Source organism: Lactuca saligna, chromosome 1, assembly GCF_052625555.1.
Source record: "Lactuca saligna cultivar CGN05327 chromosome 1, ASM5262555v1, whole genome shotgun sequence".
Lineage (NCBI taxonomy): Eukaryota > Viridiplantae > Streptophyta > Magnoliopsida > Asterales > Asteraceae > Lactuca > Lactuca saligna.
In genome coordinates, this window is record NC_136417.1 from 87,632,815 (window position 1) to 87,704,903 (window position 72,089).

Genomic DNA, 72,089 nt, shown 5'->3' on the forward strand with positions numbered 1-72,089 from the left:
GGATCAACCAAAATCTTAGTTAGTAATTGACGTAATTAACTTTGCTGTGCTAGAGAACATAGATTATGACCATAATTGTGTTTGCATGATAAATCTTACATAGCATATTCATAAGCATAATTGGTTCTGTGTTTAATTGTGTGTGACCATAAATAGTTATACATGAATTAATTAACTATTGGTAAATTTAGACCTAAATTACTAATATATTAACAACAAACTTAATAATCCATAATTATTAGCTAGCCATAAGGACGAAGTGGATTCGAACTAGATAAGAGTGTTTTTAATTATTGATTGAATTTGAGTTAAGTTAGTTTGATCTTGCAAAATCAGATAAAAACCCCTTTTAGCTTTAAAATAATTAGATTAATTTAATACATAGTAAATAGATTAATTAATAACACCGTTCCCTGTGATCGACACCTGACTTACCCAAGCTATACTGTAATCTAACTAGGTACACTGCCTACAAGTGCATAGTTAGTCTAAGTTTGTTAGGTTATAAATATTAAAATTAGTGGGTACTTCCGTGCACATCACAAATGTTATAATGTTCTTGAAGAATCCGACTAACGATACTTTGAAAATTTAGATACTCACATTGATACCGTGAACAAAGTGCCGAAAGTCCATGATGACTTGGGTGTCTGAACCAAACGAACTTATCAAACAAACCCATATTTTCCATGAGAATCTTACCAAGATTGTCAATGTAAGTTTTCAAAAAGTCTTTGCCAAACTCGAAGATCTTCAAGAAGAATTTGCGCTTGCATCCAAAGCTAGGCCCTTGGTTGCAAAAGGGGGAGAAGGAGTTAGTACTAGTGGTTATCAACTGAGACAATGGCAACCAAGTCAAGTCTTTCAGCTTAGAGACAAAACACCAATAACAAAGAGATTGATGAAGAGGATGATGACATGCTTGATGGTGTCAAAGTGATCCTAGCTCTCCAAGTTAAAAAAAAAAAAAAAAAAAAAAAAAAAAAAAAAAAAAAAAAACCCTCTTTCAAAAAAATCATCTCTGAAGAAGAAAAACTAAAATGGTTCAAATGGCCATTTATGAAAGATAATCAAGTAAACCGGAGCTCGGAATTAACCAAAATGAAGACAAAGCTCACTGTCGATGACTTCAGAGTTTCTCAGCCTAGTTCCCCTCCAAAATTCAATCCCATAATAGAGCTCGTTGATGAAGGCTATCTGATAAAAAAAAGATGATGATGAATTACCTGCCCTAGAGATAACATTTCCTAGTTTCAAGGAACTCATTACTCCAACTACTCAACAACTCATCAACATTGACATGTGATGCTAGTCTCAAGATGAAATCCACAAGACACTTGAATAAAGTATTTATATACAAGCTCAAAAGGAATATCCAAATCCTACGTCATGTATCTCACCTCTTCATCCTGATGGAAGACTACACCAACATCATTTTGTTCTGTTCATCAACTATGCTTTCCCTGCCTCTGACTCAGGACAACTTGATTTGTCCATCTCTCCATATGGTTAATACTATGTAAAATTCCTTCCACTCTATCCTTCCAATAATCGAGAAACTCAAATCTAAATCGAAAGGGAAAGAATTAGTACATTCTACACCAAGAATACTCTATCGATCAAAGGCACATGGTAAAAGTGAAGAATCATAAACATCAGTGGTTATGGAAAGCTTTTTCAAAACAAATTCGGACTTAACTGCATGCTCCATTATGTTAATACAACTCTTAACTCTCAAAAAAATCATCAAGATCCTTATGTTGATTATCTATCCATCAATTTGTATGACATTTGTAACATCCGGTTTTCTAGGTATATTATTCTTAAAATTTTTAATTTAAGAATCTTGGAGGGACTCGACGAGTGGGTACCTCAACTCGTTGAGTGGGGTCGCGGCTTGGTGACTTGTTTAATGAATGGACTCGATGAGTCGGGTATCTGACTCGCCGAGTCAGCGCTGCTGAGGAAAACCCTAATTGCCCGGCTTTGTGACCTATTTAAAGGCTCTTATGGCCTTCATTTGCGGCCACACTTCCCCTTGATAGACCCCAAATCGATCCAGAGAGCTTAGAGAGATAGAGGGAGCTAATTGCTTCATTTTGGTGCATTCTTGCAAGGAAGAAGGAGAAGGTTCAAGCCTGACTGACTTGAGGGGCTCAGATCTTCCATTATTTCATTCAAGGCTACTGTTGGAGGTATGAATCCATACATGTTTTCATATGATTAGTATATCTCATGAATTTAGGGCTTCTTTACCCTCTTTTAAGTTGAGATATAAAGCATGTGAAGTCCCGTTGAGGCTTAGACATCAGATCTGGACCTTAAGAGGTCCAGAGAGTCCCAAGAACCCAACTTTATGCAGTTACATAAGAATATTGAACCAAAGACACCATTTTGAGGGTTATTTTGTCAATTAGAGATAGATGAGTGATGCATGGACATAAAGGTCGAACCTTTACGTGATTAATGAGCCTTGAGTGCATAGATCTGAAGTTTGGGAAAGTATCTTGCACTAAAATGGTTGAATGCAAAAGAGTCTGAATAGACTCGCCGAGTCGAGCCGCTGACTCGACGAGTAGCCTGGGATTTTATCCCGATGAACTGAGTCTGGTGGTGACCCGACGAGTTAGGGGTTAGCTCTTCGAGTTGGAGCTTACTGGGGTTGCCATGAATCGAATGGACTCGACGAGTCGCCCGAGTGCACTAGACAAGTCTGGTCAAAAGATGGAATGTTGACTGGAGTTGACGTTTGTTGACCTTAGAGTTTGGTCAAGATGAGTGTAAGAGGTCAGGAAGGGTATAATGGTCTTTTACCCTTCCGAGAGAGATAATAGGAAGGGAATAGTCTAGCCTTTGATAGCCATTGTTAACTAGAGGTAATTTATGTATGTGATTAGGCGAAGGCTAGATCAGTGTTTCGAGTACGAGATCATCTGAGTTTATCCGAGGTGAGTCATCTCACTATACATTACCTAGGGTGGTATCTATGTGTGGAACAAAAGGTCATACGTGTTTTCTTGAGATTACGTATATTGTGATTTATGTATGCTATGTGCTATTCTGACCGGACTGGAGGGTCCAATGATTTATGAGGCCGGAGAGTCCTCAACCAGACCGGACCGGAGGGTCCAACGAGATAGACCGGGCCAAAGGGTCCAACGAGCTATGGAACTAGAGGGTCCTGCTGAGACACAGTGACCAGAGGGTCGTACAGAGTATAACCTTGAGTGGCGAATTGTTGTATGTGGTATTTTGGGGAACTCACTAAGCATTCATGCTTACCGTGTTATGTGTTATGTGTTTCAGGTACCCCAGAGGATCGCAGCAAGGCGCCGGCGTAATTGTACACACACTCTTAATATGGATCTATGTTTGTGGATCCTGGATTTGACTTGTTGTTTTGAAAACTTTGTTGATGGATATTTTTATTTTGTTAATGAGACACGTGTTTTATGATTGTTAAAAATAAAAAAATTTGTGTGAAATTTTTGGTTGTTACAAGTTGGTATCAGAGCCTTGGTTTGAGGGATTCGGATACACCTTTCGGCATATCTGAACTCAAACTAAGTATTTGAGAAATGTTTTCAAAAAGAAACAATTTTTCTAAAAAGAGTGAAAGATTCTACAAAGAGCAGAAAAGAGCAGTGTGTATAATCAGCCAACGCCCGAACGGTGATTTCCCAAAATACTCTTACTTTATGTGTTATGAGATAATATGATATATGATATGCATGTTAGAGAGTAGGCTAGGTACTTCATAATCTAGGACTAGAGTGGCCTGATTTGTGATGCCTTAGCCTAGGAGTTACTGCTACTGTGAATTTCTTCGAGTGTGGGTAGGTAGCAGAGAGGAGTTTATGAGAGGTATACTAGGGTGTAGCTTGTATTCAGTGAGACATAGAGCGCTTGTGAATTGGGACCCTAGGAGGAGGACTTGGGGTGTAAACTGATGTGGTGTGGAAGGTAGTATAGGGCCCGTACTACTGGAGACATCAGATCAGTAAGAAGTCCAAGTAAGAGTCCTTAGGGTACCAAGAAACGAGTAATTGTGAGTGATCGAGTGAGGGTGATGTCGATCAAGTCTCTAATTATTTTATCTTGTGTTTCAGAGACATCATGGTGGTTACGCGCCACAACGACTGAGGCAGTGGTACTAGTGGTACCAGTGATGAGGAAATTCGTAGGATGATTCATGAGGAGGTGCCGCAGCCATTCGAGCTGAGATACCAGAGATGTTTGGGTCTATTAAGACCACGCTGATTGAGATATTTGACGTGCGATATGCTGCTCTTACTGAGGCTGTTGTTGTTGCAGCCACCGCAGTCGTCGCCTCTGCTAGGCCACGGGGCGGTGAATCGTTGTTGTACCGAGAGTTCAGCAACACAAAGCCACCAAAGTTTGACGGGACGCAGGACCTGATTGCTGTTATAAGATGGATCTCTAACATTGAGGGGTGTTTCCACACTTGTTCCTGCCCAAAACATTTGAGAGTATGGTTCGCGCTGAACCAACTTCACTTGGGAGCGGAGGACTGGTGGAAGTTTGTTACAGTTGACTTTACTACTGCAGAGCTTACAGCGGTGACCTGGGAGAGATTCACTGCTATGTTCTGAGACAAGTACGTTCCTCCGGTGGAGAGGGAACGGTTAGCCCAGGAGTTCTTGTCCCTCAAGCAGGGGACTGAGTCTGTGACTATGATCACCCGGATGTTTCATGAGAGGGCGTTGTTTTTCCCTGAGCACGTGTCTACTGAGCAGGCACGTATGAATCGACATCTGAGCATACTGAGGAGAGATATTCGTGAGTTCGTGGCGAAATCGACATACCGAACATTTTCCAAGCTCCAAGAAAATGCTCGGAAGAGGGAGATTGAGCTAGAGACTCAGGTCAGGGAGGTGGCAGAGTCTCAGAGGAGGGATAGGCAGCCAGCATAGTGTCAGCCAGCGGCAAAGCGGGCAAATCCCATTGATTCGAGATTGGGGATCAGAAGGGCCGCACTTGTGGGAAGTGCGGCAAGATCCATGATGGGGTGTGTAGAGCAGGTGTGTGTTACAAGTGCTGGAAGGAGGGGCATATCGTGAGGGATTGCCCCAAGGGATTTTCGGTTTGCTTCCATTGCAACCAGACTGGCCATAGGAAGGCCGAGTGCCCGCAATTACTTCAGGTATCAGCGCAAGGATCTGCGCCTTCTACTACTCGAGTTACAGAAAGTCGGCCAGTGAAGGCCGAGGCACCGAAGGCTCGCGTTAGAGCCTTCCAGTTGATAGCGGAGGAGGTCTGCGCAGCACCCAACATTGTGCCTGGTATGGGATCTTTTGTTTATTCTTTTGTTTATATTTGGTGCTTAATTGTGATGTGTTTAGGTACTTTTCTTGTGAGTTCTGTACGTGCTTTGGTGTTGTTTGACTCGGGTGCGAGTCGGTCCTTCGTATCGCTAGCATTTAGTCGTCACATCAGCATCCGATGAGAGGCGTTGAGTCGACCTTTGAGAGTCTCCATATCTAATGAGCATGTTGTTTTTCCGACTTATATGATCCGGGATTGTGTTCTTGAGATTTTTGGAGTCGAGTTTCCGATAGATTTGGTACCTATCGGGATGGGTGATGGCTGTGTCATCGTGGGCATGAACTGGTTGAGTCGATTCAGAGATATGATCGACTGTGAGTGGTAGCTGGTGACCATCCAAAACCCTAGTGGAGGAGTGCTTACAGTATACGGCGAAGGTACCCGGTATGGGTCAGCATTTTGTTCGGTTGCTCGAGCGAGGCAGAGCTTGCAGCAGGGTTGCATAGGTTTTCTGGCGTATGTGGCGGATACGCGGGATGTTACTGAGAGACCGAGTTCTGTCGCTGAGGTTACGGTAATGAGTGAGTTTCCGGACATTTTCCCCACAGAGTTACCAGGTGTGCCTCCTGAGAGGCAGGTGGAGTTTCGTATTAATTTGCTTCCAGGGGCGGCACCTATCGCCAAGGCACCCTAATACCTTGTGCCGCCATAGATGCAGGAGTTATTCTCGTAGCTTCAGGAGCTGTTGGGAAAGGGATTTATCCGGCCAAGTAGCTCGCCATGGGGAGCACCGATCCTTTTAGTGAAGAAAAAGGATGGTTCACACTGGATGTGCATTGATTACCGGGAGTTGAACAAGCTGACGATCAAGAACCTTTATCCAATCCTGAGGATCGATGATTTGTTCGATCAGTTGCAGGGTGCATCTTGTTTTTCCAAGATTGATTTGAGGTATGGTTATCATCAGATGAGGGTCCGTGAAGAGGATATTCAGAAGACAGCATTCAGAACGCGTTATGGGCATTACGAGTTTGTGGTGATACCTTTTGGGATCACCAATGCACTAGTAATGTTCATGGATCTCATGAACCAGGTATGCAGGCCTATGTTGGATCGTTCGGTGATCGTGTTCATCGATGATATTTTGGTGTATTCGAGGTCTAAAGATCAGCATGAGGAGCATTTGAGAGACGTCCTTGGAGTATTGAGATCGGAGAGACTTTATGCCAAATTCTCCAAGTGTGATTTCTAGTTACAAGAGGTCCAGTTCTTGGGATACCTTGTTAATCAGAATGGGATTTTGGTCGACCCGACCAAGATTGAGGTGGTTATGAGTTGGGAGGTGCTGAGATCCCCCACCGAGATCAGGAGTTTTCTGGGGTTGGCCGGCTACTACCGTAGGTTTATTAGAGATTTCTCCAAGATTGTTGTTCCTCTCACCAAGTTGACCCAGAAGAGCGTTGCTTTTGTTTGGGGTCCCAAGCAGCAGACCTTGTTTGAGACTCTTTGTCATAGATTGTGCGAAGCTCCAGTGTTAGCTCTTCCTGAGGGGATGGAGGACTTTGTGGTTTACTGTGATGCATCTATATCGGGGTTAGGTGCAATTCTTATGCAGAGAAGGCACGTGATAGCATATGCATCGAGCGAGGCAGCTGAAGCCTTATGAGACGAGGTATCCCACCCACGATTTAGAGTTGGGGGCAGTGGTGTTCTCCCTCAAGACCAGCGTCATTACTTGTACGGGGTTCGGTGTACCATATATACTGACCACAAGATCTTGAAGTATCTGATGGATCAGCCCAGGCTGAATAAGCGCCAGAGAAAGTGGTTGGATGTGGTAAAAGATTATGACTGTGAGATTCTATATCACCTGGGAAAGGCTAACATGGTAGCCGATGCCCTGAGCCGCAAGGTGGAGAGTGCCCCGATGGAGAAGGCGCATAGGTCGAGATTTTCGATCCATCCCGGGGCCACTAAGATGTATTTAGAACTGAAGAGGAACTATTGGTGGCCCTGTATGAAGAGGGACCTCGCATAGGTAGTAGAGAGGTGCTTGACCTGCCGTCAGGTCAAGACAGAGCACCAGCATCCACATGGTCCACTGCAGCCTTTGGAGATTCCCCAGTGGAAGTGGGAGCAGATATCGATGGACTTTATCACCAAATTAATGAGAACGAAACATGGAGTTGATGCGATTTGGGTGATTGTAGATCGGTTGACGAAGAGTGCTCACTTCCTTGCTATTAGTGAGAGCTCTTCTGCAGAAAAGTTGGTCGAGATTTATGTGAGAGAGGTGGTATCTCGGCATGGAGTTTCGGTATCGATTGTGTCAGATTGAGACGTGCGTTTTACTTCCGGTTTTGGAAGAAATTTCAGGAGGAGTTGGGCACGCGATTGCATTTCAGCACCGCGTACCATCCGCAGACAGATGGACAGAGTGAGCCGACGATTCAGACGCTCGAGGACATGTTTCGAGCATGTGTTATGGATTTTAGTGGGAGTTGGGACACATACCTACCCTTGGATGAGTTTTCCTATAACAAGAGCCATCACTCAAGCATCGATATGCCTCCCTTTAAGCTCCTTTATGGGAGGAGGTGTCGTACTCCCATTTGTTGGGGAGAGGTAAGGCAGAGAGTTATGGGCGGCACTGAGATAGTGTTGAAGATGACCAAGCAGATTCAGCAGGTCATACAGAGGTCGCAAACTGCTCAGAGTTATCAAAAGAGTTACGCGGACAGACGACGATCCGAGCTTGAGTTCTAGGTTGGAGATTTTGTGTTTCTGAAAGTTTCCCCATGGAAAGGAGTAATCTGGTTTAGGAAGCGGGGCAACTTGGGGCCTCGATATATTGGACCTTTCAGGGTGATCGGCAGGGTAGAAAAGATAGCATATCAGTTGGAGCTACCTGAGAAGTTGAACCAGATCCATAGCACCTTCCTCGTGTCCCAGTTACGGAAATGTGTGGTTGATGAGACGACAGTAGTACTATTAGAGGACATTCAGGTGAATGCGAGCCTGAATTACATCGAGAGGCCGATCGCGATCATAGATCGGAAGGTGAAGGTTTTGAAGAACAAGGAAGTGCCCCAGGTGTTGGAATAGTGTCTAAGTCCATAACTATAATTGGTATATACTTGACCCGACCTGACATGGTCCATTTGGGTTGCATGACATCGGAACATTTGGGTAGACCTTTTAATGAGAAGAAGATATATGTGACATATTAATATATTATAAGTTCTAATATATTAATATGAAATCATATTATTTAATTAGTATTGATCAAGAATTAATTTGGAATTAATTTAGTGATCAAAAGAGACTAATTAAATATATGGGGATTGATTGTGTAAATCATTGATTCTTATATATGTGGGCTTGTGATCCATGATTCCTTATGTTGGGTTTAACCCATGTTTTTGCCCATGCATACTCCATGGAGGTTAAAATCCACGAAGCATAATGAATGGGTAAAGACATGAGTTACATGGTGTAACCCTAATGTGCACACTATCCAAGGTCTTATCTCATGGTTATTCCAAATGTTCATGGTGTTGTGTGAACCATTTGAGGTGTCACATCTGTGGCACTAGGCTCTTGAGCTCCATGGAATCAAGCACCAACAAAGAGGTATGTAATTCTACTAGATTTTATATTACTTATACTTTATAATATGCTAGTTAGGATAAATACCTTGGAAATTGATATTTGCACGTATAATAGAGAAAACATAGATCCAATGTACAACATAGAGGGCAAGCCGATTTCATAGAGTGATAAGACTCATATCTTATCTCATGGTTATTCCAAATGTTCATGGTGTTGTGTGAACCATTTGAGGTGTCACATTTGTGGCACTAGGCTCTTGAGCTTCATGGAATCAAGCACCAACAGAGAGGTATGTAATTCTACTAGATTTTATATTACTTATACTTTATAATATGCTAGTTAGGATAAATACCTTGGGAATTGATATTTGCATGGAAATTGATATTTGCATGCACACCATAGGAGTGTTAGTATGCTCATAACCCAATAGTGGTATCAGAGCCTAGGCTTGTTTTAACTTATATTTGATGCAAACTACTTAAAATCGAAGTTTTTTGCTACTAGGATAGTAGACTCGCTGAGTTCACTGATGGACTCGATGAGTCCAAGGCAAAATTCAACCAACTCAACGAGTTGGTTCATGCACTTGACGAGTTGGACCACCAAACAGCATATCTTCGAGTTTTGGTGCTGGAATTGGTCTAGAATCATTACCTTTAACTGTTTTTACTTATAAAACCTATTTTTAATGTGGTAATGGTTATTCTAAACCAATTTCCATGCTATAATCAAAGTTTCAAGTTTTATATGTGTTTATGTAATTCTTGAAAAATGTTGGTTTTGAATGTTCATGCTTATGAGTTTTGGTAGATCATAGGAATTATGTGCAAATTGTTTGTTAGTTTAATTCTTGATCTCAATGAAAATTGTATGGAGTCCATAACTTCTCCTCAAGTTATGGATTCCCAAAAAATTTATGTTTCCTTGATTTATGAGTTAGTTTAGATTAATGAAAAAAAATTGTGTTTTAGTTGTTTTCAATCCAAATTAATCTAGAGGTAGTTCATAAAATGTGTTTTTGTAACTTGTCCACAAGTTACATAAAAGGTCACATTTATGAATCTTAAAACTCATAAAAGTGTCATAGGTTACACAAAAATGAAGAGTATTTTTCATTAAATTGTTTTATGACTCCATATCTTGTCCTCAAGTTATGGATGTTTAAGAGTCACTTCTTTAAAAGTGTTATTATTAAAGAAGAAGGAGTTACATAAAATGAAGATGTCTTCATTTTAATGTACATTAAACTCATAAGTTATGAAATGAAAAGTCTTGAATAGTTTTAAAACTTGCCCTCAAGTTTTGGAATTTTTAAAATTAACCCCTCATGTATACTTTAATTCCAAATTGAACCTTAGAATTTTAAAAGGTTTAAAATTCAACACTTATACTATTATTATAATTTTAATTATATAGATATGTATAAGATAAAGTCAATCTTACCATTAGCAGACCTCATTCACGAAGCCGATGTATAAGGGAGGTATAAGGTTACTGCCTATAAAATGATAGTTTAATGGGTGTCCACTCTCACCCACCGCTTCCTTGAATGGTGGAGGGTTGTTAGCCGAACGGGTAGGAAAGGACTATAATTCCCCTTTCATTAAAAGTATAATGATAAATACTAAGTAACTAAACACCTATAAATTTCCCATTTCAGCATCATCCAAACATTTATCCACTAACTGTATGCACTTACTAAATAAATCTCCATTAAGATGTTCAAATTTTGCACACGTTATTCACATAGATAAATCAATACCCTATGCAAACCATCAATTTTGATAATAGTTTCAGTAGTTGAAGAGAGTTCTCCTTTTGCTTTTTCATAAGCTACCCTCAACTACCCCATTGCTTTTATCTTCTTACTCATGTTTGTCTTGTGCCTTTGGTTGAATTGGATCACAAAAAGGTCCACCATTGCATTATCAAAGTCCTGACCACCTGAATAAGTGTCACTAGCAACACTAATTCAGTATTGGATATTTTTTTATGTCATAATATTTATAAAAGATGACATTTTCTTACGATAGAGAAATATGTATGTCGTAAATCCTTAGCATTTTACAAAGGATTTCATAAATTTGACAACCTATTCGTCTGTTATAAAATTAGATTACGTTGTAGTTCGTACAAGTAACAGAGTCCGTGCTTTGCCACGGAGTTTTATGTGATTTTGTTATACATTAAAAAAGTAGAGGAGAGAAAATCATAGTATATATATACTACGGGGACGGTGGATAAACACAAAAGTTTAGAAAATAAAGAGGTGAAAATGATAATTTACAAAGTTGAAGGTGGAAGGGGTGAAAGTGATATTTTCAAAAGTAAAAGGATGGAAAATATCATTTTCGAAATAAAGAGGTTGCAAGCGACAAATTTGTAACGTCCTAAAAATTCTAACTGAAAACGTCACTTTAAATCAGTCAAAAACAAGCATTCATTTAAATAGAAATCCCATCATAGTGTAAAACCTGTCACATAAACCTCAGAGTACAAAAAAAATCCAATCACGCAGAACACTGATGGATGCGGTAAAATCATGTCGAGGTCTTCCCCTTGGAACCAAAAGTACTTAAAACCGTAAACATGAAACCGTAACTTCAAAGCTTACTCGGTTGCCCAAAATATCCCATACCATACATAATCTTAGGCCCCACCCAACATACTATCGGGTCCCTCCCAACATACATAATAGGCCCTTCCCGACATACATAACGGGCACTATCCAACATAAATATTGGGCCCCACCCAATCAACAAAACGGGCCCACCCCAAAACATATATAAAAGGCCCAGTGCATCGTAAGGATAAAGGGCCTAACCCATCATACACATGCAAGCTCATAAAGACAACGAGCACCCTACATAACACAATTCAGTGGGTTGGCATCAGTGCCTTCGACTCGCGAGTACATTGAAGAGACTCACCTCGATCGCTAAACGGGTATATCTCACAGACTCTTAAGCCATTTCAATTTTCAATTTGTAATCCATAAAGTACAACCATCTATTGTTAAGATCTGGTCCGAATAAACACCTAGTGTCATAAAGTTCCTAACTTTATGCCTTTTCATGGCTAGATAAAGCTCAAATCCAAACTCTAGTTTCCCTATGTAACATGTTGTTAAGCCATTTCCATTTTTAAGTCTTAATCCACAAGGACCAACCATCTATTGCTCAGATTTAGTCCTAATCAACATCTAGAGTGATAAAGTTCCTAACTTTATGCCTTTGCATGGCTAGATAAAGCTCAAATCCAAAACTCTAGTTTCATAACACTTTCTAATATCCAAAAACTCTTTCATGAATGAATAAAGAATTCCAAGGTCCTATTTTTATGACTCCTCAATCTCAAATTTCACAAGGAATGACAACCACAAGGTCTGGAGTAGCTTATACTCACAAGACTCAAGATTATGGGACCAAAAGACATGAAAATCAAGAATCTAAAGAGATCTAGCATATGGGCCAGCAAGATTCATGCATTATACCTCTTAGAGGATGTTGAAGAAGAGTAGAGTCTAGATCTACAAGCACTGGACTCCCCAAACACATCTTCAAAGATCTCCTTCTTTACAAAACTCTCATTTCTCATCTCTTCTTCAAACATCCATAACTTCTTCGTGTCAACTCTGTTTTCGACGTTCTTTATATGCACGAAAATGTATTGAAGAGTCCCACAATCCCAAGTAGTCACTTATTTCGTAACATATTTTGAACTAAAACCATAATCCATGAAAGAAACCTGACATATAACTTTTCCCTTTCTACCCTTCGGCCCCTACACACAAATCAGGGGTTTAGATCTCATAACCAACATTATCAACCTTCAATGAGCTCTGTACTTCACTTACTTAAAGACCAAAGCTTTTATATGATCGAATTTTGGTCCATAATTCTAAATTAAGAAACGACCTAAAGCAGGGTGTTACATGATTATAAAAAGTTGATGGATAAAAGGTGAAGGTGTGAAAGGGACATTTTAAGAAGATAAAGGTGGAGGGGATGAAAGTGATATTTCAAAAAGTATATGGTTGAAAAGTACTATTTTACAAAATAAAGAGATTGCAAGTGATGGAATTTACAAAGTTGAGGGATTAAAATTGCACTTTACGCATTGATATAATTATAACTTGTGCATTAGCATAGCTACGGCTAATTTGTCTTAAAAATCTAATACTTACAATTTGTATATATTTATAATGTGGTTTGAAAGCTTTTTTAATAGTAATGATTCAAGGATACATCCTAATGGCTAACAGTTTTATAATTGATTTAGAATCTATGTAAGGGTATCTTATAAGACGCATCATTTCATATTCATTCATCGTATTGTTCTCTTATATTACAATGTTTTGTCAATTCATCTACCTCTCTTCAATTGTCGATTATTGAAGTTTAATAAGATTTTCCTTAGTGGTTAACCTAAAAGGGTTTCCACCGTTAAATTTGGTGTTTGGTTGTGCTTGTTTTGTTACAACATTGTATTATTATTACAGTTACAATAGTAGCTAGAACTGGTATTGTTCAATATAAGACATGTCATTTTTTGGTCCATGTATGTTGTCAACCATATAGAAGGAAGCACACAGAAGACCGAACATAATTATTTATGATGAAATGGGAGAATGACAAAGCGGGCAAAAAGAGGCCCAATTTAAAACCGGGAAAACTTTTTATCCATGAGGAATTTGGAGACCGCGATACATTATCGGAAAGCTCTTGGTGGACCGGTGTCCGTCGCGGTTTACCGCTGTATTGGCCTGAAAATTCCACTTTAGGCCCCCAATTAACAATTTTCCCCAACAGTATTTTACGGCAGTATATTGGAATTCTATAACTTTTGTTTTTATCTTATTTATATTTAATAGGTAAATTAAAGAAAATTGTTGTCAGTTTTTAATGTTCATAAGATTGTAGTAAATTTGGCAGGTGCGAAATTTAACCTCATCATATAACCATATATAATGGCCATTTTGTAAGCCTTTATAGGAGCTTGAAAATAAAAACAATCATCTATTATTTGAGTTTTAATACTTTTCTGTTTATTTGCTTTCATTCTTACTTAAAAACAATTATTCACCAATGTACAAAAACTTGAAAAAAAAAGGAGAAATAAATCCCATTCATACACACATGATCAAACCAAATTCATACACACATAATCTATTCATACGTGACATAAATGACAATATCACTCATGATCATATCAAATTCATACGTTACACACTTGAAAAAGAAAAGGAGAAATAAATCTCAATCATACAAACATGATGAAATTAAATCCATTTCTTAATGTTGAACTAATGTCCAACTCTTATTGGAAAATAAAAACAAGCCCGTTAGCTTATAAGAATTAAGAAAAGCATTACTACCACAGTACCACCATAGACAAATTAATCTTACTACACAAGTTGGCCAATGATTGGAACACATACCTTTTCCAGCTCATTTAGTGTTTTCTCATAATTATCGACATCCACAAGCTTGTGTAGATCAAGAATTTGGTTTGCGCTCGTTATCGCATTTTCCATTTTTTCCAATTCCTCCTTGGGGATCTTTGTGTTATCAATGCTTCCTATGCTTTTAATTTTGGCCTTCACATCGTAAATGTATTCCTCCAAGACATTATGTGCAAGAAGCTTCTTTATATTCTCCTCATCATCAAGTTTGTACTTTTCAGCATCTTTCATCATTTTTTCGATCTCTTCCTTTGAAAGTCTCTGCTTGTCATCGCTGATTCTAATCTTTTTCTTTAGGCCAGTGGTTAACTCCTCAGCCGAGCAATTTAAAATACCATTAACATCAACTTCAAATACAACATTTACCCTTGACTTACCGTTTAGTGCAACTGGTACAGCAACTTGGAATTTCCCCAACCAGTCATTGTCTATAGCTATACTTCTCTCACCTTGATAGACATCAAAAGTAATAGCACTTTGGTTATCCACACTTGTAACATAGATTCTTTCCTGTTTGACTGGTATTGGGGAATTTCTTTTGATTATAACAGATGAAGAGCCATCATGAATACTTACACCAAGTGAAAGTGGGACGACATCCAACAACACTAAGTTTTTCACTTTTTGACTATTTTCGCCACTTAACTTTGCAGCAAGAACTGCTGCACCATATGCAACCGCTTCGTCAGATTGGATATTCTTAGAAAGCTCTTTCCCATTGAAGAAGTCTGACAGCAATTCTTGTATTTTGGGTATCCTAGTTGACCCACCAACAAGAACTACCTCATTTACATCTGTCTTATTCATTTCAGCATCAACCAAACATTTCTCCACCAACTGTATGCACTTACTAAATAAATCTTCATTAAGATCTTCAAATTTTGCACGAGTTATTTCCATAGAGAAATCAATACCCTCATGTAAAACATCAATTTCGATAGTAATTTCAGTAGTTGAAGAGAGTGCTCGTTTTGCCTTTTCACAACCTACCCTTAATCGCCCCATTGCTTTTATATTCTCACTCATGTCTGTCTTGTGCTTTTGGTTGAATTGCATCATAAAGTGTTCCACCATTGCGTTATCAAAGTCCTGACCACCTAAGTGAGTGTCACCAGTAACAGTTTTCACAGTTATCTTACCATTGTTATTAATGGTGACAATAGAGACATCCAATGTTCCACCACCCAAATCAAAGATGAGCACATTTGTGTCGTGAGTTATATCAGTTTTCATGTCGAATCCATAAGTAATTGCAGCAGCTGTAGGTTCATTGATTATTTGTAGAACATTAAGTCCAGCAGCAAGACCAGCATCTATTGTGGCTTGGCGTTGGGAATCATCAAAATAAGCTGGCACCGTGATGACTGCATCTATCACGGTTTCACCAAGGTATGCCTCTGCAACTTGTTTCAATTTCACAAGAACCATAGATGAAATTTCCTCTGCGAAAAACTCCTTTTCACCATTGTAGTCAACTAAAATCTTCGGAATGTAGTTAGTTCCTTTTATAACTTTAAAAGGCCATAACTTCATGTCTTCCTGAAGCTTGGTGTCGTTAAATCTCCTTCCAATCAATCGTTTTGCATCTGAAAAGTCAAGTTTGTAATAATCAATTACGAATGAAGACACTTTTATGAACTCAATCTGCCTATAACAAAAGACAATAAAATACAAACCATAAACTGTGTTGGTGGGGTTCATATTCATCTGGTTCTTAGCACTTTCACCTACTAGACGTCCAACTTCGTTGAAAGAAACACAAGATGGTGTCATCCTGTTACCTTGCTCATTGGGTATGATCTCAACTTGCTCATGTTGCCAAACAGCCACACAAGAATATGTTGTTCCAAGGTCAATACCAATAGCCTTTTTCCCAACCATAATGCTTTCCAGTCAAACCTACATTATATGAAATAAAATGACTGTTCATTAAAATATTTATACTCATTTAACTTGATTCCAACTATTTGCAGTTGTGTCACATTAGCATCTTTTAACAATTACAAAAACACAAGCAAATACATACAATGTTAGAAACGGGGTTGGATAGTAATGTATAATGCGAAAATCACATGTTGGATATTGAGAGGGTTACATTGAGTCGCTTTCCTTTTGCAACATTTCAACCCTATAAAGCTTTGATGTTATGTAATTTGCGGAAGGACAATATTAGAAACTCTTTGTTAGAAAATTATTTGCTATAGACTAAAAATGGTGAGACTTAGTCTTGTGCATAAGAGTTAAAAGTGAAAGAATCCTTAAGGAGATCAAACAAAGCAGATACCAAAATTACAATATTAAGGAGATCCATTTGAGAATTGAAACATATATTAGAATCGCTTTATTAGAAAATTATTTTCCATCGACTAAAAATGGTGAGCTATAGTCTTGCGCATAGGCGTTGAAAATGAAATAATTTTTACAATAAAAGTAAGCTTAAAGGAAGATATGAGTTCACATGAAAAGACCTAGACATCGTACTTGGTTAAGTTAACAGAGAGAAAACATTACTAAATACGTAGATGTTGAAAATATAAGAGAATATGATCGATGTCGACAAAATGTACTTTCGCAATATCTTCTCTAATAAATGAAGGTTTTTTTGATACTTGTCACATTCTCATTCATTTTATCACATGTTATTTTGTGGTTATTTTGAATTAATTTTTATTCCATATGTAATTTTGTGCTTTTCCTATTTTATTAAATTCCATATGGTATTTAAATTTAATAATAAATGCATATCAATTTCATTAATGGACTTTCCTTATAATTTTAAATTTTAAAAATAAAATCTCATTAATTTGTTATGATTATTTTATCTAAATGGTTTGTTTAAATTTAAAAGAAAAAAAAAATTAATTTTAGTAATTCAATATTTTTCTTATTTTTTTATAAATTCAAATTTCTTAAATGTTTATACATATTTAATTGTTTTAAATACACTCATGTAATACATGGGGTCCAAACCTAGTTAGTAATCATGATTTTCTAACCGAAAAAAGAGCCGACTACAATGATATTTTCTCCCTGGTAGTAAAAATGATAAAAATCTGAATATTCTTGATTATTATAGAAGTATTAGAATTAATATGACACAACCCATAGGATTTTAAATAGCCGGAAAAGAAAATTTAATATGCAAATTGAAGAAAAGTGCTTACATATTGACGCAAAGACGATGTTTCTTGTTGTTTAATAGCTTTGTGTAGATAAGTAGATAGATGCACAATATGTGAAAGACGAAACTCATTATTGATGTTACGTAGACACGTTACATTATGTATGTCAGTCTTTTCCTTACTTTTCTTTCCTTCATCAAAACTCATGGTGTGTATGAGAATGATCTTTCACTTCTTTTTCATTTTTTTAAATAATATATTTCATACAAATATTATACTCAATTTGTAGGGAATTAAAAACCATTAATTTAGATGTATATTTTTAAAAAAATTTAATATGTATATAATTTAATAAATATTAAAAAACCAAAAAAATAAAAAATAAAAAGTTAACCAATCAAAACAGAAAGAGTAAATTACATGAATCGTCCCTCGTGTCCCTCGTGCTGAAGCCAAAAAGCACGTTCAATCCCTATTTTTAAAAATTAACTCGGACCATCACTCGTTTGGTTAAAAGTTACACGCGTCATCCCTCCAGACATAAAAAGACACTTTTGCCCTTATTTATTAATTTTTTGATTTATATAATAGTTATTAATTATTAATCCATTAAAAGAAAATGTTTATTAAATGTTTATTTGTTTTTTAATTAAATTAAAATGTGTAAAAATATTTCATAACCTAATTTCCCATAGACTATGACCCCCAATCTTAAAATCGATGTTGGACACAAACAAAACCCTTCCTCTCTTCTCTCCACCAGAAACCGCCGACCACCATCGGTCCACCTCGCCTTCTTGCGTCTCCTATTTGCTATTTTCAGTTGGATCGACACCTCGCCTTCTTGCATTTCCTTCTTGCTATTTTCAGTTGGATCGACATCCGAAGACCATCTAATAGCACTAACTCTCCTCGTTCTTCCTCCAATCGCACCAAAAGAACACAAGGTTCAACTCCTTTTCCTTTTAATCGAGGTGCATGTTTCACATTCTTTCTCCCACTCTTCTCTCTTCTCAAAATTCGTACCACAACACACCCTTTTCTCTTTTAATTCTTAAATTTCAGGTAGTTTGATGGTAGGCAATGAATAGGGAGAAGAGTGGTTTGGAGAGCTGATGAAGAATTTTGGTTGATGGTGACTAGGATGGTGTTTATGTTGGTGCTAGAAAGCAGTTATGGTAGTTGTAATGGAGGGATAAGGGTGTTATTGGGTTGTGGTGAAGATGAAGGGTATATGGGTGTTTGATGGTGTTGTGGGGGTGAAAAAGACAGTGATGAACAAGTGGTTGATATGTTAAAATGGTGATGGTGTAAGGTTAAGATGATGAAGGTGGGTTAATGGTGATGGATGGAGAAGGTCCAACTGTTTACGGTGAGCCACCTCTTTCAAATCTCCTCTCAGGCACCGACATTGGTAACCTTATTGGAGCTGTAAAGAGGGTTGTAAATTTGCATTAGAATCACCATGAAATTGGGTTCTTGCATCGATATATATGGAAAAGGGTGGGGTGTGATAGTTTTCTTTCACAAATCTGTAACAAAATAGAAGAGAGATGGCTGGTCGGGAAGCGGTGATCCGATAGTAGAGGTCCGACGATGATGGTGGTCTAGAGTGGTGGTGATGATGATAACATTGAGAGCAAATGTCAGAGAAAAAAGTAGGAGAGAGGAATAGTAGGTTGGAATTTTAGGGGGAGTGGGGGGGTTTTACTTTATTTTTTTATTTTACAAATAACTTTAAAGATAAATAAATAAAAATAAAGGTAGAATAGTTATTTCATATATCGAAAAGGATGAAGCGTGTAAATTTAAACTAACAAGGGATGATACGTGTAATTTACTCAAACAGAAAAGAAAATGTGGAGTCTCTATCCCCACTCCCTTTTCCGCACCTCAATGCAGAGACGGTGCAGTTTAATGTGTCCATCCGGCCTTAGAGAGATAGACATCCATTTAAAGTTTTAAAATAGAGAAATTAAATATCCTTCTATCCAATTAACTCGTGACATTTGTAACATTTAATGCTCATTTAATGAAATTTAATGATATTTTAGGATACTAATATGACACATGTCATCATTCAAATGGATAGGGGGATTGGTAGGATCAAAAGGTAGGAAGATATTTAATTTCTCTTTAAAGTATATTAATCTTTTTTTTAGTGGAAGTATAGTCCGACAAGAAAGAAATCTATGCATTTATTTATTACTAGGTGTGAAACCCGTGTATTACACGGGTTTATTAATAGAAAGTTTTGGTAACCACAAAGACTATGTTAATAAAAAAAATAAGGATTAAGTTTGTGACCTTTTGGTAAACCGTATGGACTATTTATGTAATTTGGTCTTAATTAATATATATTAATAAAATTAATTAATATGAATTCACAAATGGAATGTATTATCTACATTAATATACATATACATTAAATAATATATTAATAGAGGAATTTAAAAATAGAAAGTTATTATGTACATGAATAAATATATTTATAGAATTAATTAACATAAGGTGATATTTAATAGGTGGGATTTAAATAAAAAAGAAAAAACCTATAAAAATGACAAGTGAATATTAAATAAATCAAAAAAATCTAGAAAAAGACAAGTATGAAAATAAAGGAGGAAAGGACATGTGGCAAAATCATTCTTATTTATTTGGGTAAATTTCGTTTTTATTCTATGTTATCGATATGAATACTCTATTTGACAAAGAATACAAATAAATCAAAAGAAACCCAATGGTAGTTAAATAATAATTTGTAAACTGCAACAAAATATAAATAAACATAAAAAAATGGCTAGCTTCTTTATACTTTAATTATATATATATATATATATATATATATATATATATATATATATATATATATATATATATATATATATATTACCCTAATAAATAAGAATGATTTTGTCACATGTCCTTTTCTCATTCAAATTGCCACATGTAATTTTGTTATAATTTAGAGATATATTTATTTTTCACTTGTCATTTATTTCATTTTCCATTTCTAATATATTATTAATTTAGTTTTTATAAATTAAACCTACCATAATGATATTAATTTCAAATTTTAAATTTTATATTTCAATTTCAATTTCAAATAAAGTTACAGTATAAACCCCTTTGTGATTAACATATTGTTATAATTAACCTGTTTAGTATACGGGTCTGATAACTAAGCACATAATTTTAATTTATTTATTTTTTGCATATTTTTTTCTCATAATTTTTATTTATTTCAAATTTCAAATTCAAATAGATTTATCATTCAATCGTTCCTATTTAACATTTTGTTTTAATCAACCCGTATAATATATGGATCTCACAACTAAGATATATATATATATATATATATATATATATATATATATATATATATATATATATATATATATATATATATATATATATATATATATATATATATATATAAAGTTTATGAAGCTTTATGAGTACCTGTTTTGAGTTGAAGACTCACCAAATTTTGTATGATCCCTTGTGTATGTGTACCTCCTGCATGTACATTGATCACAAGCACACCACGTATAAGGTTCATTTCACATCATATTAATTCACACGGGAAATGTAAAATAAAACATGCAAACGTTTCTTTAATGTTTGTTGAAAATATTAAATAAGACGTGACATTCAAGCATGAAATCAACTATTATAGAACTTATATATAAAAGAAATAATAAATTTTTATGTTATTGCGATAAATAGAAGAAAGATGTCATTACATCAAAATCTCACCTGTTATGAGTGAATGAATGAATCCCACCGTTCCTTGCTCTATATATACAACCAATTACCCAGTTATTAATACTCATGGGTGAAGCTTTTGGGTTAAAAAAGAACCAAATTGCATTAACCTAATCAATTCAGATCAAATCCAATCTAAACTTATAATCTTTTAAGACTTTCCATAATTTATGGTTATAATATTAAAATTACAAATATGGTTGTTAGAGCGTTGACATATGTTGTCGATATTAAAATGACAAATATGGTTGTTAGAGTGAGCATATATTATTTGATATTAAAATGACAAATTTGGTCGTTAGAGAGTGTGAACACTGTGAAATTACAAAAAGAATAGTGGACATATTTTTATTCCCATATTTATCTTCTACATTATTCCCTATATTGTTTAGGATCTATGCTTTATCCTTTGCTTAGACTTTTATATAGCTGCTTTGTAATTATCGTTAATTAATGAAACATAGAGAAAACCATATCTTGCTCTACCGATTTTCTCATGGTATCAGTGCGGGATATAATCCAACCCTAAACCGCATCAAACCTAGCCGATAATCATGGCCGGCAATGTTGAATCCTCTAACAAGAATGTTGTTACCACACTCAGACACCAACTCACCTCTCTACATTTATCCTTTTGACTACCCAAAATAGTTGCATGCCAATGACGCCCTAACCGACAACAATTATGTTGATCGGTCCCAAGAGATGATGTACTTTCTCTTCGCCAATAACAAAGTAGGGTTCATTGATGGCTCGATTCAAAAACCTGAAAAGAACTCAACATATTATATGTCTTGGATGCAATGTGATGTCATGGTAAAAGGTTGGATCACGAAGACTATGGAGAAGGAGATCAAAACTAGCGTGAAGTACACAAACACCACTTCATAAATATGGTCAGATCTTTTTGAAAGATTTGGTAAAGAAAGTGCCCCTAAGGCTTACGAGTTGAACCATACACTGACTACAAACTCATCAGAATGGATCTTCTATCTCAGCTTACTACACAAAACTTCGAGGGATCTGGGATGAGATGTAGGCTACACTACCAACTCCTAGATGCACATGCAACAACTGCACATGTGACATTGGAAAAAGCTTGAGCCAAATCAAAGACAAAGAAAAACTTTACAAGTTCCTCATAGGTCTTGATAGTAAGTTCGCTATCATCAGGACTAAAATCCTCGCTATAAATCCGATTCCCAACCTAGGAAACACCTACCACCTCATTGTAGAAGATGAAATACAGATGGTTATATCCGCTGAAAAGAAACCCTCAAGGGAGGCGGTTGCCTTCAAGCCAACGTTCATGTGCAACATAAAGTATTACCAAAGATCCCAAAGACTTGCGGGCTATTACCAAAGATTCATCAAAAATTTATCAAAAATAGTCAAGCCTCTCACCACTCTAACCCATAGAGACAAGAAGTTCGATTTGAGAGACAGATAAGAGTTTGTCTTCCATAAATTGAAACAATTATTGTGCAATGCACTAATTTTATCTCTTCCATAGCGAACAAAAGACTTTGTATTATTCTGCAACGCTTCTCACTAAGGGTTAGGATGTGTATTCATGCAAAGGAATAAAATCATTGCATACACATCTAGACAATTTAATTCAAACGAGACTAACTACAGTACCTACAACTTAGAATTAGGAGCTATAGTGTTTTCCTTAAAACTTTCGAGACACTACCTATATGGAAGAAACTGTGTCATGTTCACCGCCCATAAAAGCCTTCAACACATCTTCGATCAGAAGGAGCTCAACACGAGACAACAAAGGTGGGTCGAATTGCTAAATGATTACAAATGCAAAATTCATTATCATCCTGGTAAAGAAAATGTCGTAGCAGACGCTTTAAGCAAGAAAGAACGAGCATATCCACTTCATATAAAGGCTCTAAACTTAACAATCTAATCAAATCTCACCACCCGAATTCGAGACGCTCAGCTGAAAGCACTCAAACCTGAAAATATCATAAAGAAAACCTATGAGGAATGGACAAACAGTTCGACCTGTAACATCCCTAATTTCTCTGCCAAAAAAGATCGATTTGCTTATGCTTTATTTGAAAATCAGAGTATAATTTGGAAAAATATGTTGCGGAATTTGTTCCCAAAAATATGATAAATAATTTAGCAAAGTATTTCTGAAGAAATGTATTTTCATTATATTAAAATCCTCGGGATGTTATTGTTAATACATATAAAAAAAAACATAAACTGAAACTATACACGCCTTACAACATTATATTTATTTCTACTGGCCTATAATCCATAATCCCTTATCAGATCATCACATCTATGCTCTTGTTTCACTACCTGTAATACAATAAATTAAGTAGGTCAGGCTTGGGAGCCTTGTGAGCACATATGGTTTTCAACCCTTTTGTTTCTATGATTGATTCTCCATTAGAAATCCCATTTAGACCATTCTTATCCATTTCTTAGCTTGATTATAGTAGAGAGATCACATTGGGTTGAATAGCCTTCAGATCTAGCCATGTTTCAGTCCCAAAAACTTAGATCTAACACCTTTATGAAGCCATTTTGCATGAAAGCCCTAGATCTACTCTTTTAAGTGCCTTTAAACCTTTATGGATGTCTATGTACACGTAAAGATAGAATCTTTATGTGTTAATCAAGCCTTAGGAACCCAGATCAATAAGTTGTATGCATTGGTTTTGAGCAGAATCAACTATATAGTAGTTACATGCAACTGCCTCGGCGATTCGTTCTTCAGACTCGGCAAGTCGAGTCATGAGTCCTCGTTTTTCCCCTTCATGAGTCATGCCGAGTGGAACCAGTGAGTTACGGGTGGACTCGGTGAGTCGGAGATCAGACTCATTCATGGAGGGACTCGGCGAGTCCAAGGCAATCTTCATATCTCAAGAACAGACTCGGCGAGTTGTTCATACAAATCGGCGAGTCACAGTCAGAGTGTTCATATGTTGAAGGGGAACTCGACGAGTTGTTCATACAACTCGGCGAGTCGGATGCAGATTGACTGAGTGTTAGTATCGAAGAGGAACTCGTCGATTCTATGCCAAACTCGACGAGTAGTAGCGAGCAGAAATGAGAAATGAGAGTAAGGACTCGGCGAGTTGGCGGCCCAACTCGACGAGTCAGGTCAACTGTATGTTGACATTGACCAAGAGGTTGACTTTGACCAGGGGTGAAAAAGTCATTTTACCCTCAGTATAGTTATCAGTATTTGATTGAGTGTACTTATGGAAATTGTAGCCGGAGAGATACCGGAGCAGCAGCAGACAGTTTCCAGAGCAGTTCATTTAGCAGCCAGACTACGAGGTGAGTTTCCTTCCAGTAGGAACGGGTCTACGGCCACAATGTCGACCCGTCTAGTTAGTAGTCAGTTCCGGACTTCGGTCCGATGCAGTAATTCAGGGTGCTTGATGTCTTTGTGATTCAAGCATGTCTATGTGTTATGTTTTCTGGACTTCAGTCCACTACAGTATGCAGTAAATGTGTTTATGCTAGTTGATATGTGTTTATGCTATGCTATGTTCAGTCAGTTCCAGACTTTGGTCTGATGCAGGGGACAAGGTCCCAGACACTTCCGGACTTCGGTCCGATGCAGTTAGTTCCGGACTTCAGTCCAATGCAGGGGACAAGGTCCCAGTCAGTTCCGGACTTCGGTCCGATGCAGTTTCTGGACTTCGGTTCGATGCAAAGGGCAAGGCCGTGGTCAGTTCCGGAGTCCAATCCGGTGCAGTTTTCGGACTTCGGTCCGATGCAATGGGCAAGGCCCAGTATGTGCTTTATATGTTATTGTATGGTATGTGGTAGTTTGGGGGAGCTCACTAAGCTTCGTGCTTATAGTTTCAGTTTTGGTTTCAGGTACTTCCTCAAGTAAAGGAAAGAGCTCGGGATGATGGCATCGTACACACCACAGCTTCAGTTTGTCCTGGGAGTTGATTAGCTTTTCGTAGATATGATTTGATATAGTCTTGATACAGTTTTTCTCGTGATACTTCGTTATGGTTTTGAGATATTGACGTATGGGTTTTTATTTTATGATATTGATATGATGATTTTAGTAATTTTTAAACAAAATTTTTTGGGTCATATTTTGGGTCGTTTCAGATTGGCACCGCCTGAGATGCAGGAGCTATCATCGCAGTTATAGGAACTAATGGGCAAGTAGTTCATCTGTCCGAGCAGTTCTCCGTGGGGAGCACTGATCCTCTTCTTCAGGAAGAAGGATGGTTCACACTGGATGTGCATCGATTACCAGGAGTTAAACAAGTTAACGGTGAAGAACCGTTATCCATTCTCGATGATGGATCATCTGTTCGATCAGTCGTAGGGATCATCTTGGTTCTCCCAGATAAACCTAAGGTCCGGATACAAACAAGTTAGGATTAGGGAGGAAGACATGGAGAAGACCACGTTCTGGACTCGTTATGGACATTACGAGTTCGTGGTGATGCAATTTGGGCTCACCAACGCGCTGGCAGTATTTATGGACCTGATGAATCGGGTGTGCAGACTGATGCTCGATCGCTCGGACATTGTGTTTATAGATGACATCCTTGTATATTTCAAGACCAGGGAGTAGCATGAGGAGCATCTCCGTGAGCTACTGGGAGTTTTGAGACGAGATCAGCTTTATGCCAAGTTCTTGAAATGCGAATTTTGGTTGTGAAAGGTTCACTTCCTTGGACATCTCGTTAACCAGGAGGGAATTTTGGTCGACCTGGCCAAGATCGAGGAGGTTATGCAGTGGGAGGTTTCGAAATATCCCTCGAATATCAGGAGCTTCTTGGGATTAGTAGGGTACTACCGGAGATTCATACAAGCTTTCTCCAAAATTGCAATACCCCTCACTCATCGAAGAGGAAGGGGGTAGATTTTCGGTTGGGCCCTAAGCAGCAGACGGTGTTTGAGACCCTTCGGCGGTGGCTGTGTGAGGCTCTAGTCTTGATCCTCCTAGAGGGAGTGCAGGATTTTGTGGGTTTCTGTGATGCATCCATCATCGGACTGGGAGTGATCCTCATGCAGAGAGGATGGGTGATAGCCTACGCGTCATGACAGTTGAAGCCGCACGAGACGAGATAACCCACACACGATCTGGAGTTGGGAGTGGTGGTATTCGCTCTCAAGATTTGGAGATATTACCTCTATAGGGTCCGTTGTACCATCTACACGGACCACAAGAGCTTGAGACACATCATGGATCAGCGAAATCTGAACATGAGGCACCGCAGGCAGCAAAACCAAAATATTCGGACTTTTTGTTTTAAATTACCATGGAATTAATGGATATTATTATTAACAAATCATTTATAAACATAAAAAATATTTTTATTATAAAAAAGGAAATACATTTATTGCTAATTTCTAGGAATAATTTGGTGGTCTAAGTACTCATCTATTGCTTGTTGACCACTCAAACTCTTTACGTTCCTCATATGCATTGTTGTGGATATGATGGTGAGATGTACTCAGTTAGTGTTCCTTTAATGTTGGTGTTCATCTTTTGTTGTTTAACCTAACTACCACTCAACATTCATACCTCACATGTTAACAACCATCAACTAACACACATCCATCAAATGTGAAAAGTGATCTGTGAATGATAGTTTATATGGAAACAAGTGAAGGGTGATTATATATTTAAATTATCATTCAAAGTTTACTTTTCACTCTCGATAGATGTTTGTAATTTGATGGCTGTTAGCAGTTAATGTATGGAGGTTAGATGGTAATTAGGTTAAAAATTATAATAAATTATCTATATGTTCAAGAATCGTTGTGTAATGATATTTTCTAATAACATGTGATCATGTACCGTCATACCTAATAGCAAGTAGACACTACTTGATTGTGTATTAATATATATTATCAAATCGTGTATTGGTCACGCCTAACAAGTTACTTCTTACTATGACACCTATAACGATACATAGGAGGAACCTAGGGACTTTGAAGTGGTCAACAAACAATAGAGAAGTATATAGTCAACCATTCTATTCTTATAAATTAGCAAAAAATGTATTTCCTTTGTTTATAATAAAAAAAATTATATGTTTATAAATGATTTATTAATAATAGTATCCATTAATTCCATAGTAATTTTCAGAAAAATCTCAATATTTTGGTTATCAGGTAATTTTCAGAAAAACCCTAATGTTTTGAGCAAACTAACGAAAAAAGACAGAATACCGGATAAATCTTTGAAACTGGGCAAAAATGGTTTTTTTGAAGTTTTATCCAATATTCTGTGTTTTTCTGTAAACAAAAATTAGTTTGAGACTTTTTCATAAATTAGACTAAAATTATAGGACTTTTCTGAAGATTTCCCTTTTTATGTGTCAGTCTTGTTTTTATGTTTTAAGTCATTTATTAAATCATGTTTTAGTCTAGTATTAAGTTATGTTTTAAATGTCTATGTTATTTATTATTAGTTGTTTAAAAATAAATAAAATTAATAATGATTTAGAAAAAAAAAAATGATATGTCATGCCAAAGCGCACCACAACTCCCTATCATCATACTATGTTTATGTGACATGCAAAAAAATGATGTGGTAACATGCTTAGCACACCATCACTCCCTCTAGTCTTATTTTCTTATTCTTCATACATGCCTTTTATTTCTAGTTTATTTCTTATATCCTTAGTATTCATACTTGCCTTTAGTTTCTAGTAGGGCTGACAAAATTGTACAATGGAAAACCAACCAATATGTTACCAGCCGAACCAAGAAACTTGGGAGCCAATATATTTGGTAGCCAACATGTTTGGTTGGTAGTATCATACCAATTGATCAATGTTGGTACGGTAATGGTACAAAAATTGGAATACCATGGTAATACCGTACCAACCAATTCATTTATATATATATATATATATATATATATATATATATATATATATATATATATATATATATATATATATATATATATATATAGGTAGGTTCAAATGTTTTTCACATCTATTTTGTGCTAGAATGCACCAATAAAAATTTAGTATTAATTATATGTATATTATAGTTATAACTCATTTTTATGGAAACTAATTAAATTCGTCATTAATGTCAACAATAATATTCTTTCAGAATAAATTCATATCTAGAAGAATGAGAGTGTATTCTAGTAGAATACACTCTCGTTCTTCATATTACATACAACTTTATTGTATTTTAAGTGATTGAGTCTTGAAACAAAGTACGAACTCATATATAGAAACTTAGATACAAATTCATTCTGAAAGAATGTTATTGCTGGTATTAACGACGGATTTAATTAGTTTCTATAAAAAGAGAATTATAATTATGGATATCATTTAATATACATATAATTATGGAAATCATTTAATATCTATAATTATTTAATTAAATAATTATTTAATTTACTAAATTTCTATTGGTGCATTCTAGCGCACAATAAATGTAAAAAACAAAATAACCTAGCCCTATATATATATATATATATATATATATATATATATATATATATATATATATATATATATATATATATATATCAACTGTTAATTGTATTTAGTGTTTACAGTTTTATTAACATTATATTAGTCATTTGGTCATATTAGTCAATAGTTATTACCACGTTAAAGCACAATATTAAAACGTTACTTTAGCATTACTTCAGTAGAATTCTTTTGTAAACTAAAAGAACTACATAACTAATTTCTATACTACACATCAAAATCCCGATGTCTTTGCTTATTTTTAAATCTTATAATAGAAAATTAAAAGAAGTTGGTATATACCATTACCAATTTGCACCAACCAAACTTGTTGGTAGCCAAATAAATTGGTACCAAGTATACTTGGTACGGTACCGGTAGCAATTTTTTTTATACCGGTTATAGTTGGTACAGTACATGATTTAGAGAAAAATGAATTGATACCATACCAATTACACCCCTAATTTCTAGTTTATTTCTTACATATGTAGTTTAAGCTTTGCTTTTTACTAATTCTCACGGTTTAAAAAAAAAAAAAAAACATTTGACGTTAGCACTAATGTTGGTCGGCAAGGATTAAGAGATTAATTAGCTAGATGAAAATTAATCAAGAACCCTAAATTACTATGTACAGGGAAAAAAATTATTTTGGACGAATCACTTCCCTTTTAATTTTGAATTATGATTGTAAACAAGGATATGTTAATTATTTTTTGAGCAAACATTACAAGAGAAGGTTTAAAAAGAAAAGTTACTAAATACATCAAGAACATATATTTCAAACCTTATGTCCAAGCAATTGCAAATACTCAATAACTCAATAAGTTAGAATTGAACTTTATTTGATGAAATGAAGTTTAATTATCTAATCCATTGATTATTTCAAATTTGAATGATGTTAGGGATTCGATTGTTTGTTAGAATAATGTTTTCAACATATTTGATCCATATTAAATCCGTAAAAGTCCCCCTATAGTCTTAGAAAGTACATAAACCATGTCCTAACCTACAACACCACATACATAATAAGAAATATACACTTGGATACAAATCCCACTTCCCATATTTACAAAATTTATTCAATAACAACTCAACTCAATAGGCAAGAAAAATAAAAACATAAGATTACTATACATCTTACAAATAAAAACTCACATCTTAATTCACGTATGCAATTTACATAAATGTATTTACTCCTTGTTGTCAGAAGACCGATCTTTCTTCTGTCCACCACCAAGAATACGAGATATCTGTAGACCTCTACTGAACGCTTGATTGAAAAGCATACGTGTTTGGAATTCTGACACAAATGGAAACCATGCAAGAAATGCAACCGGGGTGAATAAAAGTAACCCCATGATTATCTCATAGTATTGTGCTAGGGTTCTAATCGATGACCACAGTCCAGATCTTCGCAAAAATGGCCTCAAAGCTTGTGATATCTAACAACAGATAAACAACACCGATTAACATCACTAATAGTAATATAACCCTGCCACGTCAGCAAAAATTGGAGAATTCTGCTGAGGGGTGATTTTGTAAATACGGTTAAGAAAAAAAATACTAACCAGAAGTAGTCCCCAGCCAGTAGGGAGGAAGGCGAGGATGCATACGACTATGTCCTTGATTGTCATGTGTGGAAGTGCAACCAATGTGATTAGAGTAGAAGCAAATGCAACAACTATGAAACCATTGATTAATCGGAAGAGAAGTTGATAATCAGCGCTAAGGGTTTTTCTCCAATATGACATGGCCTGAAATTAGATGTAAAAAGTCAAACAGATTTCATATGTTGGTCAAAAAACTTATAGGTTTGAATTTTTATATATAAATGTTTCATAGATTAAAGCTAAAAAGAGACCACGTTTTTTCAAGGATTATATATAAATTAATATATTACTTAATTATGAAATAATTAACATTACAAACTACACATTAATCATATGTATTATATTTTTCTTAATATAATGTTTGCTTTGTATTAATAATTATGCCAGATTCCATAAAAACCACTATATTTTGACTTTTTTTTGGTTTAATCAACGAAAGATTTTTTTCTGGATAACCAATTAGTTTATTTATTTATTTTATTTTTTTTCGAAAAAACCACTGTAAGTATTTCTTGGTAATGCATTGCAAAAAGAGATCGTTGGAAAAAAATTTCTTGTTAAAGTTACTTAAATTTTTTTTTTGAAACTATAATTGTTAAATCACAAAAAAATAAATAAATAAAACTGAAGAGAGAAAATTGAGAAAATTTCTAGTTGAAGTTATTTTAAAAAAACATCCAAACTATAATGGTTAAATCACAAAAAATAATATATATATATATATATATATATATATATATATATATATATATATATATATATATATATATATATATATATATATATAAAATCTTCCTATGGTTAAAGTTAAACTGAAGAAATGGCAAACTATAATGTGTTTTCTAGAATTCAAAGTTTCATGTAGAGTTTTTTGTTTAAAAAAAAAAAAAAAAAAAATCAAAAGTCTTGGTGATTAAACCAGAGAATATTTTTCCATAGTTAAACCGAAAGAAAAAATTCAAACCACGTCGTCTTTGATTGAATTTAGCCTAGTAAATAAAATAAAATAAAATATATCTTGTAAACTTTACTTTCTTATGTTAAATCTATTCAAAATATATTACCTTCATTACGAGTAATACTCCAATGAGCACAAGCCACGAAATCCCATAAACCTACACAAACAAAAACAAAATCCAAACAATCAAAAAATCACCAACTATCAATCAACCAAAAATAACACAATCACAAATCACATACCAGAAAACTTTTACTCTCAGTCAAACTCAAATGATACACAAGTCCAAACTGATAAATAAAAAACCTCAACGCCAACAAAATCTCCATAACAGTCCCCCTAACCCCAGACGCCACAAGATGTTCCTGTTCTTTCTCCCACCACGACTCCCAACTCTTATCCACCGAAACCCCAATTCCCCCTCTATTACTAATCCACTTACTCCAATCAGTCCAATCATCCACAATCTTCTGCCACTCAAACCCCGAAGGATTAAACAAAAACGGTGCAAAAAGCCACGATCCCACCATAAACCACATCGAAATCGTAATCAAAATATACGCAACCGATCCCCTATACGATTGCCCAAAAACCTCATACACAACAAGCAAAATCAAAAGCTCGATTCCTTTCACGAAATGGCTGCGTGAGTAGAGTCGGTAGTTTTCGGCGAATTTGGCGTGGAAGACGACGAATCCACGGCCTGTGGCACGGTACTGTGCGCCGCCGTGGAGGAGAGTCCGGCCGTAGTAGTGCGTTTTGGTGCCGAGGGAGAAGGTGAAGAAGACGGAGGCGAGTTGGAGTTGCATGAGGATGAAATCAGTTAGGGCTTTGTGGAAACCGCGTTCGAGGCCGATTTCCATCATCATTGGAAGCGCCATGAGGAAGCCGATTTGGACGAAGGATTGGGATGCGAGAGCGACTTGAAGGGGTTTGTCGTTTACGACTTGTTTGTTTGTGCTTAATTCTCTTTCGAGTCCACTTAGAACAAGGTATAGGCGTCCGTAGAGAAACACGTATACAATAAGCACAGTTACCTGAGATAGAATAGAACACAAGTTTATGGTTCCATTTGTATATGCTTCGTTGAATTCAACTTTAGAATCTTACCAATGTATTGAAGTAAAATCCAACAGTAGTGAAGTAGCAAGAGAGCATGCGAAAGAAATCAAAACGGTGTCCAAGTCTATAAATATCTCGACTCATTGTCTGTTCTCCATTTCCATTTGCAATCTTTGCTTCAAACAATGAGATCTGATTCAAACCAACATCTCTTCCTTTTCCAACTTGTATGTATTCATGATGAGTAACATTTCCACCACGTAATGTAGAATTAAAACCTGAGAAATAATGAAATATTAAAAATGTGAAAAAAATATATAAAAATGAAATATAAAAGAAGAAACGACATGCCTGCAAAGATGTCTTCACTGAGGTTAACGATTTTGGAAGCTTTGCTGACACCACCTCTGGTTAGGTGAAATAGTCTATCGAATACATCTGGATGCCCGTAGTGGAATCTCACTCTGAAATGAGCAGGGGTAAAATTGGTATTAAAACTATTTTTCAACATAATGTAAAAAGATTGTAAAGCTTACTTTAAGGGGTTGGCTAATAATCTTTGTCCAATGGTTACAAAACTTGTCTCTTGATTTGACATAAACCACGCAAGAGAAGAAACACTGAAAGCATAGTTAAAAAAAGGTTAATACTTAATATTAATAAATAAACCAAAAAAAAAAAAATGTTATTTACCTGCCAGTGAAAATATGTTCCCTGAGGCCAAGGATAGTTGGGGTCCGGACGCCATGTGTGACAAGAAACTCTTGAAGCAAATTTCTCATTTTAAATGCTTCTTCCATGTAGTTATCCTGTTGAATTTATATATGACAATAAATATTAAGCTAATTTAAATAAAAGAGTGTAATTAATTAATAAGAAAAAATTGAAAGCATAGGTACTTGGTTCATATCAATTGTTTGTAGGCCTTCTCCACGTGTAAATATTATTGCATGGTTTTGGTTTTCTGGTTTTCCCTCTCCCAGTATCGCGGGTCCCGGAAGTTTTATACGATATATAACCTGAAAAAAAATAATAAATAATAAATAAATAAATTGTCACTTCAGTGTATATATATATATATATATATATATATATATATATATATATATATATATATATAAATCTTATACAACACAAGTTTTATTTAACCTTTTAACAGATTTTTGGTTTTGGACCATTTTGGTCCTTATTTTACTGTTTCATGGTGTTTTTTGTCCCTTCAGTTTCAGACTGTTAGGCTCATTCACTTGAGTTCCACATAAGGGCATTTTGGTCTTTTCGCTTGTACAATGGCCATATGTTCATATGGAAGAGCTTCCCTGATTCGAACTTTAATGATATTAAAAAATCCAGGAAGACAATTCTACTAGTACCACCCACCTCAAGGAAAAGACCAAAATGCCCTTGTGTACAAGGCATGAGAATGGGGTTAACAGGATGAAATTGACAATGTGAGTGAGAGGGACCAAAAACGTAATGAAAGAGTGTAATATGGACTAAAAAGGAAAGAATACAAAAAATAAAAGAATCAACTAAGCAGCACATGGACGAAAATGCCCTTGTGTACCTGATCTTGGTTTTGAACTGGATCAGAGGAATCAGCAGACTTTGGAACAGCTTTCACAAGAACTGAATAAAAGGAAACTTTGTCCACCACTTTTTTTGTTTTTTCATTGCTGGTTTCTTCAACCTCATCAATGAAAGCAACACGAAGAGAAGGATATCTGATCATCAATGTAACCATATACAAAAAAAACAAACATGTTAGAACATACAATACAAAAAAAAAATCATGATTCTATTATTGCATTTAAACATATAATAAATTTGATGATTCATACGTTGTCATGAGTCTGAGAATGTCATGAGCATGAGCAAGGCCTGCTCTTTTCTGGATTCCATATTGTTGGCATGAAACCACATATGAGAACTTCATATCAACCACTGCTTGACATTGTGTCCATAATGATCTATTGTTGCTTAGATATTCTTCAGTGTTGGATTCAGCAGCTTTGTAACCTTTCATCAATTCTAAAAAAAAAAAAAAAAACGAGACAGAGGGAGATATTGTATGATTTATATGACATGCTAATGTTAAATACCATGAAAAAAGCCATGGGAACAAAGAGAAACAGTTTAGTTGAAAGGAATTGAAAGACGAAGGAATGGAATAAGTCATTACATTTCGTTATTTACAAAACTAGTAAAGTGAACAAACATGAATACCCAAATAAGATTATAATAAAGAAAAAATATTCTCTCGTTACTTTTAGAAAAAAAAAAAAACAAAATTGTGAAATATTTTATGCCACTATAAAAGACCTTATATTTTGTGTTTTTTTCTGGATTAAACCTCAAATTTATTTTTTCCTGAAAAAGACCTTGTATTTTTTTCATTTTCTCCGATCTAACCCTTTGTCATTTTTATCCAAAAAAAAAAAATTGTAAAATGTGAGGGTTTTTCGAGAAAAACTAAAAAGTTGAGGGTTTATTTGGGAAAGGTTAGAAGGTTGAGGGTTTTTCTAGAAAAAAAAAAGTTGAGGGTTTTTTCCGTAAAAAATATAAGGTCTTTTTTAGGCAAATAATAAAGTTGAGGTTTAATCTGGAAAAAACAAAAAATATAAGGTCTTTTATGAGATTAACACTAAATTTAAAAATAAGAATGGGTTGAAAACTTAAAATGCAATTTAAAAAAAAAAAAAAAAAAAAAACAAGCCTAAGGAATGAAAATTAAAGAAATGGAAGGAATCAAAGATTCTATTCCATCAAGCAAATCAAACAACTTTTTTCATTCCAATGGAATAAATGATTTATATAGCATGCTAATGTTAAATACCAAGGGAACAAAGAGAAAGAGTTTAGTCGGATGGAATTGAAAGACGAAGGAATGGAATGGTCAATTCCATTCCTTCTCCAATTCCATCATACCAAACACAAGCTTATATACTTACCATCATCTTTTGCCATGTCAAGGAAAGTCTGAAGTTCCAATGCTTGTCGATAGTACATCATGCCTCTAACTAATTTTCAGACAAATTTAAAACAGAAGATGATAATCATTTATTTCTCAAATTTCAAAATTCAAAATTCAAAATTCATCAAAAGATCATATAAATATAAATACCAGTTTTAGTTAGCGTTTGGCCTCTATATGATGCCCAATGGCGAAGCTCTTCTTCCATTTCTGGATTACCTTTCATTTCATCTTCATGTTTGTATCCCACCCTTTCTAGAAAATTCTCCCATTCATCTGTATATATATATTTACTTAGAATCATATCACATGGATTTAATGACAAAAATAAATAAATAAATAAAGTAAACTGACCTGGGAAAATTTTCTGCAAGTAAAAAAGGATAGAAACTCCATCTTCATTTGGCTTTTCCAATGCATCCATTGAGAAAAGAACATCCTCATTGAAGTAGGGAGTAAGAACCCTTAGATAGAAAAAGTAGTACAAAAAGAATATCAATATGTGTTTTTCCCAAAATGCAAAATACTACTTTTATATGATTTATTGTTAAAGCATTGTACTTTGTAAACTCTATCCATTATAGCAAAAGGATAGGAAAAAGAATATATTCATTCTTGAAAATTGGTAAAAGAAAATTTTAGGCCAAAGTGTTCTATAACTTTATCTCCTATGTGAGCAATAAGATGACATTAAAACCTGTTAATTTGTGTCATATCATCAAAATCTCAATCTAAGGTTACCTTCTCCTATATTATGTAAATTTTTTTAAGTATAACGCTCTAGTAAGAAATAATATGAATGTATGATATTATAATAAAAAAAAAAATGGAAAGTATAGAGTTATTTCTTGCATTTAGGTTGCGTTTGGCATGCTACAGCTAGCTTATTTTTTGAGCTTTTTTAAGTTGTCATGTTTGACAAGCCAAAAAGTAGCTTATAAGCTAGCTTTTTAAAAAGCTACTTAGACTAGCTTTTTAAAATTTTACCAAATATACCCCTTAATTAATTATAGAAACACGTTCTTTTATATGTCATTTTATATATTTCAGCTAGTTTTACCAAACACCATTTTTTATCAGCTAGTTTTTCAGTTATCAGCTAGCAGCTAGCTTTTCAACTAATACGCCAAATGCTAGTTTCTAAATGTCCTTTTATGTCATTTTATATATTTCAGCTAGGTTTACCAAACACCATTTTTTATCATCTAGTTTTTCAGCTAGCAGCTAGCTTTTCAGCTAATACGCCAAATGCTAGTTTCTATAAATGTTGTTTTTGACTTGCTAACTATATACAGGACCCACAAATGGAAGTGTCTAGATCACAAATGCTAGTTTCTATAAATATTGTTTTTGAGCAATATCTATTTTGTGATTTACCTCAAATGCTAGTTTATATAAATATTGTTTTTGACTTGCTAACTATATACGAGACCCACAAATGGAAGTGTCTAGATCACAATAATCAAAGGATGTATTATAAGTGTTCCAAATGACGTTTATTTTCTGATTATATTTATTAAATAGTAAATAAGGTACAAAGTAAACTTACGAGAAAGATATCATGTTTCTAACTTTGGGTGCTTTAGGCATATCCATAAACAATGAATTTGAGAAGAAAGAGATTCGCCTTCTGGCTTCTATGTTTGAAGGTACATCCATAGCAGATTCCTTTTCAGTAAGCAACAGATGAAGCCTTCTTATCTGGAAACAATATTAATAAAAACATGGTTTACAAATAATGAAATAAGATAAATGTTTGGAGTAAAAACTCACTTTCTCTTTCCAAGCATCTATTTCTTTTGTAACAGGAAAATTAAGAGCTGCAAAGAATTTCTGATATTGTTTATCTTGTTGAGCTTCTTGGTTTCCATAAGCACCACCATGGTTTGATTCCATCAAACTGTATTTGGGAAGCAAAAGAATTTAATTAATTAACTAATTAATTAATAATAGTTATTGAGGAATGTCAATTATGCAACTTGAGAATTAACCTAGAAATTGGTGCATCCCTCATTATGTCTCTTGTCATAATCTCCAACATATTAAGTAATACAATTACAACACCATCCTTGTCCCCTTCTTCATTTTTCATCTGTAGAAAAAAAAAGATTGTGAATTAAGCAAATATCTTTAAAAAAAATATGTTACTGAAGTTTTAAGTAGTTTACTTACCAAAAACTCAATAAGCTTAACAAATTGAAAAGTGAGGCTAGGTAGGGCCCGCATATCAAACTCATTTAAAAGATCTCCCTTGCCTATGAGCGTGTCAACCGTGTTGAATATCTCAGTCAAAACACTGAAAATAGTCAAACCACATTAAAGGGCAAATTAGTCAAATATAAAACAAGGCTAAATGAAGAAATAGCAACATACTTTTGTTGCTTTTTATCCGATGATGTTGCTATAATTGAGAAGATTTTCAAAGTAGAATGCTATAATGAACAAATCAATATTCAATAGTGAAAGGACTAGAATGGTAATTTATTTACATACTTCTTTTCACGATCCCCTAAAACAAGAAAATTGAGAATATTTTTGCATGAAGCATAGCATTCGCGAACTGCATAGTCCATATAACTGTCTGAATTCAGCCTCTTTTTCAGTTCAGAGTACCTCCCATTACTGTCTTTTGCCATATCCAATGCTATAGGAAGCTGCAAAATCACCATTAAAGATGTCAATATATATATTTAATATATAATATATATTCCCTAAAAGATTGATAAAAAGAACATCATATGGAATGAGTAAGAAACCTTGCTAGCAAGCAAAAATGGAGGCCACTGAATGAGATCCAAATCAACATCTGTCCAGTATGGCATGAGTAACAGAGCCTTTTCACTAATAGCCATAACAAAATCCATGTAGAAACCAGTAAAAAAAAAAAGGTTTTTTAAGTGATATGAAAGTATGAAATGATTTAAATCCTGTAGAACAAAACCTGTCATTTATCAAATCCTCTTCTCTGAAACTTGTAATGATTTTATTCCACATTTGAGCAAACCTTGCTGCCTCACCTTTATCAGATGTGTTCTGAAATAGATACATACAGTGATAAGTATAAGAAAAGTCAAAGTCAAAAGAATGTGTACTTTGTAGTTGGTTACTAATGAGAAGATGATAAAATTTAACCTTAGTGATTCTACGTGATAGAGTAGCCTTGAGTCCCTTTTTAGTCTTTTCACTATTTTCTGCTGGAATTAACCATTTGTTAAAAGCAAATGGCAGTTGTTCAAACCTACTTCTCAACATTTCCAGTGTTCGTATCTGAAAAAAGAAGAAAACATTTGACAAATAAGAAAACAAAATAAAAAAAACAGAAACAAGATGTAAGAAATAGTTAAAATTTAAAATACCAACCTCTCCAAGACGCCTAAATGCACCATAGAAACCACCAAATATAGTTGAAAAGATAGCATACCAAATTTGTGTATCCATGAAATATACCTGTTGAAGATAAAATTAAAAGTTCCAGTTTAAAAACTTAGAGGAAAGTGATAGAAGAAAATAAATAAAAGTAAAAGTAACATACAAGAATGATAGGAGCCCAAAGTGCAATGACAACACCAAGATTGTTGCTAGCTGAAAAGAGGAAAAAACAATGTGGAAATCATAATCAACTTCATTTCATGGTGTAACTAATTACTAATGGTCATGTTTATTATATGCACAAAAACATACTTTGGGGGAAGAACTCATGCCATTGGTAACGTCTTATGTGAACATTCATAATTGCTTTTGTAGGACCCACTAGAGGCTTTATCTGTAATATAAGAAAAAATATAAATAAATAAATAAATTATTCTCACTAAGACTATAACAAGTGTAGATAAGTGTTGGAAGAAAAAGATTTAAGAACATGAGAAACACCTCTAAGTAGTAGCTGAAAGCTAACTTTGCCACTAAGAGGATAACCCAAAAGAATGTGTACCTAATAAAGAACATTTTTAAGTATATATAGTTATATATATAACAATTTCAGCCAATATGCAAATATGATTTTATTAAGGAAGTCCTACTTGATTAGGGAAAGAGGATCTTCATGCATTCCCCTCCCCACATAAAGTGGAAGCTGCAATTTTTTAAAAACTGTTAAAAACAATATTCTGAATGGTTAATGTCACTATTTAGCAACCAATTATTCCCATTTTGCTATTTAAGTCCCTAATCTTTTAATTTTACTCAATATCTCACTAAACATCTAATGTGTTTTCAGTTACACCATTGACCTAAGTGGCATCATGGAAACAAAATGTTCACATTATATGTCCACATGGCGTCCATGCGGATTGCCACATGGACACAATTTGAACCGTTTTGCCAATTGTACGCCACGTAGGATGCCACATAGGATCGCATGGTGTAATTGAAAACACATTAGAGACCTATTTAGTGCAATTAAATGATTGGGGGGTTTTGAACAACAAAAATATAACAATTTTAAATATAAAAAATTTATATTTTGGAAGGTTTTTTGTGTACCTGTGACCACCACATGATGAATCTGACAATTCTGTAATTTGATCTCTCTAGTTTTCTACGGAAAAAAGGTAGGAGGAATAATGATGCTGAAAGCATGTTTGGAGACAAGTAAACAACAATTGCTAAAATGAACAAAGAAGGGGAACTTGGTCCACTTCCAAACCAACTCTTCATGGTTTGACCAAATCCAGAAGGATTGTTCAAACTATAAGAATATGTAATTGGTAAAACTATGACCCAAGCTGCTGCTGAAAGTGTCTTCAATATGTATCGAAGCTTCACGTGAAATGACATGCTAAACCTTGCTTTCCACATCATCACCAGATCAATGACAGCTGGAAAAGGGAACAACAATAGTTGTATTAGAGTTATAGACATTTTTCCAACAGTAAGAGTCTTCATGGTGATAAAGTGAATGTGTATTTGTAGACCTTTGCTAAGTTTTTTTATATGAATTGGTAGACCTATTAGGTTTGACTTGAAAAAGTCAAAATCGATACTGCAAACAGAGTATGTGATTAGTTAGTTACCTTGTCCAAGTTTCAAAATTGCTGCTGTTATGAAGATGCTCAAAACTTTCTTGAACACTTCTCCATCAAATACAGAGCCTAGTTTACCAGATCCATTCCATGCTATAATAATCATTGCCTTCAGTTGGTAGTTTATGTTAGCCATGAGAGAAATTATTGTCAATATAACAAAGCTAAAGAAAGCATTATAACTTATAACACACAAAAAAAAAAAAAAAAAAAAAAAAAAAAACAATAAGATTACCTGTAAACATAAAATGAAAAAGCTCCACATCCTATCAAAACTCCTAAATATATGCCAGTATGAATCTATCTCAACAAAATTGATCTTCCCTACCCACCTCCTACTACCAGTAGGTTTTTCCACCTGACAATAAATAAACAAAATGGGTTAAAATAAGAATCTGATACAGGAAGTTATTTTTTTTTTTTAAAAGTAAAATAATACTCACCTCATCCTCTTTAACTTCATCAGGCACATGAAAGAAATCAGCATCAGCACGCATTGGCCATCCTATGCGAAAACAATCAACTGACCTAAAATGTTACATCAACTTAGCAACATAATTAACAAAAAAATTGAAATTTGATTCAAGATTTATGAAAAATGAGATACCAGAAGTACTCATTCAGATCATCATAATTTCTCCATTGAGAATGCTTTGTCTTTCCTCCTTTGCTTTTATGAGCTTCCTACAAGGAACAATAAAATGAGAATTATGAAGTGTAAGTCTAGAACTTACATGAAATTAAAAGACCTTTATGTACACACCTTTGCAATTGTATTGTAGATAGGAGTCACAACTTTCATCAAGAATGCCTCTTTTTCACCTCCATATGCAGGTTTAATATTCTCACCAGTTACAGAACTCACACTTCCAGCCAGCAAACCATAAAGTTCAAATGCCATCTGTGAATATAAAAAGTAAATTACATTTTTGGACACTGAAAATAGCTATTTCTTTCGATGTTGATCCTTATTTGAGGTTTTTGTACATTTTTGGTCCCTATGCCAAGTGAAATAACAATTTTTGGGACTAAAATTGCAAAAATCAGCTATACTTGGGGACCAAAAAAGTCATTTTACTCGGAAGAGGGACCAAAACGTTACAAAAAACTCAACTAAGGAGAAGAACTGCAATAAAAAGGTTTTTGGGACCAAATTTTAAATAATTAGCTATACTTAGGGACCAAAGTTATAATTTACTCGAATATAGATGGAAAGGTAAATAAGGTTTCTAAAATTACTTCAATGTTGGTCCTTATTTGAGCTTTTTGTATATTTTTGGTCCCTGTCCCAAGTGAAATGACAATTTTTGGGACCAAATTTGCAAAAATCAGCTATACTCAGGGACCAAAAAGGTCATTTTACTGGTAAGAGGGACCAAAAACGCTACAAAAATCTCAAAATAAGGAGCAAAATTGCAAGAAAAGCTTTTTAGGACCAAAATTTTAAATAACTAGCTATACTCAGGGACCAAAATAGTAATTTACTCGAATATAAATGAAAAGCTTAATAAGGTTTCTAAAATTACTTCAATACTGTTGGTCCTTTTGAGGTTTTTGTACATTTTTGGTCCCTATGCCAAGTGAAATGACAATTTTTGAGACTAAAATTGCAAAAATCAGCTATAATCAGGGACCAAAAAAGTCATTTCACTAGGAAGAGGGACCAAAAACGTTACAAAAACCTCAGATAAGGAGAAGATCTGCAATAAAAAGCTTTTTGGTACCAAAATTTAAATAATTAGCTATACTCAGGGACCAAAATTGTAATTTACTCAACTATAAATGAAAAGCTTAATAAGGTTTCTAATATTAATTCAATAATGCTGGTCCTTATTTGAGGCTTTTGTATATTTTTGGTCCGTGTCCAAGGTGAAATGACAAATTTTGGAACCAAAATTGCAAAAATCAGCTCTACACAGGGACCAAAAAAGTTGTTTTACTGGGAAGAAGGACCAAAAACTTTACAAAAACCTCAAATAAGGAGCAAAATTGCAAGAAAAGAAAAAAAAAACCTTTTTGGGACCAAAATATAAATAATTAGCTATATTCAGGGACCAAAATAGTAATTTACTCGAATAAAAATGAAAATGTTAATAAGGTTTCTAAAATTACTTGATGTAAAAGAATAAAAGGAGTATTAGAAAGAGCATAAGAGGATCATAATAATGCATACATGGTGATAGATGTAGCAAAGGCATTCAGGCATAAATCTCAAGTTTGCAGCTTCACCCCATATAAGAAGATACAAACCCATGTATAAAAGTTTCCTTTGTTGCCTTTCTTTTTGAATATTTGGGAACCTGAAATACAACAATATTGTGAAACTAAAAAACCAAAGGGTCAATAATAAATAACCACAAAGAAAATTAAACTCACGTAAGACTATCTTTGCGACCCAAATATTTGCACCACTTCAGGTAATTTTCAAAAAGTTTATCCATCACCTCATCAACTGCCACATCATCCAACTATTAAAAAAAAAACAATTTGCAAGAATGTCAGCAGAAATGAATTAATATGTAAGTATGTACATTAAAAATAGAGTAAATTACGAAAATGGTCCCTGTATTCTCTGATTTTACTGTGTTTAGTACAAAATCTGAAAGTTTTCTTTCAGTTTTGGTCCTTATTTTCCTGGAATCTTGAAATAAGGACCAGACTATGAAACCTTGAAATAAGAACCAAAAGAAAGTCCTATGGACTAAAAATCGATATGAAACATTGAAAGAAGGACCAGAACTGAAAAAAGTTTCAGTTTGGATTAAACACAGGAAAAATCAGAAAGCACAGTGACTATTTTTTGTAATTTACTCTTACAAATATTTAAAGCCAGACTCTGTAGTAAAAGACCTTAGATTGTTGGCCAGTCTTTAGTAATTGTAAATTTTGGTCCTTATTTTAAGGTTTTATATCGAGTTTGGTTCCCAGAATCTTGAAATAAGGACCAAAACTGATATGAGACCTTGAAAATAAGGGCCAAAAGAAACCTTGAAATAAGGACCAACATTGAAAGAGGCTTCAGCTTGGACTAAACAAGGTAAAAACAGAAAGAACAGGGACTATTTTTGTAATTTACTTTTACAACTATTCAATGCCACAATCTGGAGTAAAATACCTTAGGTTGTTGACCAGTCTTTGGGAATTGTCGAATATGAACATTTGCAAGTAACAAGATCAAGTGTTCCCTTTGATTCGAGACACTATCTTTCTGAAAATCAATAAAAGTTACACCAAAATCATCAAAAAAAAAAACATATTTTATTGTATGAATTACAAAGCAACAAACCTGAAAACCAAACATAGCCTGTAGCCAATCCAATATGTCTTCATCTTCCTTTTTATTGTAGCCTTTTGGCCATGGTAGACCTCTGGTATTTCTGAGAGCAGAGACAGAAGCTTGTATCTACAAATTCAACAAGTAAAAATCTCTCTTATATTACATATGGGCAAAATGCAGCCACGAAATAGTGTAGACAGGGACCATTTTTGTAATTTTTTAAACACATGGATCGTTTCTGTTTGCACAGGGGCCTTTTCTGTAAATGTAAACTACAGGGACAACTTTTGTAATTTATTTTCTACATAGGGACCAAACCTGCCAACATACAAAAGTCTTAAACACATGGACTGTTGCTGTAAAAAAAATCTGCACAGGGACCTTTTCTGTAAATTAGGACAGTTTTTGTAATTTCTTTTCGGGTTTTATGCAGAAAAAAGTCTCATTATTTTGATAAAGTCCTTTAAAAAATTTTGAACAGAAAAGTCACAATTATTTAACATTTTGCCCAAATTAACAAAAAAGTCTTTTTTTTATTTTAACAGGAAATGACAGATTATGTGATTCTCCTAAAATAATGGGACTTTTCTGTTCAAAAAAAATCATTTAGGACTTTATCAAAAAAATTCCCAAAATAATGGGACTTTTCTGCATAAAACCATTTATTTTCTACACAGGGACCAAACCTGCCGAGATACAAAACTGTTGTGGCCAAAGTATGAAACCTAAAAGTATACTATTCGTTTCTCCTTTCTAATTAGACCTTTATAATAATATGGGAAAAATGCAAGAAATAGCAATGTAGCTTCTAATTTTTCCTTATTACAGCATTATACTTACATTTTTTTCTTACTACAGTGTTGTACTTTCAAATTATTCCTTATTAGAGCATTGTAATTAAAAAAAAAAAAAAAAAAAAAAAGTTACCCATTATAGTAATAGGTAACCAGTTCATTTGAATTATAATGACATGGTACAAGTTAACAAGTTTTTATGCCATGTCATCATCCACATAGGATATCCAGCTGTAAATATTTGTTGATAGCTTCAAAATCCAAAAAATTATGGTGTGTTCTTCAGTTTATTCGATAAGAAATTAAATAATTCCTTACAATGCAAAAGGGTAGAATTGGAAAAGTAAAAGATTTTTGGAGCAAACCTCTGGATATGTCATAATAGCTTGATTAGAACTATCAGGATCAAGTGGAAGTATGTTATAAGGTGCATACATTCTTGTCTTCTCTTCAACCTTTGTGTTTGCTTCCAATATCTATAATTATAATTCACCAAAATTACATATAATATACAAATATACGTTTATATTAAAGGGTTATCTCATAAAAGACCTTATATTTTGTGTTTTTTCCATCTATCTTTATTTTTTTCATGAAAAAGACCTTATTCATTTTTTTTTGAAAAGACCATCAACTTTGTATTTTTTCCAAAAAAAAAAAAACAAAGAAAGAAAGAAAAAATTCAACTTTTTAAGTTTTTCCTGAAAAACCCCTCACATTTTACAACTTTTTAAGGGTTAATCTTAAAAAAGACCTTATATTTTGAGTTTTTTCCGGATTAAACCTCAAATTTACTTTTTGCCTGAAAAAGACCCTGTATTTTTTTCATTTTTTCCCAATTTGGCCCTTTTAGTCATTTTTTTTCCAAAAAAATTGTAAAATGTGAGGGTTTTTTCGTGAAAAACTAAAAAAGTGGAGGGTTTATTTGGAAGCATTTAGATGTTGAGGGTTTTTTTTGGAAAAAAAAATACAATGTTGAGGGCTTTTTCGGAAAAAAATATATGAAAACACAAGGTCTTTTTGAGGTTTAATCCAGAAAAAACACAAAATATTAGGTCTTTTTGGAGATTAACCCACCTTTTTTGGAGAAAATGACTAAAAGTGCCAGATTGAAAAAAAAAAAAAAAATACAAAGCCTTTTTCATGAAAAAAATAAAGAAGAGGTTTAATACGGGAAAAAACACAAAATATAAGGTCTTTTATGAGATTAAACCTTTATTAAATGAATTTCTTAAAAGAAGAAAAATATCCAATATTACCTCCTTTGCCACCTCAACTCCATCTATCTGATTCACAGCCTTTAATACCTCAAAAAGAACCGCAGCAGTTTGATAAGCTTTTGTAAGACGCGTACTGATGTCACAAGAAAACATCTACAATCAAGAAATGGAAAAAATACAAAAAAGACAAAAATACCCCTGAAGAGATACGATTACCGATCGGCTTTATCAGCATTTTGTAAGGCTTGAATGTACTTTCCATAATAATGGCGATAATAGCTTTGCATTTCACGAGCATCACTCTTTGTTCTCCCTGCTAATGTTGTTTGATCTTCCTAAAAATGGAAAATTTCGGATAATTATTAGATTTTCAATGATATGTTTGACCTATAAGAAAGGAAATAATGTTAAACAAGCATCAACTAGGTTAATATTAATACCCGTGTAAAACATGGCTTCACAACTTAATTAACAAAAATAATAAATAGTAAATGACTCACTATAAAAGAATAAACAACAAAATTCAAACCTATGTACATAAATAAAAACTAATAAATTAAAAAACAAATAATATTTAGATTGTAAATTGATATTTTAGTGAGAGATCCGACTATCAAATTTGGAGTTCCTAATTTCATGTTGATGAACGCATACTTATTATAACTATTTGAAATTCAAATTTCAGAAGTTTTAAAGCTTGAAGGGCATAATGGGTAGTTCACTTTGAAAGTTTTTATGCTATGGAGATGCCATGTGGCAATAAATTGACTCTTTTAGTAGAATAGGGAGATATGGAGGAATGTCTAAAGTTTCAAAAGATTTTTTGGCATAATACAAGTAGTTCTAGATAACGTTATATACTAACTTGTTGACTAATGGCATTGAAATGCCAAAATTTTATGAGTACATAATAATATCGTGTTGGTTCACCTCATGAATCATTTCAAGAAATACAGTAATATATATATATATATATATATATATATATATATATATATATAATTGATGGAAAAGAAGAGAAGACATACCCTCTCTAGGCGTTGAAGTAGAGCAGTTTTGAATTGACGAACACCACGACCACTTGATGTTGGATCTAGTCTATGAGCTTTCTCAAAGGCATAGAATCGACCTAATTAAGCATATGATAAGTTTCTTGATGCCTTTGCATTAAAGCAAGAAAAGTGAGCTAAAAAATTAATGATATACCCTACTAAAGAATGAGAACAAGAAGCATTTGGTTATAAAAATCATTGCATTTATTAGCACTACAAGACAAACTAACAAGTAACAAGATATCCAACTTATAATAACTTGCCCTAATTTTATCACAATATGAAGTAGCTTTATCATTGTACTCTTAACCCTTAAACCAATTGCAACCACAAGGCTAAAGCTAAAAACATAAAAGAATGTGTCCCAAAATAATATCATGGACAAGTATGGATTATTGAAAAGAATAAGAACATCTAGTCAGATACAGAAACAGATAAGTACTTACAAAGATAGCCAACCCTAGGGTTACTTGGTTCAACTTCATTAGCAACACGAAGAATAGGTGCTATTTCAACAAGAGATGAAGGCACCACTTCACTATCCATCATAGCCTCACCACCTAAATTGCCAGCTGTTTGAGTTCTCAGCAGCCTGCCAGGTGGCTGCTGATCAGATCCTCGTCTAGTGTAAGCCATTGTTTCTTCAGATTCTTCTTGCTGAAGAGCTTAAGTTCACTCTAAATCACCTGTTGTTATAGCAATTAGTATCATATAGAATACAGTTTTGATCAGATAAGCTTCGATTAGATAAAGAGAAAGAAAGAGAGAAAGAAGCTTTCAGTTATCCTAAAGTAGCACATGTTTGGCCAGAAAACAAAAGATCAACTTTCTATCCACAGTCAAACAGTGGACAAATTTTCGAAACTCACTAAGGAATCTTTGAAGCAAGAGCTTCAACTCTATTCAATTTGTCGTTATTGTAAGAAAATAATCGAAGACCTTAAGAAACCGAGTTCATCGAATATCTCAGATTCGTTAAAACTCTAAAATTCAATCTAGTTTTCATCGGAAAAGTTCAAATTCATAAAGTCAAAACCCTTAAAGTAACTTTATCTTCTTCGATTAGTGAATCTTCATACGATCATCGAATAACAAACGATGAAGACGATTATGAACTTACCAAGTAACTAACGCATCAAAGTTCCATAGAAACTAACTTCGCATGAGTAGCTACAGTAATTCTTTTTCAATAATTACATGGATTTTGTGTGTGGGGTGGTTGGGTGTATGGATAAGGAGACATCCAATCAGAAAAAGTAGCTGAAAACAAGTAAAAACTGAGAAGCAGCAAAGAAGCTTCACTGAGAACACATTTGAGAGAGAAAGAAAAACGGAGAAAGGGACGTTGGAGACCTTTGCTACTTTAAACAAAAATAAAACTAATTTTACACTTAGGTCTATAACTTTGGCTTTTTGTTAAAAAGCAATATAAATCATAAAAATATCCAAAAGAGTAATTACACGAAAGGTCATTATAGTTTAGGATAATTTACATGTTTGATCTCTAATTTATTTTTTTAATTTGAAAAGCCCTTATAAATTGTTATTGTTACGTATTTGCTTTTTGTCTTATCTAAAAAGATTATTTTGCCCTTGATTTTTTAATTTAGTAAAATAAACACTACCTCAACTTCAACCTCAACCTCAACCTCATCTCATCACCTTACCTTACATACCCATCATTTTCTCTATTTAAATAATAATCTTTTTAGGTAAGACTAAGATAAAGTACGTGACAAAAACAAACAAAAGAGACATTCCGAGTTAAAAAAATAAATTAGAGATCAAACACACAAATTACCCCAGACTAGATAGTTTTGATTAAAAATATCATTCAAATGATTTTTTTACCATTTTATATTACCATTCCTATATTATTTCCTGAATACACACTCTCCAATAAAAATAATCAAAGAAAATTCATTGCAGCTAACAAATATACCAATACAATATAACAAAATGGAAATAAATGTATGAAGTATTTGCAGACGTGACTCTAATAGTTTTATTTTCAAATATAGCATGTATCAAGTGTTAGATATTTAAAAATTCTCATAATGAACATAATTATTTAAAATCAAAAAAGTGCTCATTTTGAACATGATGAACATTCCGACTGATTTAAAAAAAAAAAAAAAAAACGTTTAGGTGATAAAACTAAAGTCAAAATGGAGGAAATTAGTTTTTTTAGAATCTAGATCGAGGGAAAACAGTTAAATAGGAAAGAAAATATATTAAATTTTAGAATATGTATGAAAGCTACGTAGTTTTGAATCGAAATGATGTAATTTTGTTAGTTTTATACCTAATATTACATACATGACAGTCATATATTCCATTTTTCCATATATATATATATATATATAGGGTTAGGTTATTTTGTTTTTACTAATTATTGTGTGCCATAATGCACTGATCTGGACCACCGGATGGAATAGAATCAAAGGTCATGATCTGAAAGTCTATGATATTACAATAGGCTAACATGCACCATATAATCACATAATTTTCAGCATAAGGGTATTTTGGAATTTACCTATATTAAAAAAAGGAAATTTCCGGATTTTAAGGGATAATTTATTCCTTTATTTTTAAAAATCTGAATATTTTGAATTAATTCAAATTTAAAAATCCGATTTTATTCTGTTAGAATGACAGAATGCAAACCATAAACTAGTAAATATATTTTCGATTTTATTCTTGCAGAATACATTTTCAATGCATTAATATTTGATAATTGACATGATTTAAGAATAAGATATTATTTATATACATCCAACTTGGGTCTATGATTTTATTCTTAATATACATCTGAAATTAAATACAAAATCATATATATTTTTACAGACTGAGATCCTTATTCATTTTAATATAGTTATACATATTCTAACAGAATATCATAAAAAATGAATACAATTCTTAGAAAATAACATTCCTGAATATACAATTATTGAACAAAATACACTTAATCCTCTTCAATGGTCCATATAATCAACTTGATCTTCACATATATACTTGTTGTTGAACTCGAATCTAAATATTTCTCTTGTATAATCAATATTGAATTCATTCTCCATGCAATTCTGAAAGAATAAGATACATTACTCGTTAGTAGCTTTTACCAGTTAAACAAATATATTTGTTGTTAACAAACATTCTCAAAGATATTCTAACAGAATGCATTTATATAAATACACTCTAATAGAATACATTACATAATGCACTAAAATCATAGTCTTTTCTTCTATCTGCATAAACATTCTAAAGCATGTATAAATGTATCCTGTCAGAATTAGTAGCAACACATGTTTTATGTAATATTTATATTCTAATAGAATGAAAGTCGTTAATTACACCAAAACTCATATGTAAAAATTGAAGAAAATGAACAAACTAATGAGTAAGTGCAGAAAAAATAACAAGTTTTAGACATGATAGCTCATACAAAATTCAATGCTTATGTTAAATTAGAACATACGCATTGGAATCCAAGATTTCATTTTAACAGAATTGGAATTCGAGATTCCATTCTGGCAGAATTACCCTTATCATATTAGATACCAAGGCGATTTTGCTACTACTACTAATTAAAGATTATTCCTTTGGTGCTTGATATTCATGAGGATACACCCATAATAAAAAATTTGTGGTAATTATCCAATCAAAAGAATCAAAATTACAAAAGGAGAGAGAGGTATAAAGGACTTACAAAACGCATATCACAAGGTTAAATTCTTTAGATTCTCTTTTAGGCATTTCAACAAACACATGTTAGGCATTATCATCAAACAAGCCAAAATCATATGAAAGGCTTAGTGTGATTGGAAGCAAAAGTTTAAGTAACAAATGAGGTGATGGAAAAGTTTAAGTAACAAAATACTTAATTAATTACCTATAATTACAAGCAATTAAGTTTTTATGTTCCTTGAGAATTTCATAAGAGTTCATGCTAAAAACCCATAAAAGTCTTGCAAACTCAGCTTCTAGTGAATACACTGATGTCATTGTGTTATCAAATTCAACCTGTTACATTGTACTCGTTATTTATCACCATTTGAAACACTCAAGAAATCATTATTTATCATTATCACCATGTCTGAATTGAGAGAGAAATTAAATGAGTAACAATACATTTAACAGAATTATCACCAAGTTCTAATGATACAATGTTTGTGATTGCATCTAAGCTACTTCCACGTCGATCTAACAAGAAGCCATATGAAAAAACCAGTGATAAGATAAATTGTTGAAGAAAAGTATGTAAAGAGCCAACAATGTACCAAGACTTGGAAAAAAATACTTACATGAAGGAAATATCTCCAAAAAAACCGATACTTGGAAATCGAGAATGGTAGGCAAGAACGGAAAGCAAATCATCATCTTCAACCCACTAATAACAGTATTTTGATAATCAGGGACAAGAGAAAATGTGGAGGCGGTAATGGTATTGATTGATGGTGATGCAACCTATGATAGGAATAGAATCGACTACCGATAAATAATTCCAACTCCGACATCCTCTCTTTTTCAATCGCAGGAGGGGTATGAATGAGGTTTGACCCTCCTCTCTTCTTCAATCGTTAGAGGGTTAATAAGGGGGAAGAACATTTATGAAGGACGGATGAATGGAAGAAATCTGAAGGTTTGATTATTAGGTCAACATATTTATTTTGGTGATTTTAAATCAAATCCCCCATTTATCTCAATTACCATAATTTTAGAGTCAAGATTTACTAATTTACCCTTATTAATTTATTTAATTAATAAATAATTTGCTAAATTGTGATTGGTGCATTCATGCACACTATACTTGCTGGAAACATTTGAACCTAATTCTCTCTCTCTCTCTCTCTCTCTCTCTCTCTATATATATATATATATATATATATATATATATATATATATATATATATATAACTTTTATTGATTGAAATAAAAAAAAAGTAATGGTTAAACCGTAAAAGAATCAAAATATTATCTTTGTTAAATTAATTAACTAGTTTATAACCCGTGGAAAATCATGGTTATAAAACTAATTCAATTTTCATAGCAAAAATTTATAATTATTAATCAATTATTTTAAATAAATTATTAATTAAGAGATATACCAAATTTTAAAGTTAATTATAACTTCAAATTTAACATATAATTAAAAAAGTAAATGTTTCTATAATAATTTTAAAATCTATTATTTAAAACATCAACCTCATTAATTGTGATAGTAATTTGCCTAATATATCTTTCTAACACATGACATAATATTAATGGAGTTGTATTAGAGTGATACATGACAAAAGGATATTAAAACTATTCTTTTATTAATGTAGGGATAACCGTAATCAATGAGAGCAACCACATGTTAATTTTACTTCAATATTGTATGGAATAAAAAAAAAAAATATTTAAAAGAAAACGGTATGTAAACGAATGTAACTAGTAAATATGATAAAACATAGAAAACAAGTTATAAATAAATAATAATATATATCATCATATTCTATATTATTATATTTTATTCAATAGAAGTTTAAGAAATTTGCTTTATGGAATTACAAAATGAATGATTAAAAAATATAGGTGAATTGAAGATTTCCATCCGAATATTAAAACAAAATTGTTCTTAAAGCAAAAGAACTTTTAAACAAAGATAATATTATTAAGATTACGTCGGTCTTTTCATTTTAATAATACGTAAAGTTGGATAAAAGTAATATAAAGGATATAAGTATGAAAATATATGTAGTTTACAATTAAAAAAAATTAATGTGTATAACCACAAAAGATATTTTATTTGGCGAATTTTGAATGAAACCAAAGGTTTTTGGTAATAAACGTATAAATACAGTGACAAAACCACATATATCAAAGAGTTATTATGATTTTATATCATACTAAAAATAAAATCGTAAAGAAATTTAATAATTTGATTTCTTAAGATACATCATACATCACTAATGTCACAATCATCTATCCTCTCCACTTACCATTTTATAATAATATTAACGAGTGATTTTTTTTTTCTTTCTAAAATTAGTTATCTGTAGCAATAAAAATATATAATAAAAATGCCGTTGATATCAAAATTAATAATATATAATAACAAAGTAATATTTTATTTATTATTGTTTATTATAACTATAAATATCATAGAATATAACAACTATAGACCAAAATATAATAAGTCATAATATAAGTGGTATATTTTCATAGTCCATTATAAATTATGTCAATTGCGCAAACCAAACAAATTTGTTAGATTCTTGTGCATAGTTTATTTCTTGTTTTGGGCTAATAAGACTACCCGAAGTACAAACGACATCGTGGTTGATAGTGAGATGGTTGGAGACCACATCCGGGGTAGCTGGAAATTATATTTGACAAAATATTATGAAAAGGCATGAATTTATAAACTTTAAAGCCAAGATTTGTCTAATATAATGATTATTTCTTTATAATATATATATATATATATATATATATATATATATATATATATATATATATATATATATATATATATATATATATATATATATAAAATATGTAATAAAAGTTAGTCTTTTCAAAATGATGGTATCTGAGTTTTTGAGTTTTAATCGACTGAATTTATAAACTTTAAAGCCAGCATTATTGATTTTATAGTCAACGAGTCAATGATAAAAATACACGTAAACTGACAAAAAAGAAAACAAGCACAGATACTTATTTTTTTATGGTCATCCTTAAATCTTAAATATCATGCACCTCCGACCCATTTTTCATTTTTTAATTTAAAACTTTTGTTTTTCTATATTTAATTTTGAAGAGATTTTATAGTTTCAATTTTTTGCAAATGCATGAAGCATGCACGAATAAGAACCTTCGACCCAAGGTTAGTATGCATCGGCCTACTTTTCTCCCACACACAATCCCATGACCAATTTTATTTTTCTTGATAAAATAAATGTAGATGAACCTTTAACTTTTTGAAATATATATTGATATTATTAATCAATGTACGTATGAATCGTTGATATGAATATTTGTAGTCGATTCGACCAAAGGCAGAAGCCAGAAGGCAATTCAAGCTGTCGTTAGTTTTCATTAGAGAAGAAGGAGACGTATAGGATGCATTTACAAATAATAATAATAATAATAATAATAATAATAATAATAATAATAAAGAGAGAGACAGAGAGAGAGATTATCCCAGATTCCTAGCTAATTATTTAGATTTTATACAAAATTACCTCTAACTATGTATATTTACTAAAGTATACCATGAAGATTAGGAAAAACTAATTATTTAAATTTCACGGATGGCTTGACTTCTTGTTCGATGCATTTGATTCATAACTCATTGTCTGCTTCCTTTTATTGGCTTGTATTTTGAACTCCAATTCCCTTGTTCTTGCCACAGTATTTATTTTGTTTTTTTATTTAGATTTTTCGTGTTAATATAATTACGAGTTCTCGGGTCCTATTAGACTACCCATTAGCAATCCAACACAACCCAGTTTTTTTATAAAAGAAATTAATTTTTCTCTCTTTTTCATCTATACAACTCAATTCAATCTAATTTTTTACATTCATTAGCAACATAATACAAACTCATTTTTCCTTAAACAATATAATTTATTTTTATTTTTATTTTACTAAAAACTACTAGAAATATTAAAAATAAATATTTTATCTTGACACAAGTAAATTATTTATTTTAAGCATAAAATTATTAAAAAAAACAAGATAAAAAATTATTTTATATTTATGAAAAATACTTAATAAAATAGATAAAATAAATTGCAGATACAGAAGATGCAAACTACTTAATTATTCTTCAGTACTTAATTTTTTCCATATATGCTCAATCAAATCGTCTTTTAAAACTTTATGAGTTTCTCTATTGCAAACTTGTGTCATATTGGTCATATAACTTGATAGATCTGTAATTCGTTGAGTAGAGTATTCAAATGATTGTTCGTCTTCTGTAGTTATAAATTTTGATGGATCATAATAATGAAGGTATGTGTGTCGTTTATTCTTAACGATTATATTATGAATGATGATACACACAATCATAATTTTACCCATCATATCTTTGTCCCACACAAGACAAGGGCGATGAAGAAATGCAAAACGAGCTTGTAAAACTCCAAATGCTCGTTCAACATCTTTTTAGCAGCCTCTTGATGTTCAGCGAACAACTTGTCTTTTCGAAGTTGTGGAGAACTTATTGACTTGACAAGACAGCCCATGAAGGATATATGTCATCAGTAAGATATAAAGCCTTATTATTTTGTCGATCACTCATAGTGTAACTCACCTTTGGTGCTCGACCTGCCAAGACATCATTAAAAATAGGAAATCTTTGGAGGACGTTAATATCATTGCACGAACCTGTTGGTGATTTTATATCATTAATGTTATTTAAGTGTAACAGGGTTAATTTGTTGATCAATTTCACTTTGACAATTATTGAACAAATCGGTATGGTGTGGAATGCACGTTTGTTTAATTTTGTCTTTGTTGAAAGTATACTGCTATTTAGGGGCGAAGCCCCTAAACCAATGGGGGTTCGGGGGCAGCGCCCCTGGGAGCGGGGTCCAAGGGGCAGAGCCCCAGGTTGGTCAGCACGAAAAAAATTTACGAAATTTTTTTATATATATTATGTTACTATATTAAAATTGCATCAGAAATTCGGATTTTTGATAAATGTACCCGGTTTTGTGATCCATATTCTAGACCCGGATTTAAGGCTGTTTATGACCGTTTGTGGACATAAAACTGTCATGTGGCAGTTTTAAGACATGAAGTTTTTTTTGTTATATGATCATATCCGAATATGTGGTTGGTACACTTCTTCTTCATAACATCAAAACATTCTCTCTTCTGTTTTCTCTCAATTCTAATTCTTATCCGATTAAAGATTGGGAGTACCACCCAAATACTTTAATTTGAAAGTGAAAACTACAATTCTCAGAATTTTCAAGCTTTTTCTATACTCCGATTCTTACAGAACCTGGTGTTCCAAAGAATGCATGATATATCTATAAGTCATACGATTCAACAACTTCCAAAATTATTGTTGTTATACCGCTTCTACTTGCATATTGTCCAGCCTAAGCAGTGGGGCAATTTTTCCATTCCCGGTACATACAGTCAATATTGTCTACCATACCTGGAAATCCATGTTTTTCTCCAACATGGAACAGTCGTGCCAAATCATCTTGATTAGGACTTCTAAGGTACTCTTCACGGAAGCATGAAATAACACCTTCCGCAAACTTTACAAGAGCATCCTTTGTTATAGTCTCACTCATTCTCAAATATTCATCATGTGTATAACAAGTGATAAAATCAACCTCATAAATTAATGAGGAAAGAATCGATTATATATAATAGATTTACAACAAATACCCCTACAAATAAGGAGATAAATAGAGGTACAAATAAATACAATAAATGAAATAATTATATAATAATACTATCCAATAATAATGTGCATCTATTGATGTCCCATATGCCAACACCCGCTGTAACGTCTCGAGATTTCGCAGGTATTTCCAAACCCTCTTCTATCATTACTTTCTCAACTATAGTCCTTGGGTTTGAAAATGAATAGCCAATATAAGTTTAAGGGCCAAACTTGCAATTTGGCCCAAAAGAGAGTACGCCACGCGTACTTAAGGGTACGTTAAGCGTATTAAAGTCTGCCTTAGTACGATGGGCGTACACTTGAGTACGCTAGGCGTACTAACGTCTGGATGAAACCCTAATATTTAGGGTTTGGGGCCTATATAAGCAACATAATGAGCACCCACACCTCTTTTACCTCAGCCACCACTGATCAAACTCGTCTCTCTCAAACCCTAGCCTCCCCTTTTGTGTGATAAGTTCTTTTGGTGTGTTCTTGAGTGCTTAAAGAGGAAAACCATTGCATCAAGAGTTGGAGGAAGAGATCAAGCTTATAGATCTGAAGTTAGTTTGTGTTCAAGAAGCTCTAGAAGGTATAAAGTTCCAAACTTTATGCATATATACATAGATCTCATCATTTTACTTTATTTGAAGCACTTCTTGTCCCAAAAGCCATAAAGTGGTGTGTGTTGTGATTTGGTTGAAAAGAGCTGTCCTTCCAGGCTCTTGAAGGGACATTGAATGATAAAAATAAGGTCCCATTTATTATATGTATCCCATGCAAGAGAAATAAGGTCTTAATGGATTAAGACCAATCAATAAGAACTTTATGGACGTCCAAAATGATAAAGTTCATGACTTTATGGATCCTAGGCATGATAGGTCTCTGGATTTGAGGTTTGGGCTTAAGTACTTAAGCCATTAAGCACTTAATAAGGTTATGGCAAAACGCAGCGTACGCCCAGCGTAAATCCAATACGCCCAACGTACTGGGTCAACCACCCCGATGGTGGTCAACGTTGGATGAGTACGCCCCGCGTACCTCCTCTGTTGGGCTTTTGTCTAATGGACTTCGGGCTTGGACCGTTAATGGGCTAGATGGATTTGGGTCATTAATGGACTCTGTAAATAAGGTTTTTAGGCCTGGTAATGATAGTGGATCATGGGTTTAGGCCCAATTAGGAGGATGGGTCCAATTTAGTAAACTGGGACAATAATGGACTTTATATTTAGACTTTCAAGTCAAGGACTTGGTGTTGGGCCTTGGCCCAATAAAGAGAATGCACTAAATAAGGAATGTGGACACTAAAATTAGGGGTGAGCAAAAATCACACCGCAACTAAAATTAACCGCAAAAACCGAATAAACCGCAACCGATAAACCGTAACCGCAATAAAAACCGATGGTGAGGTTGTCTGTTTTTCAAAAACCGCAAATTTGCGGTGCGGTGCGGTTATTAGTTTTCAAAAACCGCAAAAAAAAAACCGCACCACACCACATATATTATATACAACTTTTTTTTTTATCAATTATTAAAATATATTAAATATTAAAAATAATACATGTTTCATGAATGAAAGATGAATAAAATACTAGAAAACAAAAGTATGGGTTTTTGTTATGTTTAACTTTCAAAAATGGTGAAATTAGACAATTTTAAAAAATTTATTGTTAATTACTATTGATTTGATATTTTTAAGATATTAATTGTTTGTGATTTAAGTTAATTGTCATATACATTATGGTTTTTTTATTATTATTACAAGTAATATGTTTGAACTTTTAAAATTGTTTGAGCTTTAAACTGTGGTTAAAAACCACACAAAATAACCGCACTAAATCCATGCGGTTAATAACCGCAACACAGAAAAAACAAAATTGCACCACAAAAATAACTGTCTAACTGCACCGCAAAAATAACCGCACCAAGCGGTTTTGAAAATGGATTAACCGCATTTGTGGTTAGTGGTGAGGTTTTAGCTAATAATCGCACCGAACCACACCGCGCTCACCCCTACCCATGATGCATGTTAATATGTGTGTGCATGTGTGAGTGTGTGTGTGTGTGTGTGTGTATATACGGTTGTTGACATGATATGATTATGGTTATATGAGGCTGATATTTTGGGGGTAGCTCACTAAGCTCTCGGGCTTACAGTTTCAGTTGTTGTTTCAGGTACCTCTGGTGATCGCGGGAAGGCGAATGCATGATCATACCACTCCTCCTACTGTCATGAATTTTATGTTTTGAAATTGGGACACTGTGATAATTATTATTTTGGAAACAAACTATGTAATGTTAAATGGTTTTAATTGTTTTGAAAAAGTTTAAAATTGGCTTGAAATTTTGGGTGTTACACCCGCATAGCTCCGACAAATTTCTATAATGGTGAAAGACCTTGTCTGTCTGTGGTATCACGTCTTTGTTGAAAATATCGATCATTGGTTGTAACAACTTTCACTATGCGGAGAAAACATTGGTTTTCGCATTTCATCCGTTTCTAGTTCCCTTTGTTGATCTAAGTTGAGTCTTTTTTGCATTACTTATACTTCACTATATCTACTAAGCCTCACTGTGTAACACCGTAAATTTTCAAACAAAAATTTTTCATTTAAAATTCACTTTAATCTCATTAACACAATCACAAAACCCCTAAAAATATTGAGTTATCAAAACACATGTTCATAAATTGTTTAAAACAAAATCCAGGATCTTCAAAAACACATCTCCAACTCGTGTGTGTGTACAATCAAGTCGGTGCCTTCTCGTGATCTTGAGAAGTACCTGAAACACATAACACATAACACGGTAAGCACGAAGCTTAGTGAGTTCCCCAAAATACCACACATATCTCATTAGCCTTTCATGGCTATACTTAAATAAGACCCTCCGGTCAATGTGTAACATCCCAAAAATACAAGCCAAAATTTTCATTTTTAAATACATTATAATATAACCAACAGTTTAAGAAAACATCCATAATATCATGTCATGTCAAAACCAAAGTAGAAATAATCAAAACATGTTATCATAAAACAATATCAGAGTGTAATCCCAAAGATCTCCTTTGCGGAAAACCATAGTGTGATGTGCTGCGATCAAGCAGGCTCCTTTCCTTTAAAAAAAAAAAAAGAACCTGAAAACAAAACTGAAAACCGTAAGCACAAAGCTTAGTGAGTTCCCCCATTATACCACATACCATACAACCACATAGCATACATACTGCTGGGCAATTCCGGGGTGCCGACCTACCCGCATCAAGCCATTATGGGATGCTGACCTACCCATGTCAAGCCATTCTGGGGTGCTAACCTACCCATCGGTCCTAAAAACCGATCCTCGGGGACTATTCCACCCCCTACTACTACTATCACATATATCATAACATAACCATACTATTAGACATATCTGGGGTGTCCGAACTACCCTTCGGTCCTAACAACCGAACTTGGGGACTATTCCCCTCCTACTACCACTATCACATATAACATATCATGTCAGCATATAAACATATCATCACATACTGTCAGACATATCTGGGGTGTCTGACCTACCCTTCGGTCCTAACAACCGAACTCTACTACTATCACATATAACATATAATGCCAGCATATAACATATCAGGTAGTAACAACCCTAAATGATATCACAAAGACAATCATCTAACATACAAATCCTACTGGTGGGCCGACATTGTGACCGTAGACCCACCGCTACTGGAAGGTAACTCACCTCACATTGCTGAAGTCCCGAAGACACAATCCCACACTTGCTGAAGTCTCGCAGACTCGACCTTAGCTGTTAGCTGACAGATTCCCGAACTGTCAACACCAAAATAACACCCAATTAATAATTGAGTCCCAATACATAACCATACGTACATTCTTTGGCTAATTACTACATCACTATCACACCCCAAAACCATGAATGGCGGAAACATTCTGGGGCGGAGGACGTCATGTACAGTATCACAAACAATGAATAATAGTAAACAAGCAACAACATCATCCATTGCATTAATAATATAATTTCATACATGTGTGTTCTGTCAAATTTATAGACACCAAAAATTATACATATCAAAATAAAAGATGAGTCTTGAACGAACTCCATCTTCTCAAAAGCCTGGCACATGTACTTGTCTAGTGGTGACCTAAGAATACAAGTTATTTTGAAAGCGAGTATCAGCTTAATGCTGGTGAGATCATAAGTATATTAATGTCTGAGTTTGTATGAAAATGTTTGTAAAATGTTTCTGTAAGATGTTTTGTACAATGTTTTGTATAATGTTTGAACTCTCCTAGAAAACCCTATGTTTCCTACTAATTGTAGCCTTCTACCAAGGCATCTAGTGTCTGTGTGTATGTTTCTTGGTAGAGTGTGTGTTTTCCCCAATTCAGACTATCATTAACCAAAAATATAGATTCTACATTTCCGTGCATCGTGTGAATATTCACGAAGTGAATGTTAATGGGAAAATTGAGATAGTACTATGGTGTAATGCCGTACTACAACCGTACTAATTACCTTAAGTCTAGGGTAATTCTTATAAGTATTGTAGTATTTGTAATAAGTGACTACCTCTGTACTTATATTGCCTTATTTGAGGGATAAGGCCTAATGTGATGGCTAGATCCCCCCCCCCCCCCCCCGATTAAAGGGATTTTGGGACCTTTACACGACTCCTGCATATTTGCACGCCGTGAACATCCACATTACTATGATCATGTATACCCGATATAACTATCACAATGCGTTATGATTCATCGGTATAGTTAGTTCCTGAACTCGTTCTATGCTATAGCACCTAATGATGTCTGTCCTATTATCGTATATGTAAACGCACTCATGTAAACATATCTATGTAAACGTACTCATGTAAGCGTAAATCATGTAAACATATCTATGTAATAGTATGGTAATGTACTGTAATGTTCTGTGTGTGCTAGCTGTAATGTGTGTTCTCTCTCTATCTAGCATGTATAGTAATGTATTGTGTGTATTAGCTGTAATGAGTGTTCTCTCTCTATTTAGCAAGTATTGATTCATGAATGAACTGACTCATTGTATGTTTCATTGTTCTAGTAATAATAGTATCCTCATGTGCTACCCCTATGGTAACTTACTAGCGATGTACTGGTACGTATGAACATGGAAGTATACCCTTGTTACCCAAGGGTACCGAATGAACTGGAATGACCTTTTATGACTATATATGTACACATGATATATAACTACATTTAAACGACCTTCGGAAGGGTACCCGATATCCCACCAGACCACATCTCAAGCGCGAAAAGGAAATAGGGTGGATAGCCTTTCTAAGTCCTTTAAACATTTCTTATATAACTATACATACATAGACATGCAATTGATAATAAATAAAACAGTAGTTTAAGCAAATGTATTTAATAAGTATAAGAACTTGTAAAACAGTTTGAAGCAAAACAGTTTGATAAACAATTTGAACAATAAGGAAATCACTAGTTTTGTAGTTATTAATCACATGTGATTGATGTAATAACTATAAGTATTTAACTTGTATCCCCCCTCCCCCCATAAAGCATTTAAATACATTTAAATCATTGATTAAGGGGTATGAACTCACCTATAGTAAGTGGTACGGATGTACTGAAGATGTAGGATTGCTAGGTGTCAAGTGAAGTCTTGAACACACGCTATGATCCTAGTTAACATATAATCACACATATGTGTACCCAATTAGATTTAACTACTAATTGAAATTGTTTAGACCTCCTAGAACATGTTAAACACTTATAATAAGTGTTATTAGCCCTAAGGATTACATCTAAGTTGTTGTAGGACCCGAGTAGTGAGTTTGGGGTTCCAAAGGACCACACACATGAGTTTACTCTCCAATAAACCTCACACAAGGAGTTTACGGTCGTAAACCCTTGAGTTTACGGGTGTGAACTCCTAAGCTTAATGTCATTTGGTGTTTTGAAGTTCTAAATGATCCCTAGAAGCATTCCTACTTGGTGGATTAATTCTTGGAAGGGTTTAGGGCACTTATACACTCCTTGAGGAGTTTACGACCCCAAGGCCAATTCCTTTTGAGTTTACTGTCGTAAACTCATATAGAAAGGGGGTGTTTTATGTTTTCAAGTCCCATACTCATCTAGGATAGGTTTTAGACAATTATCTAAGGCTAATGAAGGCCTTAGGCACACTTTGGTACCCCCTTTCGATGTTCACGGACCAAGGACCAAAACCATAAGAGATTACGGCCGTAATCTCTCTTTGGTATGGGCATTTGATGATTTAATGTCCCTAAATAACTAGGAGTAAATCAAGGCTATTGTTCCAAGGCTTTAGGAGTGATTAAGGCACTCTTTGTCCCTTGAGTTTGGAGTTCACGGTCCAAGAACTTCTTTGGCCGTGAACACCTTACTCTTGGTGTTCATGGGTGATTTCTAGCCTTATAAGCACTAACATACAAGCCTAAGATGGTTACATATCACGGGGAAAGGACTAGGCATCATTTTACCCTTATAAAAGAGTTTACTCCCCAAGGTGTTCTTGGGCGGTAAACTCTCAAATCTTGCGGTTTTTTTATGATTTCTATGTTATTAAGCACTTAACAAGCTATATAATACAACTAGAGAGAGATACTCACGATTTGGGACGAAAACCCGAAGATCCGTGAGAGAGAAAATGACTTTTCTCTAGTTGGAATTGGAAATAATGAAATAATATTTCTAAGATTCATATATATAGTCCTGGGATTTTTGACAGATAATATTTTTATTCACGCAATAAACTCTAATATAATAGAGTTTTGGAATAACAGAGTTGCACAAAACTCTAGTGCATCCACTCTCCTGATATCTCCTTAAGTGTAAATCCTGAAATACTCAAACTTATTCGGAAAAGTCTGAAAATTTACTGTGATTGTTCTAACTTCTATTGACTTGATAATGTTCGTACATAATGGAAATTTTGGGTTGTCACAATTACCCCTAGCTTGGCTTTTTCAAGCCCAAGGCCCAATCCATAGGCCCAAAGTCAATTAGGAATCAAATCCCAACACATGGACCAATTTTCCAAATTGGGCCTAGGCCTATACATGGTCTCATTCTAAGGCCCAACATCATATAATCATTAAGGCCCAAACTAGGCCCATCTATGGCCCAATTTTCTAAATTTGGGCCCAATCCCCTTACATGGGCCTTACACTAGGCCCATTAAATTACTCTAGACCATTTTGCTTGATCTTGGATAGCCCATTTAATAACCCAATCATCAAGGCCCAATAGAAAGGTCCAACAATAAACCTAAGTGAAAATTAGGGTTTCACATAAAATGATGATTAGGGTTAAGTTTCCTACTTAACCCATTAAGGGCTCAATCCATTAAGGACTTAATCCATTAAGTCTAATATTTCTTAGATTAATTTCCACCGATGATTATTATTTAATATTCCAAGTTATTAATAAGTCCCGTGTGTCTCGATTAATTCCCCAAAATTAGGGTTTTGATGGCATTAGGGTTTTCCAAACCCTAATTAGGGTTTCCAACCCAAATACTAGCCCATTTATTAATTTGTTGGGCTTTTAGATCAATTAGGGCTTTATTGGGCCTATTAAGCCCACGGAAATATTATTAAGCCCATTAGGGTTTTATTGGGTCCATTAGAGTCCATTAAGCTTCATTGGGCACATTTGAGCTTCTTTGGGCCCATTAGGGTTTCAAACATCCTCAATCGAGTCAACTCACAAAACAAGCACATCGCCACCCGACACGACGGCCGGTGACGGCAGGAGACGGCAGCCACCACCCTAAGGTGGTGGTTTTCAAGTTCCTTTCATTATTCCATTTTTTTGTTACAATTACAATGAAAATACCAAAGTAACACACCCACTAACTAAGCTAAACATACACACACATAACCACCTTGGTTGCCGACGGTGGTGAGTGGCGGCAGCCACCACCCTATGGTGGTGGTGATGCCTTTTCGAGCAAATAAACACCCACACACATACTTTCTTGAAAACGGATCCTTCCATCGATCTAGGGTCGTACGTTGGCGGCAGTAGGCGGCATATTGTGATGACAGCCACCATGGTCGGCTTCCATGGTGGTTCTCCACGACCCTACTCGACAGGACTTCCCCCACAGCGCACCCACGTTGCACACGAGCCCTGAACCAAACCATCACTCACCGGTGATAACAGGAAACGCCATGAGTTCCTCCACCCACAAGGCGGCAGGCGACAAGATGAATAGAAGAAGAAGAACAACAATAGCAGCGATTTGGAACAGTTACAACAGCTGTGGTGGTTGATTTGTGACCTCATCAACAACGGTGGCACCGGAGGAAAGCGAGATTGCGACTTCATCGATCGTTACACCCACCGGCGGCGACAGTTGAGGTTGCTTGGCAGTTGGCTCGCGACTCCGACCATGGCTACGAGGCAGTCGATCAGTCTTTGGCTTGCTTCGGGTTCGTTGGCACTCGTCAGGGGGAAACATCTCTGATGGCACACAACTCGGTTGACGGGAGGTGTGGCGGCACCGGCTAAGGGGTCATAAGGATGGCGGCTGGAACATAGCAACTAGGTTTAGGGTTTGGCATGGAGGAGGTAACAGGTTTAATACCCGTGTCCCTTACAACTTCGTGAGTATTGACACTTCCAGCCCCTCCCATCTCTAATCTTTACAATCCAAATCTAAAATTTACTCTTCTAACCCCTGCCCTCAAAACTCTTTACAAAATGAATCCAAAATTTACCATTTAGCCCTTAGCTCCCAACATCTCTTCTTATTAAGTCCCAATAATTAACCAATAGTCCCTGCCTTCATAAGTATTTATAAAATGAGTCCCGAACTCACACTTTTAACCCCTGACTTCTAAAAATGTGGCAATTAACTCCTCGAACCCAACACCATGCATATATAATTATTTATTTTAGGGCTACCATTTGTTCATTAATTAATTTATTTATTTAATAAATAAACGGGTGTTACACAATGTGTCTTAGTGGGACCCTCCGGTCCCACAACTCGAGTGGACCCTCTGGTCCTAACTCAGTAAGCTCAGGATAGTACACAACATAAATCACAAAGATATAATGCAGGATATCACAATACTCAATATAAGCACATAAGACCCTCCGGTCACACAAAGATTACCACTCTAGGTAAGTATAGTGAGAAGACTCACCACGTAAGCAAGCAAATGAATAACGTCGTACACGAATCTCGAACTAGCATCCGCCTAACACATAGGATAATTATCTCTAATCAACACTTAAATCACGACTCTAAATAAACTAAGTTATTATCTCTCTCAACTCTTGGAATGGGTAAAAGACCATTTTACCCTTCCATGGTCCCCATAATCTCTGCCTTGACCAAACCCTAAAGTCAACAGAAGTCAACATTCGAGTCAACAGTTCATGTTGACCTGACTCGCCGAGTACATCTAAGTAACAACCGGTAATAAGGGTAAAATGTGAACAGTTTTAATAGTTCATTGTAAATAAAAAATGAAAAAAAAGTTTAATGATTATATCACTTATATATCAATTATGTAGTTATATATAACTTGTACATTCCAAGAAAGTACTTATATATATTTCATTACCGTGTGCAAGCAGAACGAAAAGTAAAAAGACTTCTCACAAGGCCACAACCGGTAATATGTATATATAAAATGAATTTAAACAAGAAAAAATAGAACAAAAATCAGGGAACAGATTACAGACCTGCGTCTCATCAGAGGGAAAAGGTAGAATAAGATCGAATTACCAGAAAAATAAAGGAAAAATGGGTGAAGAAGACAAGCCATCGTCATCGCTCCCGGACACTCAGTTCTTCGGCCTCCTCTCTAATCTCCTCCAACAGGTTAAAGCATCCAAAATTTATCTACCGATTTTGTTTTTCATTTTCCTCGGACGATTCTGAAGTTCCCCATATTCCGTTGGTTAAAATTAATGATCTTTTGTTCATTTATTCCATTCTAATGAACTCAATTAAATGGGATTTTTTTCTTTAATTTTGCCACTTTTGTAGAATATACGAATTCGAACCATCAAATTACTGGATTTCGATCAACTCTATGATTTTGGTATTTGATGTAGCTGTGAAAAGATAGAGGGATTTTGGTCGTATGAGTCTGGATTTGATCTAATAAGCTTGTTGTGGATTAGGTTGTTTTTGAGATCATGGAGTTATTAACTTATTATATAGTCTAGATTTACCGATTTTTTGTTAGGGTTTCGATCGATTCACACAATTTGAGATGCAAATCGTCTTCATAAACTCATTAAAACACAAACGCGAGCTTCGTTTAACATAGTTCACATTCCAATTTCTTTGATCGATTTACAAAACAAACAATGTGCACATATTTTTAATCGAACTAACAAGTGCTTATGAAAATTGTATAGGTGGAATCATTAACTAACCAAGAAGAAGTTGAATTGCGTGCCAAAATCGAAGCCCTTGGATTAGAAGTTACCAAAGTTCCTTCAAAGTCTACAAAAATTCTTGACGAGGTAGATTCATTTTTCATATCCAATTTCATTTCTTACAGAAACGAAATGATGTTCTTGATGAATTATCAGCTAGAACTTGCTTCAGAGTTGGATAAATTATCTGCAAAGTTAGACAATGTTGATGAGATGATATCATCAGCCATGGCTGCTGATCCACAAGTGATGTCATTGTTGAGTGATACTGCTGATGTATGGATGCCTGTTATCACTGCGACTTCTGATGAAAGGCAGATTTTTGCAGCATCTGTTGAAGATATTGATAAAGTGGAGGAAAAGGGTTCAAAGTAATCGGTTTTGTTTTTTCTTTTGGATTTGGAATATGATAATTTGTTTGGGATATAATTATATTTATTGAACTGAAATAGGGGAAAATAAGTGGAGATGTTATGGGTTTTGGTTACATTTTTAAACTCACACTTGCTTTTGGTTTCTAAGTAAAACTGTTTGTTTTTACCTATGTGTTTCTAACGATATACGTTTTGAATGAGTAGAAATTAAGAAAATGGTTCAATGTACATTTATGTAATAACCAAAGACTATTTTTTTATTTTATAAATAGAAAAAAAAAAATGGCTTTTTTATGTGAATTATGCAACGAAATTTCATTTTATGGCCACGAAATGCAATATTTTGCTGAGGTTGGATAACTCGTGTAAATTGCAGAAATACTTATATAACTAAAAGTTGGCACATAAATTTGTAAAAGAATGAAAATTTGTATAAATACGTAAATAACAGGGCGTTTGGGATTGCTTATAACTCCAAAAGTGTTTATTGATTTATAGTGATATGAAAATAAGCTTTTTTTTTTTTAAGAAAAATGTTTGTATTAGTTTTTATGGTTGTAAAAACCTATATGTTAGTAAGTTGTTTTATAAAAAATAATTGGATTAGTTTATACATGTAAAATGAACAAAAAGGATATGTTTAGGTATTTATAACCATTTACTACTTTACATATAATATTTAAGATTTTATAGTTTTTTTTGGACAAAAATTATAATTTTTTATAAAATATATAGTATAAATTTCTTTTGCAAAATTTATAATTTTTTTATTAAATCATTGATAATATTAAAATTACGTTCATATAAAAATAAAATAATAGAAGCTATGAAAACAATGGAGTAGTGTATGCTTTTGGGGGGTATATAGGTCATCTTAATTTTAATAAGCCAAAAGCTTTTACAACATCAACTCATCCTTATTTATCAAAAAGTGTTTTTCTAGTTGTTCCAAAGTCATTTTAAAGTCCTTATTTGATACCAAAGTATTTTTTAGAATTATTAGATTTTTGAAAAACCAATAAATTAATAAATTATTTCAAAAAACAACCTCAAACACCGTCTAAAATTCGTCACATAAATTAGTAAAAGAAAAAAATTGACATAAAGAAAAAAAGTTGTTTCATAAATAACAAATAAAAGAGTAGCACATTTATGTATTCGGTTGTAAAAAAAATAAAACATTGTTGCATAAATAGCATGTTCAACGTAGAGAAATGCATCAAAATAGACACTTTCAAAAATACATATAACTTTTTTGAGTTTTGAGTATTATAACCAAAACCTCTTTATATATTTGCAATATTTGCTTGCATCATCACATCTTTCATAAAATCCATAACGATTTAATCTTATACTTCCACTTCCTTGTGTTACACACAAGGCAAAACTGGAAATACAAATACATGTGGATAAAATTGTAAATTTACTACATCAAAGGAAGTGTGCCACGTAACCATACAATAGTACTCAAATACACAAACTATCCGCATGCTTCTAAAATAAGCAAAGACTAGTATCAAGGCTTTCCGTATATGGTATCGTATCTACAGCAATTCTTATTATTTGCATTTATTTAATAAAAAATGAAAAGGAAATATTTTTTTTTGGTTTAAAATCTCAAAAGATTTTTTTTCACTTCTTGCACTTGTTTTCAAGCCATTCCATTGTAACACTCTTTGGCCTCTCCAATGGCAACCCAAGAGCTCTATCCCATATCAACTACAAAAAATCAAACAAAAATCATAAGTCTATTTTCAATAACGAGTACATGGAGGGCATTCCCGTCTTTTTCCACCCTTTTTTGGTGGATCAAAACTTTCAATTTTGTCCGTTTCACATATGGACAAGCTTTCTAGGGGTGTATTTGATTATGAGAATTTGGAGGGCATTTATGTCTTTTGTTCTAAATGGGGACTAAATGAAGTATAACTGAAAGTAGTGAGGTAACCTGAGAACAGATTCCAATTGCCCTTGAGACACCAAAGAGAACAGTGTAGTATCTGAAAATGTTTAATAACCAAAAATTATATATAACCATGTAATTAATTTCATATATATTTGTGTATTAACTACTATAGCATCATCCTACTTCAATTTTTTCTTATTATAGCAATGAAAATTTCTTTAAAAGTAGGATGCTATAAATTATAGTAAAGAAATAAATGAAAATAAGTTAGAAATTGTTGAATATTCAGTTATTCACCTTGCTTCAGTTAAACCATAGTAGTTAAGCAACACCCCACTATGAGCATCAACATTGGGCCATGGGTTCTTCACCTGTATATATATATTCATAATTCCAGATTAAATTTCATTATTAAATTTTTTTTTTTACTTTTTTCTTTAAAAAAAAAGTAACTCACCTTGCCAAGCTCAGTTAGAATTGGTGGAACCACATCAAAGAGTTTGGAAACCTGTAAAAGTTTAATTTAATATAAGTCAGACAGTTGATATGATATGATATAAATAATAATAATAATAATAATTAGATTATAAGTTTATTATTAAATGCTGACCAATTGAAATAAAGGATCATTAGGCAAGTGTTTCAATGCAAATTCACGTTGACACATGTATCTGGGATCTGTTTTTCGAAGAACACCATGTCCAAATCCAGGAACAACCTACATTTTATATATTTAAATATAAATTAAAAATTAAAAGAAATGGTGAAATGGTATTATTACCTTGCCACTGTTTAAGGTTTTCCAGATGTAGTCTTTCAATTGGTCAGTGGTTACATTCTCTCCACATTCAGCCACCACAGACTTTATCCATAACAAAACTTCCTACAAAAAACAAATAATCAAAAAATAAATATCTTTTTACACTTCACATGTAAAACAAGACAATATAATTCTACTTTTGATTTTTTGATTAACATGGAGGAGAAAGGTTGTGAATTAATCACCTTTTCCCCAATTTATGCAACAAATTTGTTAAAATGTGGTTTGTATAATTCGTTTAAGTTGTATAGATTGTTAAAAAAGTGAATCATTTTTTGCATAAATTGTTGAGTAAATTACACGAATGGTCCCTAAGGTTTGGGGTAATTGATGCACTTGGTCCCTAACTTATTTTTTTAACTCGGAAGGGTCCTACTGTTTGCTTTTGTTACGCGTTTGGTCTCTGTCTTACCTAAAAAGACTATTATGTAAATAGGGAAAAATGGTGGGGTAGGTAAGGTAAGGTGAGTGGGGTGGGGTTGGGGTGTGCTTATTTATATAAATTAAAAAATCAATGGCAAAATAGCCTTTTTAGGTAAGATAGGGACCAAGTGCGTAACAAAAACAAACCGTAGGGACCTTCCAAGGTAAAAAAATAAGTTAGGGACCAAATGCACAAATTACCCTAAACCATAGGGACCATTCACGTAATTTGCTCTAAATTGTTAAAGAAAGTGAAGGATTGTTGTATAAAACTATAAATCAATAAAGAAAATGATACATTGTTGCATAAGTTGAATAAAAAGGTGAACAGTTGCATAAATACACATTTAACTTAAACAAAAACAAGGTGTAAAAAATGCATATAATTAAAAATAAATAAATAAATAAGATACCTGATTAGCCAAACCATGAAGGGGTCCAGCTAAACCATTCAAAGCTGCAGCAAATGAGAGATAAGGATCCGAGAGAGCACTTGAAACCTAAATAATAATCAAAACTAATTAAACAATAATTTTATATCTAACAATAAAAATAACATATGTTTGTTGAATTTCAGAATATAAAAAACTAAAAAGAACATTCTAAATAACTTGAGAAAAGGGTTAAATGCTTTGCTTACAAGATGACCAGTATGAGCACTGACATTTCCACCTTCATGATCACTACAATAATTTATATATATATTTCAATAAAATTTAAAGCATAGATTTATTTAAACAATATAACTAAATAAAAATAAATTGAATTTTGACACAATCTCTCACCTATGAATAGTAACATAAAGCCTCATAAGTTCTTGCATTTCAGGTCCATCAAACCCAAGCATATGTGCAAAATTTCCACCATAATCCAATGTGTCATCTACAGGTATCCTCTCTCCACCTTTGTAAATCCTTTAAAAAAAAGTCAAAGAGTCAAACTTAATAGCTACATAAGAAAATTTTCATTACATAAAATAAAACCATCAATATAGCTGTTAAGATTAAGTGCTTAACCTATTAGAGTAAATTACACGAATGGTCCCTATGGTTCGGGGTAATTTGCACGCTTGGTCCCTAACTTATTTTTTTAACTCAAAAAGTCCCTGTTGTTTGTTTTTGTTACGCGCTTGGTCCCTGTCTTACCTAAAAAGACTATTAAATAGGGAAAAATGGTGAGGTAGGTAAGATAAGGTGAGGGGGTGGGGGTGTGTTTATTTAAATAAATTAAAAAATCAAGGGCAAAATAGTCTTTTTAGGTAAGACAGAGACCAAGCGCATAACAAAAACAACCAGTAGGGACCTTCTGAGTTAAAAAAAAAAGTTAGGGACTAAACGCGCAAATTACCCTAAACTATAGGGACCATTTGTGTAATTTACTCAACCTGTTATACCAATTAATTTAAAAAAAAAAAAAAAAAAACCTTATTTAACTATATATAGTGATATGGATATACCTGCGATAGACATATGCAGCTACAGCTGGGACTTGAGCAATTAAAGAAAGAGAGTCTTCAAATGTAGGCTCCCAGTATCTAAAATAAAAGCAGGATAATATTTATTTACATTAATTAATAAAAAAGTTATTTCAATTTTCAACAAGATAAATACTCCAAATAAACTCACTTGGATTTATGGATACCCTTCTCATATGCTTTTGAAAATTCACTTTGTACCTAAGACAATAATTAGTAGTTAGTTACATTTTGAGGTATAACTGAAATGTAACTTGAGGTTTATATATAACACAGGGATTATTATTATTATTATTATTACTATATAAATAATTGAACCATAATTCTCAAATCTCCAAAAAGTATAGTTTTATATAAACCTGAAGAGCCATAACACCAGTTGTAAACTGAGTCATTGGATGAGCTGTTACAGGTAAGGCATCGATTGTTTTATACACATGATCTGCAACATTAAATGGATTTTAGCAATAGTTTAATATAGTTAATAGAAAAGATAAATTATTTAGAAATCAGAAACTAAACTACATATAATAGAAATACACTATCTTAAAGAAAATAATGAAAAAGAAAAAGTATATGAAGTGAAAA

The 72,089-nt window shown here is 33.8% G+C and overlaps 4 protein-coding genes across 6 annotated transcripts in view; 1 reads left to right on the forward strand and 3 right to left on the reverse strand.

Moving 5' to 3' along the window:
* Positions 1 to 14,027: 14,027 nt before the first annotated feature.
* Positions 14,028 to 21,010, reverse strand: LOC145000028 (heat shock cognate 70 kDa protein-like). The gene is made up of 3 exons (XM_078959177.1): positions 20,947 to 21,010; positions 16,039 to 16,261; positions 14,028 to 15,948 (listed from the first exon to the last, which is right to left on the reverse strand). The coding sequence occupies exons 2-3, from the start codon at positions 16,241 to 16,243 to the stop codon at positions 14,306 to 14,308; spliced, it is 1,848 nt and encodes a 615-aa protein (XP_078815303.1). The 5' UTR covers positions 16,244 to 16,261; positions 20,947 to 21,010; the 3' UTR covers positions 14,028 to 14,305.
* An 8,722-nt stretch (positions 21,011 to 29,732) lies between these two features.
* Positions 29,733 to 48,017, reverse strand: LOC145040990 (callose synthase 2-like). Of its 3 annotated transcripts, XM_078988875.1 has the most exons (43): positions 47,798 to 48,016; positions 47,124 to 47,363; positions 46,654 to 46,754; positions 45,842 to 45,960; positions 45,665 to 45,758; positions 44,771 to 44,881; positions 43,621 to 43,737; positions 43,450 to 43,542; positions 42,711 to 42,802; positions 42,508 to 42,634; positions 41,098 to 41,235; positions 40,942 to 41,018; positions 40,778 to 40,862; positions 40,570 to 40,692; positions 40,326 to 40,443; positions 39,796 to 40,130; positions 39,333 to 39,385; positions 39,184 to 39,244; positions 38,995 to 39,076; positions 38,846 to 38,895; positions 38,674 to 38,760; positions 38,446 to 38,580; positions 38,255 to 38,346; positions 38,070 to 38,154; positions 37,807 to 37,967; positions 37,486 to 37,609; positions 37,305 to 37,405; positions 37,087 to 37,213; positions 36,863 to 37,014; positions 35,668 to 35,777; positions 35,464 to 35,589; positions 35,291 to 35,359; positions 34,181 to 34,370; positions 33,907 to 34,063; positions 33,239 to 33,358; positions 33,033 to 33,148; positions 32,876 to 32,959; positions 32,691 to 32,803; positions 32,388 to 32,617; positions 31,520 to 32,314; positions 31,384 to 31,434; positions 30,278 to 30,463; positions 29,733 to 30,151 (listed from the first exon to the last, which is right to left on the reverse strand). In XM_078988875.1, exons 2-43 carry the CDS (start codon positions 47,311 to 47,313, stop codon positions 29,900 to 29,902), a joined length of 5,829 nt encoding a protein of 1,942 aa, XP_078845001.1. In that variant the 5' UTR covers positions 47,314 to 47,363; positions 47,798 to 48,016; the 3' UTR covers positions 29,733 to 29,899. The 3 variants fall into 3 exon arrangements, with proteins under 3 accessions (XP_078845001.1, XP_078844993.1, XP_078844998.1); XM_078988867.1 differs by having other exon boundaries at positions 38,255 to 38,580; positions 47,798 to 48,017; XM_078988872.1 differs by having other exon boundaries at positions 35,464 to 35,777.
* Positions 48,018 to 65,754: 17,737 nt separating this feature from the next.
* On the forward strand, positions 65,755 to 67,046 carry LOC145041000 (ecotropic viral integration site protein). The gene is made up of 3 exons (XM_078988888.1): positions 65,755 to 65,938; positions 66,484 to 66,591; positions 66,661 to 67,046. The coding sequence occupies exons 1-3, from the start codon at positions 65,861 to 65,863 to the stop codon at positions 66,877 to 66,879; spliced, it is 405 nt and encodes a 134-aa protein (XP_078845014.1). The 5' UTR covers positions 65,755 to 65,860; the 3' UTR covers positions 66,880 to 67,046.
* Positions 67,047 to 68,284: 1,238 nt separating this feature from the next.
* Positions 68,285 to 72,089, reverse strand: part of ATCS (Citrate synthase family protein) — a 6,322-nt gene continuing 2,517 nt past the window's right edge. Inside the window, exons 9-20 of the mRNA XM_078988896.1 lie at positions 71,861 to 71,943; positions 71,653 to 71,702; positions 71,484 to 71,561; positions 70,813 to 70,941; positions 70,668 to 70,710; positions 70,441 to 70,527; positions 69,566 to 69,667; positions 69,395 to 69,502; positions 69,242 to 69,292; positions 69,082 to 69,155; positions 68,827 to 68,878; positions 68,285 to 68,597 (exon numbers count right to left, since the gene is read on the reverse strand). Coding sequence (XP_078845022.1) covers positions 68,511 to 68,597; positions 68,827 to 68,878; positions 69,082 to 69,155; positions 69,242 to 69,292; positions 69,395 to 69,502; positions 69,566 to 69,667; positions 70,441 to 70,527; positions 70,668 to 70,710; positions 70,813 to 70,941; positions 71,484 to 71,561; positions 71,653 to 71,702; positions 71,861 to 71,943 — 944 coding nt within the window. The 3' untranslated portion in view covers positions 68,285 to 68,510. The remainder of the gene's footprint in view (positions 68,598 to 68,826; positions 68,879 to 69,081; positions 69,156 to 69,241; positions 69,293 to 69,394; positions 69,503 to 69,565; positions 69,668 to 70,440; positions 70,528 to 70,667; positions 70,711 to 70,812; positions 70,942 to 71,483; positions 71,562 to 71,652; positions 71,703 to 71,860; positions 71,944 to 72,089) is intronic.

Coding starts and splice junctions, on each gene's coding strand:
- LOC145000028 (XM_078959177.1), bottom strand. CDS start 16,243: ATGGTTGGGAAAAAGGCTATTGGTATTGACCTTGGAACAACATATTCT. Junction 15,949..16,038: donor CCCCACCAACACAGTTTATG/GTTTGTATTTTA, acceptor TTGACTTTTCAG/ATGCAAAACGATTGATTGGA.
- LOC145040990 (XM_078988867.1), bottom strand. CDS start 47,313: ATGGCTTACACTAGACGAGGATCTGATCAGCAGCCACCTGGCAGGCTG. Junction 43,738..44,770: donor CTATTATGACATATCCAGAG/GTTTGCTCCAAA, acceptor TTGAATTTGTAG/ATACAAGCTTCTGTCTCTGC. Junction 34,371..35,290: donor TGACATGGCAAAAGATGATG/GTAAGTATATAA, acceptor TTTTTTTTTTAG/AATTGATGAAAGGTTACAAA.
- LOC145041000 (XM_078988888.1), top strand. CDS start 65,861: ATGGGTGAAGAAGACAAGCCATCGTCATCGCTCCCGGACACTCAGTTC. Junction 65,939..66,483: donor TCTCTAATCTCCTCCAACAG/GTTAAAGCATCC, acceptor AAAATTGTATAG/GTGGAATCATTAACTAACCA. Junction 66,592..66,660: donor CTACAAAAATTCTTGACGAG/GTAGATTCATTT, acceptor ATGAATTATCAG/CTAGAACTTGCTTCAGAGTT.